General features: G+C 33.3%; 4 protein-coding genes and 1 long non-coding RNA gene across 5 annotated transcripts; 1 reads left to right on the top strand and 4 right to left on the bottom strand.

Moving 5' to 3' along the window:
- Nucleotides 1-18752: 18752 nt before the first annotated feature.
- LOC127702463 (uncharacterized) lies at nt 18753-27619 on the bottom strand. The gene is made up of 5 exons (XM_052206668.1): nt 27280-27619; nt 25018-25166; nt 22725-22916; nt 21426-21530; nt 18753-19100 (listed from the first exon to the last, which is right to left on the bottom strand). Exons 2-5 carry the CDS (start codon nt 25162-25164, stop codon nt 18906-18908), a joined length of 639 nt encoding a protein of 212 aa, XP_052062628.1. The 5' UTR covers nt 25165-25166; nt 27280-27619; the 3' UTR covers nt 18753-18905.
- A 956-nt stretch (nt 27620-28575) lies between these two features.
- Nucleotides 28576-34598, top strand: LOC127700266 (uncharacterized). The gene is made up of 4 exons (XM_052203688.1): nt 28576-29301; nt 30691-30997; nt 31553-31754; nt 32475-34598. The coding sequence occupies exons 1-4, from the start codon at nt 29230-29232 to the stop codon at nt 34501-34503; spliced, it is 2610 nt and encodes an 869-aa protein (XP_052059648.1). The 5' UTR covers nt 28576-29229; the 3' UTR covers nt 34504-34598.
- A 3792-nt stretch (nt 34599-38390) lies between these two features.
- Nucleotides 38391-66614, bottom strand: LOC127700265 (uncharacterized). The gene is made up of 2 exons (XR_007981514.1): nt 66509-66614; nt 38391-38602 (listed from the first exon to the last, which is right to left on the bottom strand). It is a non-coding gene; the product is annotated as an uncharacterized LOC127700265 (long non-coding RNA).
- Nucleotides 38588-42245, bottom strand: LOC127700264 (toll-like receptor 2). Its single transcript, XM_052203686.1, has one exon. It carries the CDS (start codon nt 42118-42120, stop codon nt 39568-39570), a length of 2553 nt encoding a protein of 850 aa, XP_052059646.1. The 5' UTR covers nt 42121-42245; the 3' UTR covers nt 38588-39567.
- Nucleotides 66615-67008: 394 nt separating the features above from the next.
- Nucleotides 67009-70416, bottom strand: LOC127700263 (toll-like receptor 2). The gene has a single exon (XM_052203685.1). It carries the CDS (start codon nt 69998-70000, stop codon nt 67445-67447), a length of 2556 nt encoding a protein of 851 aa, XP_052059645.1. The 5' UTR covers nt 70001-70416; the 3' UTR covers nt 67009-67444.
- Nucleotides 70417-72089: the final 1673 nt, after the last annotated feature.

The raw sequence follows: 72089 nt of genomic DNA, 5'->3' as shown, positions 1-72089 counted from the left end.
ACGGTCGCCATCTTTACTAGACCATTGTAGAAAAATATGCGTCACAGGTTACCATAGATATATCCCAAATTTGGAAAATATAACCTCTCCTCCTTCACAAGTTATTGCAATATGTGTGAACATGTCATGATCAACGCGACTGATTGATAATTTGGTTCATTTTTCTCAAAACTTGGTTTTCTGTGAATTCTGTGATGGTCTGGAGTTTGTTTACTGCCTCTTTGTATTTTTTTTATCTGTGTAATAATTCATGGTTCTGAGGTACGTGAGATAATTAAACTAAATAACTAAAGAAATACTCCGAATGGGTCTTAGATAATTCGCATATAGAACAAGGAGATGTGGTATGATTGCCAATGAGACAACTATACAACAGATTCCAAATAAAGTTTATTTCTAAAATCGATGAATAAAGACGTTAATATATCATCTGTATATTTATATTGATACACTAACGGTACGCTAAAGCTAATGTCTTCGTCTTCACCAGTGCAAATATATTTCTGTCATTCAAATTAATCATATAAGCCTTTAAGGTAAAACAGAAAGTACCATTATAATTGTTCAGTATTATACTCCATGTTGAATGGAAAAGAAACACAAATTTATTAAGCATCAAATCTATTGTGTTATCAACTATAACAGTTCAATTTTGTAGTCTGTCAGCATAGCCGTTATATAATGTCAGAAAACTGTACGTAGAGAAATTAATGAAATGTCAGCATTCAACTTTATGGTACTTAAACTGAAAGGATGACAATCTTTTGTATGTTTATGAGATATTTTGATTATGTCTTTGAATTATAGTAGACTATCTGCTAGAATTATAATTTCCCGCGTCTGCTTTAGAAATGGAATTTGATGGAAAATAATCCCATGGTCTAAAAAAAGAAATCAATTTCTGTGCTCAGATTCATGGAACATGAACATTAATTATCAACTGGACATCTTACATTGCTTTTTTTACTTTAAAAACATAATTGTCATAAAGATGTAATATTTACGATTTACCATTTAAACGTTTAGTCTGTTTTTTAGTAATGTAATAGGTTGTTTTATGTATATTTAGTTCTGTGACATTGACCTAGTTCTGACTTTATTACGGCGCACAGACTTAATGGATTCTATATTTTTTTCGTCACCCTTCTTGATAGGTATTGATCTAAAATAAATATGTGATACTTTATTATTTTTAAAGAAGCTTAAAAGTTTCAAGATGATTCTGTGTCAATAGTTTTATTGGTGAAATGCTCCCCTGCTAAACGTATATGAAAGACTTGCGGGAATTTGCCTTTTTTTTCTTGAACTCCAATAGTAATTTCAATGCATTTTGGCAATGATTGCAAATGACATATTTGAAATGTAAAAATATAACCTAGTTGTTTTTAACAGTATGATATTGGCAGAAAACATACACAGCAACTGATTCTAGCTATAGGCATGTTAAACCCGCTATTTTGACCACGGGTTCAAGTACTTGCAAAATGATATCAATATTCATGATGATATATTTCCTTATAGTTGTTCACGTAATAAGGGGCAATATTAATGAAACCAATACCCTCAAAATCGACTAAATGCCTTTGAACCAAGAATTATGCTATATTTTGAATAAATGGGGTTGCTATCATATGCTGAAGTAAATGTTTGTTCATGATTGTGTCGATCATATATGAAGGAACCAACTAATGATATTGATGCAACACAGGATTCAGAAATTTCAAGACAGCTTTGCGGAGAAACATATTAATGTTATATTTTATAGAAAAATGTCCTTTGCAAAGTTGAGACGTGTTTTGATAGATATCATATGCATTCGATTAATGTCAACAGTTTACTTTGTATACGCTAAATATTAGCAATGAGATACACAGAGAAAAAAAAAGACAATCCCTAAACATTTTACTGTACGCTACTATGTATACGCCAAATATTAGCAATGAGATACACAGAAAAGGGAAACAAAGACAAAACCTCAACATTAAACTGTTCAATACGTTTTATACGCCAAATATTAGCAAAGAGATACACAGAAAAGGAAACAAACTACAATCCCTCAACATTTTACTGTACGCTACTATATATATATGTGTGTGTACGCCAAATATTAGCAATGAGATACACAGAGAAGGAAACAAAAGACAATCCCTCAACATTTAACTGTACACTACTATGTATACGCCAAATATTAGCAATGAGATACACAGAAAAGGGAAACAAAGACAAAACCTCAACATTAAACTGTTCAATACGTTTTATACGCCAAATATTAACAAAGAGATACACAGAAAAGGAAACAAAATACAATCCCTCAACTTTTTACTGTACGCTACTATATATATATGTGTGTGTGTACGCCAAATATTAGCAATGAGATACACAGAGAAGGAAACAAAAGACATTAACTCTACATTTTACTGTACACTGCTATGTGTATGTCAAACATTAGCAATGAGATACACAGAAAAGGAAACAAAAGACAATCACTCAACATTTTAATTTATGTTACATGTACTATGTGTACGCCAAACATTAGCAATGAGATACACAGAGAAGGAAACAAAAGACAATCACTTAACATTGTATTGTATGCTACTATGTGAATGCCAAATAAAATCAATGAGATACACACAGAAGGAAATAAAATACAATCCCTCAATATTTTAATTTACGCTACTATGTGTACGCCAAATATTAGCAATGCAGAAAAGGAAACAAAAGACAATCCCTCAACATTTAACTGTACACTACTATGTGTACGCCAAATATTAGCAATGCAGAAAAGGAAACAAAAGACAGTCCCTCAACATTTAACTGTACACTACTATGTGTACGCCAAACATAAGCAATGAGATACATAGATCAGGAAACCAAAGACAAAACCTCAACATTAAACTGTACACTACTTTTTAGGCGCCAAATATTAGCAAAGAGATACACAGAAAAGGAAACAAAATACAATCCCTCAACATTTTACTGTACGCTACTATATATATATATGTGTGTGTACGCCAAATATTAGCAATGAGATACACAGAGAAGGAAACAAAAGACAATCACTCAACATTTGAATTTACGCTATTATGTGAACGCCAAAAATAAGAAATGAGATATACAGAGAAGGAAACAAAAGACAATCCCTCAACATTTTACTGTATGCTACTATGTGTATTCCAAACATTAGCAATGAGATACACAGAGAAGGAAACAAAAGATAATTCCTCCACAATTAACTGTACACTGCTATGTGTACGCCAAACATAAGCAATGAGATACACTGAAAAGGAAACAATAACAATCCCTCAACATTTTAATGAACGCTACTATGTGTACGCCAAAGTCATTGCAATGATTTTTTTTTACAGAGAAGGAAACAAAAGACAATCACTCAACATTTTACTGTAAGCTACTATGTGTACGATAAATAATAGCAATGAGATACACAGAGAAGAGGAAAAAGACAATCACTCAACATTGTACTGTACGCTACTACATGTGTATGTGTACGCCAAATAATAGCAATGAGATACACAGAAAAGAGGGAAAAGATAATCACTCAATATGTTACTGTACGCTTTTTGTAGATAATATCAACTGCAGCGGGATCAAACGAATTTTATAAAATCTGGGATATAACAACCCCCCCCCCCCTTTCTTGTCTTATAAATAAGATAAATAGTTGAAAAACTACCTTTCAGATAACATAACGACATGAAAATAAGATCAAACGTATAAATATAAGCTTTGTATATTACATAGATATAGCTTGACTGCTAATTTGAAAGAAACTGTAGAAAATGGCTAATTCTAGGTATTTCAATATACGGGGAAATGTTGTAGGAAACTTAAAGAGAAATAAAGTAAAACAATCGGATTATCTGCTAGTCAGTTTCGTCTCTTGCGTTCTATTAACCGATAAATATACAAAATTGACATTTTGTGAATAGTTTGTAATTCACTTAAAAGTGATATACATATGACGTGAGATATATTGCATTAAACGATACTCAAATCTCGCGATGAACATAAAAAAATCATCTTTTTTTTTTTATTGTAACAGTTATTGTAAGAAAAGTACTGTGCCTTAAAATACAATAGTCGCATTTATTTTGCTATTACTCGCATTTAAAACTTTGCAAATTCATAAATCGACTGTCACATCAAATCTTGCATTTATTCATGTAAACCTTTCTTTTTAGCTTCAACATTTCTTTTTTTTTCTTTTTTTTTTTTTATAGATGTCGCATTTAATACTAGTCACCAACCACTCATATTTGTGTGTGTACCGATCTTATTTTCATGTCGTTATGTTATCTGTGTGGGGGGTGTTCTTTCGACAAACATTTTTTTCAACTGATACAAAACAAATACTTTTTAGTGCTATACAGGGAACAAGAATTATTTTAATAGTCGCTTCTGTTTTTATTAATATTAACTAATTTTCAATAGAAACGCACTATTGTTTTCTACGGAAGTGTATTAGGGCCATCCTTTTTTATTTATTTTTTCAAATTGTCGACTTTGATCTTGGAATTATCAACTTTAATCTTGGAATTTCCAACTTCAATCTTGGAATTATCAACTTTAATCTTGGAATTAACAACATTAATCTTGGAATTTCCTACTTTAATCTTGGAATTATCAACTTTAATCTTGGAATTATCAACATTAATCTTGTAAATTATCAACTTTAATCTTGAAATTACCAACTTCATTCTTTCAAGTTCTCATTATTGATGTTTGCTTTCATGATTGTTAACGTAAGTACTTCGTCTTTTGGTGAAATGGACATGAATGATTTAGTTAAAGAATATTTTAAACTAGGTCTAAAATATGAGGAAACCAAGATGTATGGAAATATTAAATGGCGACATAAATGGCGGTTTGATCAGTCTTCGCACATTGAAAAGCACACGTAGTCTGGGACTTTACCGAAGAAAATACAAAAGTGATATCATAACAATCGCTTGGTTTGATTTAGAACAGTGTGCAATACATTGTCAAATGCATGGTTATCGCTGGCTACATTTGAAATGCTTAGAACATGGAATTGTTGTTGATCAAGACACAGTTCGTATTCTGTTACATTTAATAGATCCAGTAAGAATAGAGATGAGAAATAGAAGAAGATTAAGAAGACGTAGCTACTCCGTTCCAGGTCCAAATGCTATTTGGCATATGGACGGTTATGACAAGCTGTCGAGATATGGTATAATATTTCATGGATGCATAGATTGATATTCACGATTCATAATTGTGGTTAAATGCTGGGTTTTCTAATAAAAAACCAAATATCATTGCTTGGTTCTACCTTGAAAGTATCCGACAACATGGCATTTGTCCTAAAAGAGTAAGAGCAGACATGGGAACTGAAAACGTGCATGTTGAAGACATACACAAGTTCCTCTGACGAAACCACAGGGATGAAATGCCGCAGACAGAAGTTTCCTCTACGGAAAAAGTGTAAATAACCAGGGAATTGAATGTTTTGGGGTATGGCATATCTTTTTTTTTTTACATTTATAACATTATTAATGTAGCATCTGATTCGATTGATGATATTCGTGATAATAATTATGTTTGATATTGTACTACATGAAGCTAATAGCATTCTTGATACTTCACAGGTCACGCTAGACGACATCAGTTCCATATGGAATAGACACAGAATACGACAATACAGGCAAAGAATTGCCACAACTAGACGGCCCTTCATGCTATATTACATGCCAGTAATAACTGATACCGCCAACTATGGATTGGCGATAAATGAAGATGACGCACGGATCTATGAGAGTGAGATAGAACCCTTTGCTCCTTCGACATGTAGTGATTTAATTAAAGAGTTGTGCACACGCATAATGGAAGAGAACAATTTTGCTTTACCACAAGACCCTGACAAAATGCGAGAACTGTATATCCTCCTCAGAGAAGACATAAAAAATTACTTCTAAATTTCAGCACTGATTTTTCAGTAGAACATATTGAATAAATCTTATTTCATGCTTTTCATTCATTTTTCTCAGATTTCTTTTTTGAACAGTACAAATCAAGTTTTGCATCGTTTGGCGACCGTAGTCAGTCATCCGTAGAAATGTTTTCCCCAGAAACAACTAAACCGATTTGAACACTCTAGAATCAACATTTTTCAATGAGTTTTGACCAAACCTGGCACATACTTAGTCCAATGAAACTCGAGAACACTAGGGATTTCCAAGGTCAAAGGTCAAGGTCACAGTTGGACTATAAGTTCTTTAACACTCTTCACTGTAAAATTTGTGCTTAGAGCCTAAACATGTTAAGATCCATGTTTAGATCTAAACATGCTTAGAAACATGTTTAAATGCTATACACATAAATTCTGAGACATGTTTAGAATTACAAAATGTAATGGCCTACATGCTTAGAGCCTGAACATGTAACCAATTCATTGACGTGGAATGTTTTTAGAAAAGTGTTAAGGCCCTAAACACAATTCTTTCAGTATTGTGAACACTGGAATCAACATCCTTCAATAGGTTCTAACCAAACTTGGTACATGCTTAGAACTAAGTGAAATCTTGTTCCTTTAAATTTTCAATAGGTCTAAGATCAAGATCACAGAGTCAAATCTTTACACGGCAAGGGGATGCCACGGTTCCTCTTTTTGTGTGAGCAACTACAGTTAACCATGCGGCCATCAACGCCGAGAAAAACCCACATTGCATAGCAAGGAATAAAGACCCAAACATTATCAGAGTAAATAATTCAAACAAAAACTTTTCTGTAAATAAAACTAAAAAGCTGACATGGGTTAAATTCAAGTGAGACAACCAAATCTCCCGGAATCAAATCTTTTAATAAGAAAATAATGTATTGCCCATGACCTTTTACATTGAAGGACTAAACTTGCATTGAGCCGTATTCAGGCCCTTTAATAGAAAATAAAAGGATATGGAGTAGATATGCATAGAAAAAAATACAAACTATCAATGAACAGGGCTTTGATTTATTCCTGTTCTTCATCTTGACAGTCGCTGGAGGGTCTTCAACAATGAACGAATCATTCATACCCTACAACAAGGTCAAGACGGCCCCTAGCGTCGCCTTAAGCGGTACTTATAGTATTGTAATGTGAATAAATTTTAAAGTCACAAAAATATTACACCAAAGTCTAAACACAATACAAGACCAAGACAGACAGATCAGACATTAATTAGCCGGTATACATATTAAAACTGCACAAAAATGTAGCAATGAGGTCTAAGAACTGAGTGTACCCTTTTATCCCAGTTAGGAACTACATCAACTTGTTATTGAAATATGTTATAAAAACTGAATTCACATAGTCATATCAACAATAATCAGCCTCCTCTTAACTTAACTTGAAAACATAATTAATAGGTATAATACGTTTTTCTGCAAGCTAAAACTCATAACAAAAAAACAAAAAAACTTGCAGCAGCCACACACTTGACTCTGTGAATTACGAATTTTGCTTTATCCTACATATCGATCTTTTGGTGTTGTCCCAAAAAGCTAAAAAGTCTTACACTGAATTTATATATTTTTCTTTGAGACCAAAATATTGTCGAAAAAATAATTAAAACAAAACTTGCGTTTTAGTTAAAGAAAGTGTCCGGGAAACGCTCAGAATGAACGATTTTGCGTCATTTTTTTTTTCAGAGCTTATGGGGGCCTTCAGCGGCACCCAGACCCCTCTCCGAAATTTTTTTCGCCTCCCTCCGCTCGGCAAATATATATTTTGCCTCACTTTTAAAAGAGGCTAGTTACGGCCCTGTATCCGTACTGTTATTCGGTAATAGTTTCCTTCAAAGTCATACAACAGAAGGTCGCTTGCTGTTAAGAATTGAAGCAGGGTTCGCAACATCTTCAGATCTGCATCAATTTCACGAAATCAATGTACCTTTTGAAATATTTGAACGAATCTGCATCAGACTCGTGGAATACAACAATTGACAGTAGTTTTTTATAGCTCGGTACAATTTTACTGAACTCATTTTTGACATCAATAGTGAACCCGTACGAAATCAAAATCTCGAAAAATCATTCTCTGACGAACGACTGCTCTTGAACTAATTCTTTGTTTGCTATTTGGTCAATCACAGTTGTGATGTTTTCTTTATTTATCATTACTTTACATTCGTGAGTATATAATATTTCCCAAAGTTCTTCCTGTTCTACATTTTAGAAGTTTTCAAGGGCATCAGTTACAATTTTACGTTCACTGGGGGTAATGAAATTTAAGAATTCATCTCTGAGATGTTCACATGCCATTCCATACAAACAGGGGTTTAAGTTGGAATTTCTAATAAAATTGAGAATGGAAATGGGGAATATGTCAAAGAGATAACAACCCGACCAAAGAGCAGACAACAGCCGAAGGCCACAATGGGTCTTCAGCACAGCGAGAAAATCCCGCACCCGGAGGTGGTCCAAAGCTGGCCCCTAAATAAAATTGTGTACTAGTTATGTGAAAATGGATGTCACACTAAACTACAAAACATATAAATGAACTAAAATTTAAAAAACATACAAGACTAACAAAGGCCAGAGGCTCCTGACTTGGGACAGGCGCAAAAATGCGGCGGGGTTAAACATGTTTTGTGAGATCTCAACCCTCCCCCTATACCTCTAGCCAATGTAGAATAGAGAAACACATAGCAATACGCACAGTAAAACTCAGTTCAAAAGAAGTCCGAGTGCGATGTCAGAAAAGGTAACAAAAGAAACTAAGCAAAATGACAATGATACATAAATGAACAAAGGACTACTAGCAGTTACTGACATGCCAGCTCCAGACCTCAATTAAACTGATTGAAAGATTATATCTTAGTTTAATATTGATAATTCCAAGATTAAAGTTGATAATTCTAAGATTAAAGTTGGAATTTCCAAGTTTAATGTTGATAATTCCAAGATTAAAGTTGATAATTCCAAGATTAAAGTTGGAAATTACAAGATTAAAGTTGATAATTCCAAGAATAAAGTTGGAAATTCCAAGATTAATGTTAGAAGTTCCAAGATTAAAGTTGATAATTCCAAGATTAAAGTCGACAATTTGAAAAAAATAAATAAAAAAGGATGGCCCTAATACGCTTCCGTAGTTTTCACATAAGATGAATGATAGGTGCCTTTTATTTGACACCACGTCAGTGGTCTCGTGGTAGTGTACATGTTCTCGCCTACATTAGGAGAGGTCAAATCTTCGACGAGGGGTCTCGTTTAAGTGTTCTCGCCCACATTTGAAGATTTCATATTTTCTACCGTGTCAAGGTACTGTACAAACGTTTTAATTGTTATTTTTTGATCTCCACGAGGCTGTCAAAACTACGAACAATATTGGTAGGGTTGGAGTCCGAATGTTGTGTCCTGTTTGGCGAGCTATATTTGCTGCAAACTGTAGCGTTGTGAAATGGTAAAAAAAAAACATTGGATATTGTTGGTTCAGTACAAAACTTACTCCCTGTTAACAACATGAAAATAAGGAAAAAAATATTCATCTATAAATTTTAGTAATGTCAATTGTTACTTTGAAAATGGTCTGATTGAGAAAGCTCTGTTTAGTATTGAGTATTTATTTTAGTTGGTATAAAAATAAGAAGATGTGGTATGATTGCCAATGATATTACTCTCCACCAGAGACCAAATGACACAGAAGTTACGACTATAGGTCACCGTACGGCTTTCAACAATGAACAAAGCCCATACCGCATAGTCAGCTACAAAAGGCCCCGAAATGACAAATGTAAAACAATTCAAACGACAAAACTAACAGCCTAATTTATTTACAAAATAATGAACGAAAAACAAATATGTTACATAGCAACAAACGACAAGCACTGAATTGCAGGTTCCTGACTTGGGACAGGCACATACAGAATGTGGCGGGGTTAATCTAGTTTGAAGGCGCCAACCCTTCCCTAACCTGGGACACTGGTGTAACGGTACAACATAAGAACAAACTATAAAAATCAGTTGAAAAAGGCTTAACTCATCAGATGGATACAAATAGGAATACATCTAACAAAAACACAGAGTGGACGTGGCAGGGTACTTATACATCCCCACAACAAAAAAAGACACTAAGTACAGATCTGAGAGTACTCGCAGTTACTGATACATAGTTCAAAGCCAATAACAACTAATAAAAAAACAATGTATTTAAGACTTAAATATCAACATCCAACATCCAATGGATTTAGTGTAAAGACGTCATTAACAGTCAGAGAAAAACACGAACTTGTGCAATACCAAGATACAGGTATCGACAGATTGTAGAACAATGAATGTGCAGATATATATCAAAATAATATTTAGTTTGATTTTAATTTACTGATAACAAATTCAATATTAATACCAATAAAAACAATTTTCAAAGATCTAATTACAGTGTTGAATTGGTGACCTTTTAGAATAAGTTTATTTAAAGGATTGATAACTTTACCCGGATCGTTTCTAAATTTCCGAGCTCGGTAAACAACATCTCCGTAAAAATTAGGATGTCCTATCCCGTTTGAAATAAGTTTTCTGCTGGTACAATCAAGCTCCAAAACCAAATCTTGATATCTATGGAAGAATTTAGTAAAGGTTTTAAGTAATTTGTTTTAACGAAATCCCTGAATTAATAATTTACCAGTAATACATAGATTACGTTCATTGAAATCCAAAACGTCACAACAGACATGGGCATAGCGAACGAGTTCAGATATATAAACACCGTAAGATGATGTCAAAGGAACATCACCGCCCAAAAAAGGAAAATTAACAATAGGGAATCAAAATCGTCCCTTTTGTCGTAAATTTTAATGTAGAGTTTCCCGTGTAAAACTGAAATATCTAAATCTAGGAAAGGACAGTTATTGCCATTTATATTTGATTTATTTAATGTAAGTTCCTTTGGGTAAATTTCGGCAGTATATTTAGAAAATTCTTGATTATTTGATGAAAAAATATCATTAAGATGACGGTAAGCGTTGTTTAATTTATCAATTAAATGAAATTCAGACGGGTCTTTACTGAGTTTGGTCATAAACTGTGATTCATAAACAGTACAAGAACAAGTCTGCTATTAAAGTAGTGCAATTGGTGCCCATAGGAATACCTACAACCTGTCGATGAACTTTATTGCCGAAACATACATAAATATTATCAAGGAGAAGATAAACAGCTTCAATCATCTCATCACATGCACCTCCAGTAAGTATATCTAGCATATTTACCTTTCTCATTAGAGAAGAAGGCCTTAAATGAGTTGCAGCAAATATATGTGCATTCAGATTTACCAAACGGCCAATTAATTAAATAGGAAAACTTTTGTTTGATAAGATTGTGTGGAAGTGCGGTTTAAAGAGTTGAAAAATCAAGACTGTCAACAAAATCAAAAGGACCATCAAACGCACGTAATTTATCTAAAACATCCAAAGAATTTTTTACACTCCAAAAATAGTTAATTCCACTATTTTCATATATTTTATTACAAAAGTGAATGATAAGTTCTTTGAAAGTAGTTAAGGAACTCGTTATAAGCACTGAAAGATTAGTTGTAGAACGCTTACTAGAGGCCGAGATGAAACGATATTTTACTGGTTTTTTTGTGTAGTTTAGGTAATCAACATATAGTAAGGACCTTCAAATGTTGAGACGAGGGTTTATCCTAAAGTCATATCTGTATTGTGAACCGCCATGTACAATTACAACCAACGTTGTATGGAAAGAGATAATCGAGAAAACGGTTGATGTGTGTTCTTTCAATAGGGTATGTTTTCGTACAATACTTTAAGTTATTTACTAAATGACACGATTATCGGTTGGTTGTATATTTTATTTACTAGCTCTTGAATGCCGTTATCCAGAAGGAATCATCATTAATTAGTGGTTTTTTTGCGATATGTAAGTTACATATAACGGTCAAATTAAATGGAAACTATCTCTGTAGGCAAGGATAGTCACAAAACACCGTTGTTTTTAAATGTGTAGTAAGACGTATAGTAAGCATAGCTGTTAAGTTAACAAAAATGTGCAAAAGCAATTCAAATTATAAATTAATATTTCAATTGCCAGTGATATTTACAAATACTCGAAATTTGTAAAACACAGTATGCCATCCCATTGCTTAAAGATACATGCCACGACCGTCGCCCATAAATAAACCAAAACTAAATCCGAAACTAAAAAACAATACAAACAACTCTAATGAAATACATGTAGGTCACATGACTTGTATATGTATTCAATACAATCTTTTTATGACGACATCCATGCACCCGTTCTTCTGTGTTGTCCAATTTATCAAATTTTTGTTATCCTGTTTATATCTAAAATATTTGCCACTAGACGTTAATCAACTAGAATGGTCGTTTGCCTTCTTTCTAGTAATTGGATATTCAAAGCACCTTGAGGACTAGCAAAAAAATAACAATAATTCAATGTGTTGAGTAGGATAAGAAAGTAGCCTTACAACAGGCCGGGTCACCTATTGACTTCCCACTGAGTTATATCAATTTTTTCTTTAAAGTGCAAAAAGTTCTAAGACGAGGTTTTGAACTTATTTCCATTATTTCCGACCAGATGAAAACGGATCTTCCTCACCGCACGATTATCACAGCCGGACATGGATTTCCAAGAAAGTACATTTCTGATCCCTAACCACCTATGGAATATCAAGGAAGTACTCAACCAATAAACAATTTGATTGTTTACAATGAGGTAAAAATGTAAATTAAACCCATAACGAGAAATTTATATATATTAAATGTTTATAGACATGCGAAATAGGAATAAAAGCAAGAACTTAATTATTTTTTGTCGTCTGTATGATTTATAAAACACTTCAGATATAATATAGTAATGCGTTTGAATGTAACCAAAAGATGCAATTATTGTTATTCACGGAAATATAACGCATTAATACCAACAATTAACTAACCATCATATTAAAAGTGCGTTTCAGAAGTGACATTTGACACAAATAACTAACCAATCAATGTTTCAACTTATAAAAGACTCTGACATAGAAATTCTTTCTTCAGATCTATTCAATGTTTAAAAAACAATGGATGAAACCGAAAAGATATTTTTTTTTCAATTTTACAACATCTACTGGTTTCTTCAGGAAATACACATTTTTTTATTTCAAATATACAGGTAAAAATATAGAAAAATAAGGAGATGTGGAATGATTGCCAATGAGACAACTAACCACCAAAAAGGACAAGGATGTGAACAAATACAGATCAACGGACGGTCTTCAACATTGAGCAAAACTCATACCGAATAGCTAGCTATAAACCCCTCGGAATAATATATAAAATTCTAAAAACCTTTTATTCTTTAAATTTAATATTTTTTCAAGATTGTATAAAACATAACATCTGAATATCCAAAATCTAGTACAAACTTCGAAGAGTTGATACAATCCAAAAAGAACCAAAAAGTAAAGGACAAGGAATCAGAGCTATACATGAAGGAAAAACATCAAATGATTTTCTAGGATTTATAACAGAAAAATTCAATAAAACAATTTCCGTATTTTCATGCAAGTATTCAAAGATACTGTGCTGATTAGATTCCCGTAAATATAAATGTTCAAATAATAACAGAGGTTAAAGTTTAACACATTAAAATCTCTTGAAAACCTGGACATGTGCAGAAGCTTACGACAAGTTGGAAATTCTGAAATACGAGTAACTAACTTGTTAAGTATTTAGTACCAAATCAGGGACCGTGTGTCCATTTAGGCATTGATTGAAATGTCAATTAGTTTTTTATTTCTCTCTTTTTTTATTGATTCGTAGCTTATCTAAAATTTTGTCTAAAGTTGAATTTCTTTTGATGTTGACACTTGTGCATCGTAAAAAGTCTATATGAATACATCTATTTGGAATTTTGACTATCTAAAGCATGGCAAGAACGTCGTTGACACCCCAAAACTTCTTCATTCATATCATATAGAATATAAAATAACATGTACATTTATCATATTTTTTCTGGCAGAAGCGAGATAATTCAGCCTGTAATTGCAAGACAGAACTTAAAATTCTCAAAACAGAATTTCTGAGAAGCGACACCAGTTGAAAAGGTACAATTCAAGTCAATGGATCTAACATCAAAGATAGACCGAGGACTATTACATCTCGCTGTTCTTGTTGGATGTATGCCACGACCTTTGACCGTAAAAAAGCAATCAAAATCCGAAACTAACAAACAATACATACAACTCTTATGAAATACATGTAGGTCACATGACTTGTATGTATTAAATATAATCTTTTTATGACGCCATCCATGCACTGTCTGCACTCGTTCTGCTCTGTTATCCAATTGATCAAAATGTTGTCCTGTATATATCTGAAATATATGCCACTAGACGATAATGAACTAGAATGGTCGATAAATTGCTGTTTTCCTAATGTTCAGTAGTTGAATATTCAAGCACCTTGAGGACTAGAAAAAAATTAACGACAGTACAGTGTTGAGTAGGATAAGAAATCATAGCATTACAAAGGGTCACCTATTGACTTCTCATTGAGTTACATCACTTATTCCTTAAAGTGCAAAAAGCTCTAATGCGAGGTATTGAACTTATCGTCATTGTTTCATACCGGACATGACTTTATTTACATGCACATTATAAAAACGGATGTTCAACACCGCACGATTATCACAGCCGGACATGAAATTCCAAGAAAGTAGATTTCTGATCCCTATCCACCTTTTCGACAACCAACCAATAAGCAATTCAATTGTTTACAATTAGGTAAAAATGTAAATTAAACCCATAACGAGATATTATTTAAACTAAATGTTTATAGACATGCGAAATGGGAATAAAAGCAAGAACTAAATATTTTTTGTCGTCTGTTTGATTTTATAAAACACTTCAGATGTAATATAGTAATGTGTTTAAATGTAATTCTAATTTAAAAAAAGATGAATATATAATTGCAATTTCCGGTAATATAACGCATTAATACCAACAATTAAAGTTCTAACCATCATATTAAAAGTGCGTTTCAGAAGTGACATTTGACACAAATAACTAACCAATCAATGTTTCAACTTATAAAAGACTCTGACATAGAAATTATTTTTTCGGATCAATTCAATGATTTAAAAACAATGAATGAAATCATCGTCTGGTTTCTTCAAGAAAAACACATCTTTGATTTAGAATATAGAAGTATAATCATAAAAATAAGGAGATGGCCACAGACCACAATTAAATTCTCTATTAGTTCTTTATAAAGTTTTGTTTCATTAAAAACATTGCACCGATTCTTTTTGTCAAATATTTTGTGTGTGTAAAGTACAGTACTAGTCCAAACATACATGTATATCCAACATTCAGAAAGATTGCTCCCCAGTATCTTACAAATTTAGCCAATACACATCCATACTCCTATGGACAAGTCAAGAGATGTTCCGAAAACTGTAAATATCACCTTTTTGCACCTGGCCTAATCACTCTTTCCATATCAAAATCAGTTAAAATACAACATCCAAAAGTTTATTTCACCTCTCTTCTTTCATTTCCATCCAAAAAAAAACTAAGAAATGAGTGAGGAAGGGAAAGAAAAAATTTTAAAAAAAATACACTTTAATTAAAAGGAACTATATTCTCCAGATGTGGAATGATTGCCAATGAGATAACAAATCCCGAAGGACAAGGATGTGAACAAATACAGATCAACGGACGGCCTTCAACATTGAGCAAACTCATACCGAATAGCTAGCTATAAAAAAAAAGCCCTGGAATTATAGAAAAGTATTTTTTTACGAGATTTTATGATAATATTGACGGTATCAAACTTACTGCACCAGACGTGTATTTCGACAGATAATGCCTCTTCGTGAATGCTCGACGCCAAAATATTTGAATATCCAAAATCTAATACAAACTCTGAAGAGTTTATACGACCCCAAAAAAAGAACCAAATTAAAGGTAAAGGACAAGGAACAGAGCCATGCATGAAGAAAATACCTTAATTTCAAATGATTTTCCAAGATTTATAACAGAAAATTTCAATTAAGCAATATTCGTATTTTCATGCAAGTAAACAGAAGTACTGCGCCGCTGATATCCCCGAAAATATAAATGTACAAATAATAACAGAGGTAAAATTTAAACACATGATCAATCACTTTAAACATTAGGCAAATGCAGAAGTTCATGCCAAGTTGATGATTCTGAAATATGAGTTACATGTACTAATTAAACATTGTGTACCAAATCAGGAACTTATTGTCCATTTAAGCATTGATTGAAATATCATATCGTTTGTTGTGTTTTTACTTTAAATTCATTAGCAGTTTGTTAAAAGTTTGATGATTTGGTGGTGACAAATATGCCTCGTAAAAAGACCGTATAAAGACATCTATATGTCTATTTTGAGTTTCTAAAGTGGTAAATAAACTTCTTTACTTATATCATACACTAGTAGCATATAAAACAGTAAACCAGATATATGTTCTCTGATGGAAGCGAGACAATTCAACCTGTTATTGCCATATCGAACATAAAAGTCTCAAAACAAAATTTCTGAAAAACTTATCGCAACACCAGTGATTTCGTTTCAAACAGTGCAAATCAACTCACCAGCGAACCAACATCACAAATGTACAGAAGACTATAACACCTCGCTGCTGCTGATGATATGCCTTTGACTGCAGTTGGTATAACAGTACTTTTATACAAATGTTCTCACGAACATTTCTATTGAGTAATATCTTAGTCTCAAAATAAATATATTTGCCACTGGACGTAAGGCAAACAGCAATAAATCAATTAATATTCATAACAATTTTTTGGAAACAAAGAACTCTTTAAAAATTTGTTTGAAATCAAGCCGCAATTCAAAGATTAACTAATGTGTGTAGTGGAATTGGATTTTTTTTTTTAAATAAAACGCCCTTAAATAATTGCTTTCGAACCAATCAATACACACCAAGGTGTGTTTTGACATAAAAATTCATATCAACTGTCCTTCATTGCCTATGTATGGTTTATGCATGTACATGTACCACGGTAGTCCGCCTGTCCTTTAGAGAGCATGCACAGTCGCTGACATATAAGTCTGGTTTTTTTTCTGCCTGAACTAATCTTATCGCTATGAACATTTTATGGTCGATCTTTATCAGTTGAGTGTGTCAAAAATGCTCATAAACATATTTGAGACAGTGTGTTGACCTCTAGGTGTATATTGATAGTTTTTTCGTTGGGTTGCTGTCTCGTTTTATAAAACCATCGCAAATGTGAAAGGTGTTTCACGTGAAGCAGGATACGCTTACTTCATGTGAGCATCAGATATTACTCTCCTTTTTAGTGAGATTGTTATTGTTCAAAGCATTGGTTTTGTGTTCCCTGTTCATATACATAACCAACAAAAAAACTCTTTACATCTTTATATTTGTTTAGTCAGTGCACTTGTCCTCTCTCTTGGATTGTTGTTTGTCTGTTCGTTTGGGGTTTTTTTTTCTTTTGGCCGTCGTGTCTATTTTTCTTCGACATATGAACTTTGATTACTCCCTTGGTATCTTCCACATGCTGAAATTAGTAAGTATGACACCCTCAACGGAGTATTGGGGTGACATATTGTTATTCTACGTTTCTTTTTTCTTATTTTTCTTTTTCTTCCACACATTTTGTCCACGCTAGTTCTCGGAATTTGATGGAACTGTACTATGAGGACCCCCATGTGAAGTTGTGCACCTGACTTTGCAATGGTTCAAGATGGCCACTGTTTTCATGGAAACAGCAAAAATGTCCAAAAATTCAAAATGCTTTAAAGAGACTTAAGCTTCACAAAAATGTTGATTGGCATATGTGAATGTGCCATTTGATTTTGGAATTTCTAAAATGGGTACCGTTGCCATGGAAACAGTAAAAATGTAAACAATTCAAAAAATGCTCCAAACTTTCTGAAAATTTACAGAAATGTTAACTAGCATGTGAAGAGTTGATATTTGACTTTAGAATATTCAAAATGGCCACCGTTACCATGGAAAAAGCAAGAATGTAAAATATTGAAAAATGCTTCAAACCTTCTGAAAATTTACAGAAATGTGTGTCGTCATGCATATATGTGCATTGACTGTTTAAAATTTTCAAAATGTCTGCAGTTTATTGGCAATAGGCGGACGAGGGTGCCATCCGCTATTGCTTGCAATTGCAAATCTAGTTCTTTTTGTTATTAAAGACGATCAAATCAAGTTTTAACAAATGAAAGAAAAGGTAGTATTTTGTTAACTTTATAAAGTCTCGTACGTCTTTAATGTTTCAACAGATCATTCAATTAAATTCTGAATACATCCTACAGCTTCGTTTATTCCAAAGATGGTAAATGAGAGGCGGCAGAAGCATACCGAATTTCAAAACTACTTAAATTCGTTTGAAATATAAAATTAAGATATTAAAAAAGCTGGGGCGAAATGCATTAACTCCTAAACTGAGTGAGACCGGGTACGACGACAGGGTAAGCGTCTCCTGATATGCATGCAATATTATACCCGTCAGGAAATTCCAAAATCAGACAAAATATCACCATATGAATAACAAATCGCACGATTATTCTGGTATTTAAGATCTAAGACCACGAAAACAAGTCTGTCGTAAGTTGAGATACAGAAACATAGTTTCGGTCAACAATTTCATGATTGTAACCGTAATACTTGTGAAGTGTTTATTTCAGTCAGTCTTTCTCGTAACCCTGGTGGCAACTGGCCTTTCAAGTAACAAATACAGAAGGCAAATATAAATATAAATGAAGCGTCTGTATTGAATTGTTTGAATAATTCTGCCTGCAGAACAAATGAACTGTATTTTTATAAGTATTTTGTATAGCACCGCAATAATCTCACAACATAAATTATATAAAACTGCACATGTACATCATCTTTATCTATATTCAGTATTTTGATTCTTCAGGTGAGTCTGACGTGGTATTGTCTTGGTCGTAGACAGGAGCATTTCCAGGTGGTTTCCTTTCTACTCCAATAAAAAGCAACAGACTGTTTTCAGTTGGAGGATGGTCTCTTCTCAAGAGATATATATTATACGCCAACTCAGCTGCCATTATAAAAAATGTTATGAATCCAAAAGCCTGTAATCGAAATAAAGTAAAATGGATACTTTCAGAAACATTATTTATTTATTGATGTTATAATATTTCTGTAAATGATTAATAATATGCAGTTTATCTACCTGAAGATTACCTGGATTTCTGGTACTTATGAAACGGGAACCTTCACTGAGATAGCTGTGTCAGTGGAGTATTTGTTAACAGCGCGTGCAATATTGTTGTTGAATAATACAAAACAAATATTGTTTCACATTTTGATATATCGGGACCTTTTAAAGCTGACTATACAGATAAATTGAGAATGGAAATGGGGAATGTGTCAAAGAGGCATCAACCCGACCAAAGAGCAGAAAACAGCCCAAGGCCACCAATGGGTCTATAATACAGCGAGAAAATCCCGCACCCGGAAGCGGGCTTCATCTGGCCCCTAAACAAAAATGTGTACTAGTTCAGTGAAAATGGACGTCACACTAAACTCCGAAACATATAAATGAAATAAAGTTAAAAAAAACATACAAGACTAACAAAGGCCAGAGGCTCCGGACTTGGGACAGGCGCAAAAATGTGGCGGGGTTAAACATGTTTTGTGAGATCTCAACCCTCCTCTATACCTCTAGCCAATGTAGAATAAACAAACACACAGCAATACGCGCAGTTAAACTCAGTTCAAAAGAAGTCCGAGTCCGATGTCAGAATAGGTAACAGAATAAACTAATCAAAATGACAATGATACATAAATTAAAAAGGAATACTAGCAGTTACTGACATGCCAGACCCAGACCTCAATTAAACTGATTAAAAGATTATGTCTTCATCATATGAAAATCAAGCACAATCCCTCTCGTTAGGGGTTTAGTATCGTACCATCATAAAATATATGAGAAGAACATAACCCGTATCATGCCAACAACTGGTTTTAGAATAAATGTGTTTATTTCCGATGCAAAGATCCTATGAGTGCATCAATATTAATTCCAAAATATGCCATCTCCAATGACTTGACAACAGTATCGTAACTATATCCCTTCTGAATAAGTCTGTTTAAAGGTTTTGTTAGCTTTTGATGTGAATGACGACATGTTTGTGCTTTGTACTATAGAATATTACCATAAAAGATTGGATGTGAAAAACCTGAACGTATAAGATGTCTGCATGTTGATTTATATTTACGAATGATGTCCTTGTACCGATGATAAAATTTAGTAAATGTTTTGACTAGTTTGTGATATCGAAAACCCTGGTGTAATAATTTTTCAGTAATACAGAGATTTCTTTCGTTAAAATCAAATACGTTGTTACATACACGAGCGAATCGAACAAGTTGAGATTATGTTTTGCTCATTGTTGAAGGCCGTACGGTGACCTATAGTTGCTTACACCTACGTCATTTGTACTCTGCTGTATAGTTGTTTCCTTAGCAATCATACCTATTCTCCCTGTTTTCATATTGTCACTTTTCTATAATAATAAAACAACATATGCACACGGGTGCTACGATGATATAAACTGAAGATACCGTCTTTCTATATATCATGGCTCTTCTCGTTATGAAGATGCCTGTTCTAGTGTCTGCTGGACGTTTAGCAACTGACTATCAATTATTCATTCTAGATCATCAAAATGATAAGTAATCTATAGTGTGTGGAAGTAAAGTGTGCTAAACGTAGTGAAGAGATGCTGGCAATTTAACAATTTTGAATTTCTCTCTTGTCTAAATCATTTTTGATTTGTTATTACGCATTTATAAATTCGATATTAGATACAATGTATTTTATAATAATGAAAAGGCAAAAATCTTTATAACGATTTCTAGAACTCGTGAACACTTCAGTAAGTTAAATCTATCATGATAATAAATTCTTCAATTCATGATCATATATAATCATTCTCGAATTCGTAAGAACGAAATATATTCGTTACAAAGAATGCTGATATTCGTGTCAAAGGATTCAAAAATTCCTTAAGATAAATTAATTCCTAAACAGATTCGTAAATGTTGAGCATGATCATGCATGGATTCTACAATTATACCTTCTCCAATTCGTTACAACGAATTGATAGTATTTTGGGCTAAGTTATGATTAGGCTTTCGTATTTGTATTAGCTATTGGGTATATTTCCTATAGCTGTTGGGTAATTACTCGTTTGAATTGTTTCACATTTTGTCACATGACTGTCATGTCGTGGACTTGTATAACTGACTATACGACTTGCGTTTTGCTCATCAATCATACCACATCTCCATATTTTATGTACATGTCCTTTGAAAATTGTCTGATTTAGACATAAGCTTAAAGATGTTTCGATATCTTGCCATATAATCTTTTTGATTCTGAGTGTACTTACTGCTGCCGCTTTGTATCCTCCGTGTAATTTTCCACAATCATTAGCAACAACTGCTATAGATGAGATAAAGAATGATACTGCGAAAAACAAGCTTACTGCTGGGTTCTGAAATTATAGTGAAATTCAAACACGATATAGCATTTCGTTTCATTATTAAACAAATAAAAAATACACGTACATGTAATTCAATTTGTTACAAGCTGTTGTGTGACAATTTTGCAATAATAAACATAGGCGGATCCAAGGGGGGTTGGGAGAGGGGGCCTGGCCCCCCTTTTGTGGGAAAAATTTGGTTGATTATATAGGGTATCACTGAAGCATGACTGGAGCGGGCCCCCTCTTAGGGCAGTCAGTGGGCCCCTTTATGATAATTTCTTGATCCGCCACTGATAAATTCGTTTATTCTAAAAAAGAATATATGTTACTATAATAACGAACGATTCCAATAACAGTGCATACGACACGGTGTCTATGGAATAGCCTCAATCAGATACGCTAGTGACATACGACACGGTATCTATGGAATAGCCTCAATCGGATACGCTAATGACCTACGACACGGTGTCTATGGAAAAGCCTCAATCGGATACGCTAGTGACCTACGATACGGTGTCTATGGAAAAGCCTCAATCGGATACGCTAGTGACCTACGACACGGTGTCTATGGAAAAGCCTCAATCGGATACGCTAGTGACCTACGACACGGTGTCTATGGAAAAGCCTCAATCAGATACGCTAGTGACATACGACACGGTGTCTATGGAAAAGCCTCAATCGGATACGCTAGTGACCTACGACACGGTGTCTATGGAAAAGCCTCAATCAGATACGCTAGTGACATACGACACGGTATCTATGGAATAGCCTCAATCAGATACGCTAGTGACATACGACACGGTATCTATGGAAAAGCCTCAATCGGATACGCTAGTGACCTGTGACACGGTGTCTATGGAAAAGCCTCAATCGGATACGCTAGTGACATACGACACGGTATCTATGGAAAAGCCTCAATCGGATACGCTAGTGACCTGTGACACGGTGTCTATGGAAAAGCCTCAATCGGATACGCTAGTGACATACGACACGGTATCTATGGAAAAGCCTCAATCGGATACGCTAGTGACCAAAAGTATGGGAAGCCAAAACATAAAACAATCATGAACATCGAAATAAAACCAATATCAAGTGATCAGTCGGTATATAATGGACAGGAATTGGGTGAAACTAGATATAAAGTAAAAAGAAAGTCAAATGCCTTGTTCTATGTTGTGGAAAAGAAGATGCATAATTACTTACCCATATTAGCCACGGGAATACCCATAGCAGACGTGTATTCAGATTGAATATGTATATTATGTATCGAAGTATATATGTGATGAAGCAGGACGCAAAGGCAAAATTGTAGAAACCATAACTAGCTGTATACGCTGCGAAACAGTCAACTCTTTTTGCTGCTCCTAATACTATCAAACATAGCAACGAAAATACCTGCAAGTAGAAATATATGTATATAATTATTCGTTGATTGTTCTTCATTAAAGGAGAAAGCAAAACACTAAAGCATAATCAATATAAAAATAAGAAGATGTATTATGATTGACAATGAGACAACTCTCCACCAGAAACCAAAAAAACTAGAAGTTTGCAACTATAAATCACCGTATGGCCTTCAACGATGACCAAAACCCATACATTATAGCAAGCTATAAAAGGCCACAAAATGATAAATGTAAATCAATTCAAACGAGAAACCTATATAATGTCCTGATTTAACACAAAATAATAAACGAAAACCAAATATGATGTTAGCAACAAATGACAACCAGACAATGTGCATGTTGATTTAGTGTTGTAAGCTTAACGTTTAGTAGCAAACATTGCATGCAATTCAAAACGAAGACAAATAAAAAAATCCAATAGGTAGATTTTGTTAATTGAAAGGTGGGAAATTGAGAATGCCACTGGGAAAAGAGGGTTAGTTTGATAAGTTCAGACAACTACGTCAAAAAGTCTCATAGTTGTTGCAATGGTTATTAAAACGTGCAGGGAGCCTAACACTCACCGTACATGAGGCATCGGATTTCAATCCATTTCCGAATTTCAACAAGACGTAGATTCGTATTTATACTTATCTTACCTCCTATACATTTCTGGGAATATCATTGGTTAAAAGCGACCGCGGAGACCCTGTATATTTAATATGGGGTTAGTATGCGTGGTTTATTTTAGTACACGGTTAGTAGTGGTGTTATGTCCCTTAATAAAAACAACACGGCGTTCATGAAAAATCTAAAACGTTTCACCCGGACTACAGATGAACGATTCAAATAAATGCAGAAAATACATTAAAAGCTAACAAGTTGTTATTGTAAGCATTTGTTTTTGTATAGAACAATGGGAGTAGGTTCTTTATATTGAAGACTTGATCTCTTTGATAGGCCACTTATCTAAATGCCACATGTTAAGAGAGTCGGTAAGATAAATTCGTTACATAGTGTGCTATTGACCAAATACGATAAAAATGGGGTCAGTAAATTTCATATGGGATGAGAGCGAACTATCATCCCATATGGAATTTACTGACTTACTGTCCCCATATATATCGTATAAGGTCACTAGCACACTGTGTAACTAATAATATACATCCCGGGTAGCCAAACAGACACCCCTCTGTAGCATAGGTTTAACGGCAGAATATGAGGTCAATATGACCATAGTTTTATACCCCAGTCAACCTTTGGGATAAATAAATTCTGAAAAGCTTATAAATTGTGAGGAAAAATTACGGAAAGTTTGGCATGGTGAGATTTTTTCCTTGGAACAGGCTATCTATATACCCCTCTGACGAGCTGCAGAAAATGGGTGATTTTAACTTCTCGGGTCTTGGAAATCTCACATAGCCGGATTTATGTTGTATAAATGTATAATGTCGATGAAAATGACATGTACTAAATAAGTCGTTCTTTATACAATTGAACCCTATGTGGAATACTGGCTTACAAAGAACAAATGAACTTTATACATAAATACAAATCATAGGTAATTATCGACGCTTATTTTTAAATTCTGAAACTAGTCAGTATTGCTTCTTAACTTGATACGATGATCTTTGTAGTACCAAGTATAATTTAGCAGGTGTTGCTAGTGTGAGGGTTGAGCTAAGATAAGTTATAATTTCCCTTTGGTCTTAAACTATTTTAAAAGCTCTGTGCTGCACTTTTATCCTAAGTCATGGAGGGTTGAGCTAAGACTAGTTATATTTTACCATTGGTCTTTAACTATTTTAAAAGCTCTTTGCTGCACTTTTATCATAAGTCATGGAGGGTTGAGCTAAGATTAGTTATATTTTACCAGTGGTCTTTAACTATCTTAAAAGCTCTGTACTGCACTTTTATCCTAAGTCATGGAGGGTTGAGATAAGCTAAGTTATATTTTACCATTGGTCTTTAACTATTTAAGCTCTATGCTGCACTTTTATCCTAAGGCAAGGTTTTGTCTTCCTTTTGTTTTGTTGCTATTTGTTTTCTCAATTTTATTTCGGAATCTAATGCTATGTATGTAACTAACAATTTACAATATATGTACGTACTATTAAAACAACATTAAATATTCCTCCTATACTCTTTATAAAGGTCAAACTAAGGTCACATTTCCACACTTTGATCTTCTCATCTCCACTTGCTTGGTTTGTATCATTCTGGTTTGTTTCATCATACGAGGGTGGTTCATTTTCCATGGCTTGAAAAAAAAATCCCTGGTATAAGCACTGAGTAGTGTCTGTTATGTAAGTATGAATGAAGGAAATGATGTGGTCTGTGTCTGACTCAATAAAACAGCAATGAACCAGAAAATGACATGTAAGGTCTTCAACATAAGACATATGTCTATAATACCATACGTCATGCTCTTAGTCTTCCCACGCCCAGAACAGTCATGAATAAATTGTATCTCCCGATCCCAGAACAGTCATGAATAAATTATATCAGAAACTATAATATTTGATTTCCTTGATTCCTTGCAAATGCAGAAAAGTTCCAATTTTTACAATGTGTACATGAGTATAATAAACAATTATTTTGTATAACCTGTTATTTGTTTTACGAGCAGGGTCATGTTTACCGAGTTCATAAATCTTTATACAGATTCAAAGTATCACAGCTTTATGTTTGTGTTTAAGTTTCTGACAACATATATTATATTTCTGAACATTTATTCAAACTAAAACAGCTTTTATAATTGTAAATAGTTTAAAACTGTAATTGTGACAGTGTTTGCGCGTATTTTTTGCAATAATGCATGTTGGGTGCGGGAATTTCTCGCTGCATTGAAGACCTGTTGGTGACCTTCTGCTGTTGTCTGTTCTATGGTCGGGTTTTTGTCTCTTTGACACATTCCCCATTTCCATTCTCAATTTTACTTAAAGGATGTGTGGTGCATATACATCAATGTGACTGCTACCTAATGACACAAATAAACCTAAAGACATCAATGCGGTTTTAAACAATAAAAAAAACATATACATGTACATGTACACAATATTTAAACGCTAAATCGTTCCGAGTTTAGAAGAAAAAAGTGTGAATAAATTGAACAGCGACTCTCAAAGATATGCCATTAATATTAAATTTCCAAAATAAGAAAAAAAAACATGATATATATGTATATTGTGCCGAATTCAAGTTGAAAAAACGTTTACCTATAATTCATAAAAACCGTTTCATAAAATCTAATGTTACTTAAGGTGCATATACAAATGAAAGGAAGTATATTAATCTAATTAGATCATTGTTTATTAGTCAGAATCAAGTATTAACAAATTGTCTTTATGTAAAAATCAATTAATAACAAATTATTAGAAATTAACACATGTAAATACAGCGGACGTGAAGGTAAATGATTGCTTAATTAACTTACCTATGCAGTCTATAAACAAACAAAATAGTTACAGGCAGGTGTAATTACAATCAATTAATTAATGAAGGGTGTTGTATCTCCCTATGGCTGAATTTGCTAAATGCACTGTACAGGAAACCAATTATACACTATTTAGTTTTGTTTAACATATAAAACTTGAGGATTCCATTCCAACTTCATAATGTACAGAAGTGTATCATATAAGAAGATCGTTGGTAACTATATATATATATATATATACATTTCCGATAAGTATGTTCATAAGCATGTGACATTGTTTTGGTCCTTTTTTTGCATGACTATTGGTAAGTATCTATTCATAACTATTGGAACAATTCTTAGTCATAATTGAAAGACATAGATATAGAAAGTTTATTTAAAGTCGATGTACATAATTTACAAGTAACATAAGCTCTGTAGAGTTTATAAACCGACACAAGTAAAGGGAAATAACTCGAAAATTTCTGTCAAGAATACGCCCATCTGTTTAGATATGAGAATACCTCCGCTGGAATTCTTTATTTTTATATTGAGAAGTATTATATACTTTTTTTTTAAAGATGTAACAAAATAGTAATGATTGAAACAGAAGTTAACATGAAAATATATGAGGGAGATGCATGTGGTACAAAAGTCCAAATAAATGAGTAAATGTAAACAACAACAGTTTTCTAATGATGAACATACTATTAAAGTTGTCAGTCAGCAAACAGTTTATGAATATCCCAATAAATCGAACAAAAAAGACCTGAACATGGCGGTTTATTTGCTTTAACCTTGATATCTATGTTAAATCAATCCACATTCTTCATTTTTGTTTTACTTCAATCTAATTTCAATAACTTATTGTTTTGATTTTTTTCTAGTTTTTTTTCAGTCTTAAATAATCATAGTTTACATATAACCGAAACTTTCTTACATAAACAAGAAGTCTTACCTCACAAGGGTTCAGAGTTTCACACACAATTCATTGGTCATGAACTCACTCTATGTTTGTATCTTTTAGTACGATGTACGACCTATATTTTTATCATATTTGTACCATGCCGTGAATAACTATCTTTTATTTACCTTTGGACAGTATATAGTATCTAAATAAACAAATAAACATACATGTACAATGCAGATTTTGAAGGTAGTAATTCCGACAATCCAGTCCTGATTTAACACTTTAAAATTATTGAAAAAAATAGCAAATCCAAACAGTATTTTAAATATGTATAGGGACGAATTAGAATTTCATAATAAAATAACAGTGAAATATATTCCAGACATTTCCAAATAAGTACCTTTATGTAAAGACATAGGTCTTTGGTTTTGGTTACTATATGTCTTTCTAGTATTAGAGTAAATACTCGGAATTAGAATATTGTCGGTGTATCCAAAGGGAGATTCCTAGTGTAAGAACCCCATATTTAGGATTTTCTTTCATATTAGCGTTAAAAAAAGACAAACTGATTAGGATGAAACCCAACCTTACGCCCATTTTAGTCCAAGTGGAACCCATATATTAGACTTTTCTATGAACAAAAATGTCTTGATCTGTGCCATAACACCGTAGTTAAAACATTAATTTTGTAGCCATTTTGTGACCTTGCATATTATCTATAAACTGTCACGGAATCGAGTCTCTTAAGTGTAAACACTTATAGGAGGATGTAAAAACTGCAGAGAAAAGAAAGATTACTTTTAAGAATTGTTATTTTAACTAAGCAAATTATTATGCATACTCGTTTTTCATACACGTGGGAATAAAAAAAATAAGAATTAACATATTTACAAATTAATCCTTCTAATCTGTTAAAACCATTATGCATGATATGACTACCCAAGCTGACTTACATCATTAAAAAGCGCGCGCACCAGATGACTGACATCAATGCACGCGCTAGCATCGCGTACAGTTCAACATGACAGAACACGGACGCTGACACACTGAACAGATCTATATATGACGTCTATATTACATATACATTTAAACGTAGGCAATGACACTAACGGATACAGTTCACATGAACTACTGACAGGATATGAGTTGAACATTTCAATTTAAAAGTATATAAAATATTTCCGATTTATAATTGTCGATTATTTTTAGCATAACATGTTTACGTCTGTGTACGATAATTTAATATTTTAATAATTATAAATTTGAATAATATTTTGTTTGGGTTATGGAAGGTAAGTTAACTTTTCTTACAAGAATGAGTTACTCAAAAAATAAAGACGAATGTACTTGAAGATGAATGAAAATGCAGCTAAGTATCATTTCTAAAATATTGAACTTCCATACACTGTAAAATTTTAAAGCAAAACAATGTTTTTATTAATGTTTTTGTTCGTTGGTTTGCTGTCACATTTACGTATAACCAACATCTCTTAATTGTTTTGATTCTTTTCACTGTTTATGTGAATTTAAATTGACATAACTATGCATTACTTTAATTTTGTCCACTTCAACTTTGCTAAAGTCCACTAAAAAAAACTATTTATCGAAAGTTTTGGTCAAGAATGCGATTATTTTGGTGGTGGTATAATTTAGACTTCGATCGTGTATTTTACTAATTTTCACAAATAATACTATCTGAGAACACAGTTTGTCACTAGTACTTGTAAACACTATCATTCATAGGTCCATTCACATCTTATTACAGTACTTGACGTAAACAACATCAACATGCATCTTCATATTTGCTAAGTTGATAAAAATAAAATAATTATTTGATAATTTAGATAACAAGCGATGTTACCAGTAGTAGGCCAGCACGGTTATATCGTACCTACAGAGATCACATGACTTTTATCTTTATTTTCAGAAATATACAATACAGATTTATATGTGAAACAGGTTAATGCTGTGGACAGTTCACGAATAAATTCATTAACTATGGTTGGATTATCGAAATCTGGGTATCTCGAGGTCAAACAACCTTCAAATATTAAAGGACGAAAATTAAAGGTAAGATTTTCATTATTACTTAAATTGTTAATTTAGTAGTAATTCATTAACTTGAAATTATTATAAATTGTTTGCGACAGCATTAAATTTAAGGTTATATCAAATATTAAATTTTCCTTATGAGTTGAAAATCCCGGTGGATATTGCAAGCCTTTCATTAGATTTGTCTGGAAAGGACCTGTTGCAAGGCTACATTTCTCATCCTAAAAATATGCCCCTATTTTTGTCCACTTACTTTTCCAGAAACCATGCAACAAGTTGATTTATTGTATAATTTGATATTTTCCTGAATGTACATGAAATATTCACTTCTATGCGTTAAGGAAGCATCCATCAATCAATCAGTTATGAAAACAACAACATTTAAACATGCATTATACGGGCATTAGATAAAAAAAAAAAGCAACTTAAAATAGACATATCGTGCATAGATACAGAATCTGATAAAGATTAATAGAACAGCTGTGACATTACAACATGGGGCTAACTGTCCTCAGCTTTTTTTTTTTTTTAAATAAAAAAACCATAAATTTTTGTATGTAAATAAAAGGAATTAAAAGTAAACATCAAAACTATATGCAGTGTTCGATGTCTTGAAATGCCATATTTTTTTTTTATTAGAATGTACATCATTAGAGATGATTTCAAGAGGGAATATTGTTATTTTTTTCTCACTTGCGAAGTATATGCATGTCCTCAATGGTTTGCAGTAAGGTTTCAACAATGACAATAACCAAATGAAATTGAAATATTGTCTCTCAAAGAGTGCCAAAATTTTGTGTATGCAAACAACTTAATAATCTTTATGCAGTATATATGAAACTGCACCTTTTAATCTTATAAGAAAAGAGGATTTCCAGCCCTATTTGCATTCTGAGAGTGTTCCTTATTAAAACTATATTAACATGAAACGATAATCATCAGTGTGTGGTAGCAGTGATACTACTCAAATTATAATAAAACCATCTTTATACCATTTCACTTCAAAAGTAATCCTCTACAGAAAGCCACATGAAATCGTTCTGAAAAAAATAACGGTTTATGTAATTATGAACCCATAAACGTCTGAACATCTGTGTAATTATAAAACATTTAGTCGAGATAAAAACTATAGTGCATAAAAAATTAGCAAATCATTTATAACTAGTTAAATACTGGTAAAAATTAAGAATGACACTAAGTAAATTCAAATTATAAAAGACGAACGAATAAAATTAAAATAGTTTGATGGTAAATCAAACGACCAATCAATCAATCAATCAATCAATCAATCAAAAACAAAACAAAACTGCTCCTATTTCAGCATATTAACACAAATCTTTTTGTTGATTTTCCCAAGTCGTGAAACAACAAATTTCTTCATTTACATAGATTCGCCTTTTATTTCAGACATGGAAGAAAAAGTTTGTTGTAGTTCATAAGATGACAGACTTAGCCGCTGGAACCTTTGCAGCAAAGTTCTTGCTTTATAACGACGAAGATGATTCAAAACTGACAACAAGTGATAAACAAGCATACATCTTTGACCATGTCACATCAGTAGAAACAGCCAAGTCAAAGACACGCCCACTGGCGTTCAAAATTGTGCAGGAAGCGCCTGCTTTGATGTTGTCAGCAATGTCGGAACAGGAAACAAATGACTGGATGACTTCTTTGAAAGAACTGTTCTGGCCAGATGAAAACAAGCCACCTGGTGGTATGTGAATTTTTCGTGCATTGTTATCTTTTGTGTTACTTTGAATGGTGGTTTTTAGATGTCTTTTTTTATAAACTTATGATGTTGGATTGTGATCTTACTGATGTTGATATAAGTATTATATATATTCACAAATACAAATTTTAAGTTCAGCGACACAATTAGTGTTATAAATATAGCAAAATGATTCATTTGCAATGCTTTTAAATTAATTGTTTCGAACTAGTGAAAAATGAGACGCCCATTATTAGTCTCAACATTTAACACTTATAACAGTTTTATAATAAACAAATCATTAAAAATTGAAGAAAGTAACAAAAGACATTCTTTAAGTCAATAATCAGTAAACATACAATTCAAATTAAGAAGAAATAACTGACATGCCTATTTATAATCTGATAGTCTTTATAATTATTTTTATATTTATAGCATTTTTGTTTAGTTTTTAAAATTACAATGTGTCTTTTGAATAGTTTTTGTTTTTCTTGCTTTTATATATAGTTGATGTATTTAAAACTTGAATTTCTTTTTAACAATAAAAAAATCTATTTTCAGATACATTTCATGTGACTGCTGAACAGAACGATGATGCCAAGACTTGGTCACTGTCCGGATATTATTGGTTGACCGTCACTCCAGAAATCATCACCATCAAATCTATCGAGGATAATTCTATACACGAGTGGAACTTAAACTTTATAAAGAGATTCTTCATGGACAAAATTGATGTCAATATCCTCATCATAGAAACAGGATCGTAAGTTTTATTTATAATTTATTATTTATTTATAACCATTTTTAACACAAGGACAGTGGTATGGCAGCCAATACGACAACTATTAACTAATGACAGAAATATGTTAAAGTTTGCTTATTTTGTGGCCGTGTCTTCATATGCAGATGCCATTTCAAGAGGAAAGTATATAAGTAACAATTTGTTTTATTGTGGAATGTGAACTTTGCTTCAATTAAACCATTTCAGTTGTCTCCTTGTACTTTGATTGTGGTGTCGATTGGGAGAGGTATTGTTTTCGATTATCGGTCGTGTCAAATAAAAAAAAATGGTAATTACAACTTTTGCACTAGTCCCTTAAACCAGACTAAGACTCAAGTGAACAAACAAAATCTAGACAGAGTCGTCCTGTTAAATGGTACCCCGTGAACTTGCACATTAACCGGCGTTGACGTAGTACAAAGCAGAGTTCAAATAAATATCACATCAACAAGATCTTGTCATTACTTAGTACTTATGCATGTAATAGTTGCCACTGGACGTTAAACATTCGATCATTATAATCATCGCTTCAAATAATATACCTATTTCTATGATGTAGCAGTACACATATATATACATAAATCTTTTGCATTACCACTCAATTGTATTAATAAATCAAAACTAAAGCACAGTTTTCAGATTGATATCATTTGAAAGATTTCACTTTTAGTAACATTCATAATTTTAATTATTCTGTTACAGGATTTCTGAATTTGGAGAAGCACATTTCCGGTTTAGATCAACTTGTGTACCCGATATATTAGCTGTTATAAAACAGAACATTCAAAAAGCGATAAAGTTGAAGACGCAAAGAAAACGAAATACTAATTCTGATTCGTGTGCCATTGTACAAGGCAATTCATCAACCTCTTCGAAAGATAAAAGTTTTCAAAGTCTCTTAATCAGGAGTAGTGATACACAGAATAGCAGCACTACGAGTGTCTCAACAGTCGATACTATTACCACAAGAAGCAGGAGCAGTAGCGAAAATAGTTCTACCTCGGCGGATGAATACAATTCCTTGAATATTTCAAGCAGTCGTGAAAATGAAACAAAGATTGTATCAACGCTAACAGTGAGAAACGACAATGGAAGAAACATTGAAGTGAAAATCGACCAGCTAGGATACAGTCATGTAGAAACAGTTCAAAATGAAAGCGAACAAACAAACATTGACGTCAAGGCCCGATCCGCGTCAGGTTGCTTAGAAAATGGCGACGACTTTCACAGATCTACATCCGTCTGCTCTTGTGATTCTGGTTTCGCTCAATCGGTCACAGACTCAACATGCATAGATGACACTAAAAGGCGAACACATATCAGTAACAATTCATTTGATAGTGGAATATCAACGTCGTTTATGAAACCAGAAATTTCTGCATCAATAGGTGGTATATTTGTTGTTACAGAAAACAATTCACAAGCATCTAAAGATACATTCATGCCGTATTCAAAAGTCATTGAAGAAGCATCAGTGAAAAATGATACAAATCCTATAACTCGAAAGATCAGTAACAATAGCAATTATGCAAGTATTTATTGGGATGCTGAAGTTGATACAATAAATGTTCCGAGCGAACCCGACAAGAAAGAAAATTTATATGAGGATTTAGACAAATATAGGAAAAATCTAAGTAAACATCTCGGTTTTGATCCAAAAATAAATCCTTCTGAAGTACCACCATCACTGCCGGACAGACCTTCTACGTTGCCAGTGAGGCGAAAAGTACGTTCTAAAAGCACGAAAACAAAAGATAAGAAAACAACAGCAATACAAGAAATGTTCAGAACTGTTACACGAGGTCGAACAAGTTCAATATCATCTACGTCCTCAAACACATCAGAAGGCGATGAAGATAAATTGAATACCACTTCGATAAGCAACAGACCAAAATGGCCGCTACCCAGCACCGCTGTTTCTGGCAATAATGAATTGTATACATCTGTGCCAGACGAAGGAGTATTCTCTTCCGTTAGACCTAGAGCACGTTCTTATGAAGACAGACCTACAAAAAAGCCTGAACTTTTTAACGATAGCATTGTTTCAGTGAAGAATTGGCCGATGGCAGCTGCGTCTAACACGGGTTTGAACTCAGTGTATGATCCGATTTATAGCCAAGTGAATAAAAGTGAATCTGAAACGGATACGACTGAAATATCCAAATGTCGGTCATTTAGGAGAAGTAATAGTTCTATTGATTTAATGGTGCAAGACAGGCGTCGTTTATCACAAAGAGCCGTCGATCTTTTGACAGGAGATTTAAACGACGAGTTAATTCCAAGACACTCTGAAATACTGACTCCCGTTTTAATTTCACAGCCTGAGGAGCCGGATTTTATTGACTTTGCTACTGAAATCAGTGTACCAGAAGGTCATGAAAATATGAATGCTACTGAAAGTGGTGACGTTTGGAATCCATTTCCAAAAATAGCAGACTTTACAAACGTTATACAGCCCGAGGATGAAAATTCCGAAACACTTATACCAGAACTTAATGCATCGGATCCATTCGATATGTTTCACATTGGAGTTATAAGCTCAAGTTTTGGTTTATCTACAGAAAACTCATTCATTCATTCGGATTTCGTAACAGAACCATCAGACTTAGATAAGACTATTTATAATCCGAACGAAGAAATTTACATGGACATGGGAAATCAGACATTACGTCAGGAGCAGACTGTAGAATATGTACTTCCTACAGAAGTGTCGCGGACTTATACTTCATAATTCATGTGTAGTGCTATTTGTGTTTATTATTTAGTGGGATACCAAAGTGCTTTCAAATGTACATGTGAGATTAAAACATAAAACATATCATGAAATTAATGTGTTGTCTTTTAACCTTCTAGAAATGACTCTAAAAAGTAATCAGTTTCTTTATCTTAATACTAATATTCTGATTGATTACTTAAAAAGCAAGTATACCTATTCACAAATGGTCGTAAGTTATCAATTTGATAGTATTCATACATGTTTGTATATTGATAAGTTTTTTTTATTATAAGGAAGAGTTTTGTTGCCAGGTTTGAAACCAGAACCGTAAATGTAAAAAAGACAGAGTTTTAAAATGCTGGCAATTACAGTGAATAAATGGATATATGGAGTATACGTCAACAAGACAGCAACCAGACGAGAAAAGTAACAAAAACATCTAGAGGTCAACAAACAGTCGTATATACCCTCGTAATTTGAACTCTGGTACCATGTCTCCTTATTTTCATATTAGATAGGTGTCTATACCAGTATACGATAGACAAGATCGTACAACGTCTAAAAAAAGCAACAACAATATCCAATTCCTGAAATAAAAACATTAAGGTAATGGCATACTTTAACTACTGATTCGGTACCTGAAATTTGACAACCACAATATGTGGTGGGGTTAAACTATATTTCTAGATTTAATACGGAAGGAGTTTCGCTCATTTTTGAAGGTCATAAATTAATATACGGTGAAATATAGTTCCTTTAATCCAGCTCTTTAAGACTCTGTTGGATAATCACACCACATCTTCTCAGTTTGTATAGTAATTAAATCAACGATTTGGGTTTACATGCATATTTTCCGAGGAATCACCACCTTTGATCATCTAAATTACAGAAACATTTAAAAATCTGATTTAGCCGAACAAGTCTTAAATATGAAAATAAGAAGATGTAATGATTGGCAACGAGAACAGTCTCAACCAGAGAACAAATGACGTAGAAGTTAATAACTATAGGTCACCTTACGACCTTCAACAATGAGCAAAAAACCATACCGCATAATAAGCTATAAAAGGCCCCGAAATAACCAATTTAAAGCTGTTCAAACGAGAAATTTAACGGCCCGATTTAAGCCATGTAAAAGTAACGCGGCATACAGTTAGTTCATGCAAGATAATTCTGCATGAGGCAAATAGGTCGTTTGTTGGTAACAAATGCAACGAGGAAGATGTTAGAATGACGGATGATTTTTTGCGTTTAGTGAAATGATATATTAACTAACTGTTGATATTTCAATGTGTACAAATTGTGTACACGTACTAGCGGACTTCACACGTGGCGGCCTTCTTTTGTATCCAAATGAGACAAAATTTTTACAGAACCTTCTCAAAGACATACAGAACAGAATGGCGGTTGGTCCAAGTATAAAAATGGGCGCATATCATGTCGACGACCCCGTTCTCCCCCCCATTTTTAGAGCTCATGCGATTTCCCAGTTGTTTTGGCTTGGTTTGAACATTCAGTATTGATTTAAAAAATCTGAACATCGGTAAACTAATGTTACCTCTTATTTATTGGTTAATTTCATGTCAAAAATACTTTCATTAAACTTCCAGAATTATTTTCTTATTAATCACTACATGTATTAGTTTTGAATTGCGAAGTTAAGAAAATTCTAGCCCAATAGGAGACATGCTTTAAATTGTTACATTCGACCGTATTCATGAAGATATAATCTACCTGTAATATGTGACCATCTTGGTACCACATACACAAAACAAAATTCTTACCAACCTGAAATTTTTCTATAAGTATATATTCAACTGTGTTACTTCATTTTAGTTGTCATTTAAGTCTTTAAGTTTTCTTTAAATGTTCACTTGATATATGATACCTCTTCTTACCATGACTAAATCACAGGCTTTTGTCTCTGAAAAAAATTACCTATAAAGGTGTTCAGGTAAAAATAGGTCAGAAACAAGTGCATGCGGACAAATTTATGTTCGTTTGTTTATTTTTATTCTATGCCAAGAAAGCGATGACACAAAACAAAATACTTTAATAACAAACAAAAAACAAACCTGTTCAATCCGGAAAATATATTTGAAAATAAGATAACGAAAAATTCATACTATTCAATATGGAGACTTCCAGGCGATAGATAACACAGGGACATTCAAACTCATCGAAAATAAACTGACAACGCCATGGATAAAAAAGAAAAAGACATACAGACAAACAACATTTCACAAAACACAATATAGAAAACTAAAGACTGAGCAACACGAACCCCACAAAAAACCGGGGGTGATCTCAGGTGCTCCGGAAGGTAAGCAGATCCTGCTCCACATGCGACACCCGTCGTGTTGCTCATGTAAGTAAAAACCCGGTGATAAGTCTACCTTGGTAAGCCACATTCAGGGAAAAGGGGACGGGATGGTTGTTAGGACATTTTGAGAAGTAAGCAAAATACACTTTATTTTGCCCACCATCCCTTATATAGTGTACATCAACCATTATCACATATCTGGACAAGAACGTATAAGCATCTTTATACGGCATAATATTAAACACAAACTGAGTTCATTGAATTCTTTTCAATACTTCATTTCATGATTGACAGTAAGATTTTTTCACTGCTGTTGAACTGTTAGCCCTCGGAGGCATAATCATCGCAGTAGTCAGTGCTTCGGTACTGACATGCTTTATAATATATAAACATAGCAAGATGTGGTATGATTACCAATAAGACTATCCACCAGACACTAAATGACGAATAGGCTAGCAACTATAAGTCACCAAACGGCCTTCAACATTGAGCAAAACCCATACCTCACAGCAAACTATAGAAGGCCCCGAAATGAGAAAATATAAAACAATTAAAGATAAAAAAAATACCAACGGCCTGATCTATATACTTAACCATAACTGAAAAAAACAAATATCATAGACAGTGACTAATGACAACGACCGACTTAAATGCTCCTGAATTGGGATAGGTAAATGCGGGGTTAAATGTGTTAGCGTGGAACCCTCCTATAACATGGGACAGTGGTGTAACAGCACAATAAAGAACAAACTAAAAAAAGACTAAAGACTCGAAGTACCGATCTAACAGTATTCGCGATTACTGAAAGACGGTTCAAAGCTAATTACAACTAATTAATCCAAGACTAAACCATATTTACCGTTCTCAAATTCTACGTCGATTGTTTTATATCATTAAGAAACTAAGGTCCCAACTAAAGTCATTAAGATTCTAACACAATGTTGACTGCTGCACCCCGATTTTTGTTATTTTTTTTTTATTATGTCTGTTTGTTTTGTTCACATATTGTTGTCAATATAATGGAATTATATGCGACTGTCATACAAGTGAGAGGTTTAGCTAGGTATAAAACCAGGTTTAACCCACCGTTTTCTACATAAGGAAATGCCTGTACCAAGTCAGGAATATGACAGTTGTTTTCCATTCGTTTGATTTGATTGAGCTTTTGATTTTGCCATTCGAAAAGGGACTTTCCTTTTAGAATTTTATTTGGAGTTCGGTGTTTTTGTTATTTTACTTTTTACCTCGGGTCAAGTTAACTAAAGGTTGGTTTGTCTTTTTTTTTTTTAATCATAATGATCTTAACGTTGCAATTTATAATATATCCTTGAATCTCAAATTTTGAGTTGGGCATTCCTACTGAATGTAAATCCAAATATATAAAAGTGTTATTTTCATTATTGAAAGTTTTACAATGTGTGATCTTAAGTGTTATGTTTTTATTTTGGAATTTTTATCTAATATATAATAAATCAAGTTTTATGTTTGTTCTCTCTCAATATAAATAATGTATGGAAAAGATGCACATCTATCAGACAATATACCAATTATAAAAACTGAGAAAAAACGAACGAGCAAATCTTTTCAAGATAGTACTGTCAATTATATTATGAGCAGTTTGGGATACGAGCTCAAAACGGATATAATAGCCAAATAAACATAAAAAAAGTAGTCAGTATATTGAACATTCAATAACAAAAAGTATCTAGTCCAAGTACTTATATTGATAATTGACATTTCACGCACCATTTAGGATCTATATATAAACCAAATATGGAGAGTGATAAAAACCTATTTAATAATTCTGTTACACATTTTTGCATCAGCCAACTAGCTAGGACAGTATGTATGTATCAAAATGTTGCTAACAAATTAATTGAATGTGATTTCATCTTTGTCAAAGACCATCTATCCACAGACATCTATTTTTTTTTATAGACAAAGGAAATTAGAGATGAGTGTTTTAGAGCTAGTTTGTGTTCTTTGGTTGACTATTTCTCGTTGATCGTACAAAAGTAGTTTAAAGTCTAAGATCTTTTGCGATCTTCCAATACTTTGTTTTCCTGATTTTTACACTGTTGTGTAAATACAACCAAAATGATAAACCTTTCTGTATTTCGTTGGTTAGTTTCTGGACAATATATATATACGGACTCTACATATCTGGTTTGGCAGCTTTAGAAAACATGTATCAGCAACGACTGCAGATGGGTCAATATGTTAAATATGTCTTGAGCGACATCAAAATAACCACTAGTAGAGCATGAACTGCTTACATACTTCGCGCACCTGGTTACATCCACGTATTGACATTTTCCTAAGCAATTTGATAAAGCTAGTTGAATTTGTATTGTCAGATACATTTACAAGTTTTTGTTTACCAAATGCTCAAAATAATTATATATTTCTGCAATTCTTAGAAGCCACAATTCAGTCCTCAATTTATGAATATTACATCACCGAATGACACTTGTCGTCGCAAATTACACGTCTTAATAACAACACGACAATTGCAACCTGTTGTGCAGAATCTGCTTACAATTAGGAATCATATGAATACATCCACAGTTTTTGAAGGGTTAGTGTAGCTCAAACTTAATTTTTCGGTTTAAAAGTTTTTTGTTTGTCTTTTTTTGTGTCTGACTTTATTCAAAATATGTTTTTCAGTAACCCAATATATCTCCTATGATTTTATTACATTTTTTAATTTTACTCTGAAAATTTTTATTTTTTTGTTCACCAAACATTCATATTTTCTAACTTAGATAAAGCAGAGACTTTAGCTTAAGCCAATGACTTTGATTATCTGTACGGTTACCAGTTTCGTTTTCGTCCAAAGCCATTTCAATGAAACATACATCATTTGAAATATTTACAATTTCGTCTGGAATATCCTTGATTCGAATATTTTGTAAAATGACAATTATTTTTCTCAGGTTTGTAGTATATTTTTCATACTTTGCTCTTTCTATTTCGAATCTACCCCACTTTCCTTCCGTAAAATGTTCAGTTATGATGAAAACAACATGCCTACTTTGCTGAATTGATTCTGCTTTTGCATCTGCAGTAAGATCTCCAGGAAGAAGGTCTCGATCATGTAAGAACACTTTAAGTCCCCAATCATCTTCAATTTTTGGTAGAAGAAACTTTTGTATCCACGCTACGCTTCGGTCTTCATAGGAAACATATGCGTCGTACATATAGTTTTCGTGTAAATTTTTCTCAACAACACGCCGGACTTTCCTATACATGTAAAGAATGATATTCCATCTATAGTTATAAAGAAGGGAAAGAGGTACGAAAATACCAAAGGCACTAGCAACCAGTGCTATACCAACATAAAGCCATACAGTTGCTTTGCAGTCTGCGAAGTACTTCTTTGTATTGTTTGATACTTCCCTTAATCGGATTTGCTGCTTGTTTTTTGACATGATACAGGTATAATTACCTCCGTTATAAAATGTTACGTTTGTATTTTCAAACCACTGGAGAAAATCCAGAGTGTCACACGAGCAAATAAAAGCATTGTTATCCAAATTTAGGATAGGAAAACGATTTGAATGGACCATTTTATCCAACCAAAGCCTTACGTTATCGTCAATAGAAGTAATCAAATTATTGGAAAGGTCCAAAAATTCTAACTTTTGAAGCTTTGTAACAAACGTAGGAATGGTCCTGAATAGGTTATTTGACATATTTAAATGCGTTATATGTGGCTGCTCGAAGGATGTTGTTTCCCCCAACGTCCAAATACTATTAAAAGATATGTCTACTTCTCTCAACTCAGGAGCTCGAAAAGACATCCATTTTTTACCTTTAAGTACAATTTGGTCGATGCGTGCATTCGTCATTTTTAGTATGGAGAGTTTTGGCAAAAATATTGATGGAAATGTAATAAATGCTACTGGAATTCCAGAAATGTCCAAATATTCAAGCTGCTTTCCACAGTCTTCAGCCAAATCTGGATAACGTTGGTAAACACCAAATGATACATCTAGATATTTAAGCGATGTGTTGGTACATATTATATGAGCTGAAGAAGGGGCGATTTGTATATGAGTAAATCTAAGAAATTCTATTGATGCTGGAAGGCTATAGTTTATGTCCCAACGCGGAGGAATTTGAAAATATTTCGTACTTTTTGGAAAATGATAAAAATCTTCCGTGTGGTATACGTTTATATAGACAGGATGAGCATAATCTATAGTCAGGTATGAACAATCGTAAACCTTCATGTTAATAGCGTTTATGAAAAAATTATAGACTTGATTGGAATATGTAGTCGTTGCAGGTAGTCTATTAGCGGATATAATGAAAGTTTTGAAACATGCTGGATGTTCAAACGAAAACAGCGAATTTTGCTGGTAATCTACGATTCCTGTTTTCGACAAGTCCAATGCTTCAATACAGATAGTTCTTAAATATTTTATTAATTCTACTGTTATAACAACAGAGTACGGGTAATCGTCTTCATTGATTGAACTATCACTTATGTGGTGAAAGTTTATAACGGACATGTTCTTATTCTGAAACGGATGAAGAATACGTAATGCTTGATACAAGTGTACGTATGATTCGGACAGATCTAAAATTTTTAATTGAGGAAAGAATTCCAACAATCCATCTTCGAGTAGAAAAAAATGGCGACAGCCGCTGATATAGACTTCTTTCAGGTTTGATGAGAAATGTTTAAATGTTGAATTCAATAGCCGAAATCCGCTGCTATTTCTTAAATAACATCGAACAAATTTCAAAACAGTAAGGTTTTGAAGGGAACTAAATCCTGCTCCAAATTCAGGGAACATGAATAAATCAATTGAAAGATTTTGCAAGGAACGCAATGTAGAAAATGCACCATCAGGATACACAAACGTAGTGTTTTTGTTCAATGGCTTGTTATTTCGACTTATATCCAGATCAATAAGATAAATAAGATGTCCGAAAACTCCCTTTGGAAGAATTGTGATGTAAATCAAATTATCATTTACCTTCAAAACTTTAAGCAAATGCAGTCCAGCAAAAGCATCCTCCTGGATTTCAGATATTAGATTCTTGCTCAAGATCAAGATTTCCATTTTCGCATAATGGACGAATGAATCGTTTTGGAGCTTGCGTATCAAGTTATTTGAAAGAAGTAACTCATTAATATCTCGACTAAGATTCCTTGGCACAGAAGTAAAACCTTGATTTTCACAATGAGCAATCAGCTTATGTTTTATATTCCTTCTGTACGTACAAGACATTGATTGGTTCCCAATTACTGATATTATCATGATTGATAAAAGGAACATGCGTCTTATCTGAGTCATTTTTATATCTAAATATTTTTATCCAATTATGATTTCTGCTCCATACAGAAAGAATCCCAACTAAATTCTTTTAAATACCCTTATGCATGACATACGTTATAATCATTCCCAACCGATACCGGTATATTTAAAAACTTTAACTTAATGTTTGTACTTCAAATCTCAATCATTCTTAAAGCGAACTACCTTGGGCATTCTATTTTTAAAAGTTATAAAGTACATGTACATGACTAACAATTGCAAGATTAATTTACAATCTATTAAAATGTTATTATGACTTTAAATTTGCCATAGGTGTGATATATGATTTTCTACTTTTAAAAAATGAATATACACGTTGTTTGATATCAACTCTGTACTAAAATATCTCTTCGAATAGTTTTGTTTTTCACATATTGTATAGTATAGAAGGGTGTGTTCACGTTTCTCCAACATTTGATATTCTTGTATACAGTATAATTATTTCTTGTTGGTGAAACTTGATAATTATGTAATAAGAAAAACATTATTTTACCTGTAATTAGAGTTACAGTGAATCCAGTGTATATGAAACAAAAGATCTGAGAGAAAATAAATTTACCACATTATTGTACAAAAATGTTTTAAATTTTTAAATTTAATCATACATTCCCATCTGAATATGCTGTTTAACTATCAAACATACCAGTGGAAGTCTGTCTTCCTGGTTAGAGAAATAATACTTGTATATTGTTATTTATTTTCACTCATGCAAAACAAAATATGTATTAATATATGAACTGTAGCTATGTACAGAATAAAATCAAATGCTGATTTGAAGGGGAAATATACATCATGCCAAAAAAGCACTGTTCACTCGCGTAGTCATGAGTATTAACCATATATGGATTTAAAAAAATCTAAAGAACTTCTGGATAATTTTAAATCTCGATCTTTTTCTGAAATCTATTCTATCAAAACTTTTGATTTTTTAACCCTGTATTCCACCATTTCCCATGTGAAATTAAATAACCGCCTAAAAGAAATAATTCACAATGCTTTTCAATAAAAAACATGGTAGCATACGCTATAAATTTATTGCTTTTGGATACCATACGGCATATTTTGTTAATAGTGAACAAAAAGGTAAAACATGATACACAGATGAACAAGTAATCATTATGCTGGCATTTCTTATTGACAACATATTTGTTGAATTCGGAGGAAAACTTTTTTCTACAAAATGTCGGCATTCCTATGGGAACGAACTGTGCGCCTCTCCTTGCCGACATCTTCTTATTTACATATGAGTCAGAGTTCCTTCAAAAACAAGAAGATCAAAAAAGCCAGATCATTTAATTTCACATTCAGATATATTGATGATGTTCTTTCCATTAACAATCCAAACATTCCTGATTGGATTCCATTAATATATCCTCCAGAACTTGAAATTATAAAAACAACAGACACGGCTTCCTCCGCCTCATTATTAGACTTATACCTCGAATTTGACATAAGCGGTCATTTTAGTACCAGGATCTATGACAAAAGAGACGATTTTAATCTTGAATTTATAAATTTCCCCAACCTTAGCAGCAATATACCAACTTCATCTGCATGTGGGATATAAATGTCCCAACTCATTCGGTATTCAGGAGCTTGCAGCAGCTGCTACTCCGACCTTATAAAACGTCACCAGTGTCAGAGCAGAAATTTGATGAACCAGGGTTATGTCAAAGAACGTGTCGTCCTTTTTCTAAAAACGTTCATCGGAAAATACCAAGACCTTGTTGATAAATATTCCGTATCAACCTCACAAATAATACATGATGGTCTTGAAGTATAGATTCTAGGTACTGACGTTGTTTATTATCATAATTACATGTTATACTGTTTGGTTTTATTTGTCTTTGTATATTTTCAATCTTTACTGTTTAGTCCATTTTTTGGTAATAAATATTTTTGGCGTGGCTCGGTATTTATACATCCCGCCATTGTGTTATTGTGCTATAGACTTTTTTTGTATTCTTGTCTTTCTTTTTTGCTTATGTACTTTGTCTTCAAAGTGTCTATATGCCATTTTGTTTTTCTTTGTTGAAATAGTTATTTGTCTTTATAGTGATTAAGATTATAACACTATGTTGACTGCTGTACCCACATTTTTGACATTTTACTTATTATGTCTGTTTGTTTTACTCACACATTGTTGTCAATATAATGGAATTCTATGCGACTGTCTTACAAGTGAGAGGTTTAGCTAGGTATAAAACCAGGTTAAACTCACCATTTTCTATATAAGGAAAAGCCTGTACCAAATCAAGAATATGACAGTTGTTTTCTATTCGCTTAATGTGTTTGAGTTTTTGATTTTGCCACTTAATAAAGGACTTTCCGTTTGGAATTTTCCTTGGAGTTCTGTATTTTTATTATTTCACTTTTTCCATACACCAACAGTAGTGACAACAAAGGAACTTAGAGGACAGGCTATGCATATTACCAATCAGGATGACCAACATTTGAAAGAACTTATAAACAAAATGCAATATAAAATCATGAATTAAGCAAAAAGTTTGTTTTCATAAAACGACAAGATATAAATGATACTGATCAAATGAATATGCACAGGAATCGTTCTTTAGGTAAAGACACTGCAATTGTATTATAAAGCAAATTTTAGACGTCAATCATTCAAAGTCAAGTTATGTAATTCATAAATACTTTCAGACAGGTACAATATTAAAAATAATAAAGATGTACCAAATACTATTTTGGAAACAAGGAGATTTGATTTATAAGTTTTTTGATTTATATGTTACTTTAAATTTGAAACTTTGCAATGTAACTTACTTTGGCGGAATACAGTATAACCATATCATAAATTGAGCTAAGACTACAATTCGGAATGGGTTGATAACATCTTTCGATCACACTAACTTCTGAGCTTTACTGGAAAACTACAGAATACACATGTATCAGATGCAGGGCAGAATTCTCAAAAACTATCAAGTGGACTTTAACGTGGACAATATCATCAATACGGTAGTGGGATTCGAATGCAGAATCTACACGCACAACAAGGCAACAAGAGATTATACCGAGGTGAGACCACCGTGAACCTCATTAGCATCAACAGCATTTTAATCAACAGTGATTTCATCAGAGGCAGCTTTGTTAACGGGTCACAATATTCTATCATCTACAATTGTTTCTCCTATGCAGCTGGCATAAAGATCATTCAGAGCTTCAAACACTTGGTATAGACATAATACCACAAATTGACATGGTTTGGTTAAGCACTTGACATGGTTCGGATAAGTGTTCCAAATTTTGTCATGGTTTTTATTGCATTTGTCATGGTTTGCATAAAGATTGATGCATATTAGTTTCACGATAGTTTGTTCAAATGTGTCGTTAAAAAACAAAGTTACACAATGTTCCCAGTGACTAATAAGAAAGTAACCTTTTTAACTTTAATGGTTATAGTCTTTGAACCGTACATGAAAAATCTTAGTTATAGTTCGTATCAAAAGATAGCATAGCTCTGAATTATATAATCAATATTGGCATAACTCCTTTGTTCTGCCATTCAATGGAACTTTTTTTCGCCTTAAATGAAATGTACCTCCATATGTTATTTACGAATGGTTTGTTTAATGTGTTAGCTAACAAGATAACTACTGTCAGCAGAAAATCATGTCTGTCATCATACCTGGGCACGATAATTTGACATCGATATCAGTCTGATTTAACTTCTAAATGTTGCATGCTTGTATGGAGAAGCAGCACATGCAAGTCAAAAACATTTGACCCGGTCTGGAATCGAACTCATAGTATGGTGGTCCCAATCAAGCTAACCATGTCACTATAGCCTGCGACTACTATAATTATTGTGTAAAGTTGTCCAAGCCATAAATGGAGACCAGTCAGGTGCTTGTAATTCAGTGGCTTTGGGTATTTACCAACGTTTTCGAAAATTGGATCAAGATCGATTCAAGGCATTTCACCTTTCTTCCATTTTAGTTGTTTTATTACAAGAAGGTAATGTTGATGTTCCAAAGAAAAGTTTAAATTATCTAATGTTATCAGATTCTGTTTTAAAGAGTTTGTGGAATACAGAAAATCACCAAAGGTCTGTTGAGCTATAAAGTTGAAAAGAAAAATTTTATTAGATTTTAGATTTTAATTTTTGCAAAGTCAAATACCGAGTATACCTTTACACTTACAGAATGGGATCAATTTGTTATCATTATATAGGTGATTTTAGGATCAGACTGCTATAACTAGTTCAGTTATAATCAATCATACATGACTTGTACTTGATTACAACGCATGTTTGTTTACTGTCGGTCCTATATATGGAGCATTGATATTGAACTGAAAGTAGGAAACCTTTTTTACAGATTTAAGGTTTAAACTTCATGAGACACACTTTGCCTTTTCCTTTTATGTCATTTAGCTTGAGATCTTTATCATAACCCCCCCCCCCCCCCCCCCCCCCCCCCAAAGTACCTGTTGTGGTTTCGTTGTGGATGAATTTAACTTAAGAGTGTTTCCGAAGATTAAAAACCAAGGAAAGAAACACGCAAAATTTTTGCAATTATTTCAGACAGAAACCAATTTCAGTGTTTTTGTGGAGTTTGCATGGTTTGTGTATGTCTTACAGAAAAGTTAGTCGTCCTTATACTAGCTTTACTATAATAGCCCTATTTTATACGATTGTACATCCGAAAATTGTCAAAGGTCTTTTCAAAGGTCAATCCCATACTGAAATTAAAGCGCGAAAGCGCTGGAAAAAAACATTTGTCGTATACTATTAAAGGAATATGCATGCGTCATTATGAGAAAATCGTTGTTAACTATATAAAAACGTTACGTCAAATTTCGTATCAGAACATACACGTTTATTTCTATACTGAATTTATTTGTTGGATGCTTTTAAGAATTGCATATGACATTTCTATCATTTAAAGCTTATCGATAAAGCGAGGGAACTAATCATATTCGTCAAAAAGAAGGTATGATATTCTGTATGGCTTACCGTTTAAAATCTTTTAGACTTTGAACAAATGCACCATCTTTTGCAAAATTATCCTAGTATCAGTAAATTATTTTTAAGATACAATATTTTGTATTTTTTGAAGTGCGCAAATGTGATTGAATAATTTAATCAAAGCGCGAATGCGCTGTAAAGGCAGTTACCTACAGGCTTTGTGATTTTTGTTAATCCAGATTGATTATATAATAATCAAACATACTGTAAATTCAGAAATTATTGCGAGGTTTTTATTAATTCGAATAACGCGACTACTGGAGCATCACAATAATAAGAACTCGCATTCTGATATCAAATACATATAGCTGTATGAAGCTTTTGGTAAAGGAGTATGTCCGGTAAGGGCCGATTTCGGCCTCAAAATTCAGGTTCATCTGATGAAAGATTTTGGACACTTTTTAAACACTTAAGTGTCTACTTCAGTCGATTTAATTAGTTTATGTGAAAGATTTAAACTGATTTAGTCATTAAAGACGCTCAAATTCAAGCTTAAATATGAAAAATCTATCAAATATGCCATAATATGTCACTTTTCAGATGGTTTTTGTCAAAAATGAAAGTGGCCGCATCCGTGTTCATTCTCAACCTTTATATATGTTATGTATTATCATTAATTACAATTTACATTTAAATATCAAGAATGAACACAAATGCGGCCACTTCCATTTCAGACGGAAACCGTCTAAAAATTAACCAAAATGCTAAAATTTCGACGATTTCAGTAATTTAGCATGACTTAATGATACTAGTACCCGATACATGTGCATTGTATTGTCAAAAACAGCCCATATTTATGTAACAGAAGTATTCTTCTTTCCAATAAATAGCTAAAAATTTACATTTTAACAATTTTGTAAAACTGCTATATTTTGGGGCCGAAAGGGGGTCTTACTTGGCCTACTCCTTTGCAATAATTCTTCAAAAATAGCAATAATAAATGTACGCATTAATTTCTGGGTTACTTTTCAGGAAAAGCTAATCATATCAAGATATTTAGACATTTTTCAATCATTATGGCATGAAAATGGTAATGCTATATTGCATTTCCAAAGAACATATTATTGCACGAGTATATTAATGAACTAATATCTTTTAAATTAACATTTTACCAGCTACAGAGCAACATAGAATTTACTTTTTTGAAAAACCAAATCGTTTTTATTTATACTCAAACTAGAGGTTCTAAAGAGCCTGTGTCGCTCACCTTGGTCTATGTGCAACAACGGACACTCTCCAACATTGTAGACGAGGATAGAATTCATGACAAAAATCTGTTTTGTTGATCATGTATTGCTGAGCATTTAGTCTGTTTAATTTCTCTCTATTTTCTTACGGTTTTGCTCAAAACACAAAACAGGGTAAAAAAATCCTCATTCAAGGGCAATTACTCCTACAAATAGTGACAGTCTACTAACTATATCAGTAAAATTTGACTTGTTAGTAGATCTTGCCTTGCTGATCATTTTTGTTATTTAAAGTGTCTATTTATCTATTATAATTTTTATCATATAACACAAAACGCAAAAAAAATGGTAAACATCGTTATTAAAGGGCAATAACTCCAATAAGGACTCGTCCGACGATTTTCCCCATGTTGCCTTAATTGTAAATCTTGGCTTGCTGATCATTCTTGCTTATTTCAGTTCCTATCTATCTATTATAATTTTTAAGATATAAGGCAAAAACGAAAAAAGTTGGTAAAAATCGTCATCAAAGGGCAATAGCTCTAATAAGGAGTCGACTGACGATTTCGACCACTGGACTTATTTGTAGAACTTATTTTTCTGATCAGTTCTGCAATTTAAAATTTCTCTCTATCTATTATAGTTGGCCCTAGACCACAATTATTTGTCTATTAGTTCTTTATAACGTTTTGTCTCATTACAAATATGTATCAATTCTTTTTGTCAATTCTTTTGTGTGTGTAATGTGCAGAACAAGTCGAAAAATATATAGAAAAATATGGCAAAAATTGCTCTTTTACATCTTACAAACTTAGCCAATACACAACCATACCCTTATGGACAAGTCAAGAGATGTTACGAAAACTGTAAATATTACCTTTTTGCAACTGGCCTAATCACTCTTTCCTTATCAAAATCAGTTAAAATACAACATCCAAACATTTATTTTAGATCTCTTCTTTCATTTCCATCCCATAACAAATAAGAAACGAATGAGAAAAGGAAAGAAAAAAATAAAGAACAAATACACTTTAATTATAGGGAACTATTTTGTTGTGGGGATGGATAAGTACCCGTCCACGTCCACTCTGTGTTTTTGTTAGATGTATTTCTATTTGTATCCATCTGATGAGTTAAGCCTTTTTCGACTGGTGTTTGTTTTATTGAAATGGCTTTGGACGAAAATCCTGTAACTCGAAAAATCAGTAACAATAGTATTTATGCAAGTATTTATTGGGATGCTGAAGTTGATACAATAAATGTACCCCGAGCGAACCAGAAAAAGAAGGAAAATTTATATGAGGATTTAGATAAATATAGGAAAAATCTAAGTAAACATCTCGGTTTTGATCCAAAAATAAACCCTTCTGAAGTCCCCCATCACTACCGGACAGACCTTCTACGTTGCCAGCGAGGCGAAAAGTTCGTTCTAAAAGCACGGAAACAAAAGATAAGAAAACAACAGCAATACAAAAAATGTTCAGAACTGTTACACGAGGTCGAACAAGTTCGATATCATCTACGTCCTCAAACACATCAGAAGGCGATGAAGATAAATTGAATACCACTTCGATAAGCAACAGACCAAAATGGCCGCTACCCGGCACCGCTGTTTCCGGCAATAATGAATTGTATACATCTGTTCCAAACGAAGGAGTATTTTCTTCCGTTAGACCAAGAGCACGTTCGTATGAAGACAGACCTACAAAAAAGCCTGAACTTTTTAACGATAGTATTGTTTCAGTAAAGGAATGACCGATGGCAGCTGCGTCTAACATGGGTTTGAACTCAGTGTATGATCCATCTTCGCTAGCCATTGATTACGATCCAGTCCCCTCCTCGCCACCTTTGGCGGATTAAGATGGAATTGCGGATCCACGATGTAATGATTTCCATTGGTCGCAGTTGTTACTAGTTGCATCCAATCAAAAAGAGCCTTTAAGATGATCACGTGTAAATGTAGAAAATGTAAATAAACAATGTTCACTTGCAGATTGTGCAACAAGTCTATACTCCAAAAACACAGGACGATCTTTAGTGACAATTTTAAAGTTCTTAATCAAGTAATTTAAGTTTCTGGGTATGTTTCTCGCGCAAATGTTGGAATGTCAATGTTTATTTTCGGTTCCTACTTCACGAAATTTGTAAACACTAGACACAACCGTTTCTACACCTCTCTACTGAAGATTGTTCAAGTGCTACCATTGGTCAAGAATGATGTAGTCGGAATGGGCGTGACTTTTGTCTACCGGTAGATGGTGCAGCATTGTTATCACAAATAGTGGCTTGATCTGCCAAGGGTGGAAGAGGAGGGGACTGGATCGTAATCCTTGCCTAGCAAAGATGTGTATGATCCGATTTATAGCCAAGTATATGAAGGTGAATCTGGAATGGAAACGAATGAAATATTCAAATGTCGCTCATTTAGGAGAAGTAATAGTTCTATTAATTGAATGGTGCAAGACAGGCGTCGTTTATCACAAAGAGCCGTTGATCTTTTGACAGGAGATTTAAACGACGAGTTAATTCCAAGACACTCTGAAATACTGACTCCCGTTTTAATTTAACAGCATGATGAGCCGGATTTTATTGACTTTGCTACTGAAATCAGTGTACCAGAGGGTCATAAAGATTTGAATACTACGGAAAGTTGTGACGTTTGGAATCCATTTCCATGCATAGCAGACTTTACAAACGTTATACAACCCGAGGATGAAAATTCCGAAACACTTATACCAGAACTTAATGCATCGGATCCATTCGATATGTTTCACATTGGAGTTATAAGCTCAAGTTTTGGTTTATCTACAGAAAACTCATTCATTCATTCGGATTTCGTAACCGAACCATCAGACTTAGAAAAGACTATTTATAATCCGAACGAAGAAATTCACATGGACATATGAAAATTAAACAATACGTCAAGAGCAGACTGTAGAATATGTACTTCCTACAGAAGTGTCGGGGACTTATACTTCATAATTCATGTGTAGTGCTATTTATGTTTAATATCTAGTGGTATATCAAAGTGCTTTCAAATTTACATGTGAGATTAAAACATAAAAAATATCATGAAATTAATGTGTTGTCTTTGAACCTTCTAGTCACGACACAAAAAGTACTCAGTTTCTTTATCATAGTACTAGTATTCTGATTGATTACTTAAAAACCAAATATACCTATCCACAAATTGTTCTGTCAGTTATCAATTTGATATTATTCATACATGTGTGTATATTGATAAGTTTTTTATCACAAAGAAGAGTTTTGTTGCCAGGTTATAAACCAGAACCGTAAATGTAAAAAAGACATACCAATCCATGATCGCAAGATAACACTTCTAAGTTAAAGGTTATTACTGTCTGTCTGGGTTTTTAAATGCTGTCCATTACAGTGAATATATGGATATATTGGGTAAACATCAACAAGACAGCAACCAGACAAGAAAAGTAACAAAAAACATCTAGTCGTATATACCACGTCATTTGAACTCTGGCAAAATTGAGAATGGAAATGGGGAATATGTCAAAGAGACAACAACTCGACCAAAGAGCAGACAACAGCCGAAGACCACCAATGGGTCTTCAACTTAGCGAGAAAATCCCACACCCGGAGGTGGTCCTCAGCTGGCCCCAAAATAAAATTTTGTACTAGTTCAGTGAAAATGGACGTCACACTAAACTCCAAAACATATAAATGAACTAAAATTAAAAAACATACAAGACAAACAAAGGCCAGAGGCTCCTGACTTGGGACAGGCGCAAAAATGCGGCGGGGTTAAACATGTTTTGTGAGATCTCAACCCTCTCCCTATACCTCTAGCCAATGTAGAATAAAGAAACACATAACAATACGCACAGTAAAAATTCAGTTCAAAAGAAGTCCGAGTCCGAATTCAGAATAGGTTACAAAACAAACTAAGCAAAATGACAATGATACATAAGTTACTGACATGCCAGCTCAAGACCTCAAATAAACTGATTGAAAGATTACGTCTTCATCATATGAAAATCAAGTACAATCCCTCCCGTTAGTGGTTTAGTATCATACCATCATAAAATATATGAGAAGAACATAACCCGTATAATGCCAACAACTGGTTTTAGAATAAATGTGTTTATTTCCGACGCAAAGACCCTATGAGTGAATCAATATCAATACCAAAATATGCAATCCTTAATGACTTGACAACAGTATCATAACTATATCCTTTCCGAATAAGTCTATTTAAAGGTTTGGTTAGTTTTTTAGGTGAATGCCGACATTTTTGTGCTTTGTAAAGAATATTATCATTAAAAATATTGGATGTGAAATACCTGAACGTATAAGATGTCTGCATGTTGATTTATATTTACGAATGATGTCCTTGTACCGATGATAAAATTTAGTAAATGTTTTGACTAGTTTGTGATATTGAAAACCCTGGTGTAATAATTTTTCAGTAATACAGAGATTTCTTTCGTTAAAATCAAATTCGTTGTTACATACACGAGCGAATCGAACAAGTTGAGATATATAAACACCATAAGATGTCGACAAGGGAACGTCACCATCTAAAAACGGATAATTAACAATAGAAAATGAAAAATCTTTTATCATAAATTTTGGTATTAAGCTTCCCGTTAATGATAAAGATATCAAGATCCAGGAAAGGGCAGTGTTCATTGTTAGTATTAGCTTAATTTAACATGTTTAAAGTCATTTCGGCAGGATAAATCTCTTTAGTGTACATACTGAAGTCGTCATTATTGAAAGCCAATATATCATCTAAATATCTAAAAGTGTTATTAAATGTTTGAATCAGATGTTGTTTCGATGGGTCTTTGCTGATTTTAGTCATAAATTGTAACTCATAACAATACAGAAACAGGTCCGCAATAAGTGGTGCACAATTAGTCCCCATGGGAATTCCGATAACCTGACGATATACGAAATCTCCATAGCGAACAAAAATGTTATCTAGCAAAAATTCAAGAGCAGTTATATTATCAAAGCAGGTCCAATTAACATACTTCTTTTGTTTGTTGTTACTAAAAAATGACCTAAAAGAGTTTGAACATATGTTTCCGACTTTTTAAATGCCCATTAAATAAAGTGCGTGAATTTTTCTTAATAAGATTATGAGGCAAAGTGGTATATAGGGTAGAAAAATCAAAACTTTGAACCGATTCGAAATTACTAATATAAGCATGCAATTTATCAAGTACTTCCAACGAATTTTTGACACTCCAAAAGTACTTAATTCCACTATTTTCAAAGGCCTTATTTGAACAATTTATTACCAGGTTTTTGATTGTACCAAGTGTACTAGTAAGTAGAATATATAGCTTGGTTAATAGATAGTGTCTACTGTTGGTTTTTGAAATAGAAATTAGGTCCGAAATATTTGTATTGTTATTACGAAATTTTCTTTGATTGCGATTTATTCTACGCCCATGAGAACGGTTTTTACGTACTGTTTTAGAAACTATATCAAAAATGTTAACATAATCTGTTCTAGATATATTACCAATTCCCATGATATTGTCGTTAAGACCGAGAGGATGGACTGTCTGTAATTTTTTAATCCAATCCAATTTAATTCAATTATTTTTCGTGATCGTACAAAATATGAATGAGATTCCCCAGGCTGCTTATTAACTACTTCTAAAGGTTGAACTGTAAAATATTTAAGAGGATGATTGTGCTTGTTAAGGTGTTGATAAATGATACTTTTGAATATATGTGGTCTTTTAAAACGATAAAGGTGTACTTACGTGCGTTTAGAATAATATCGTCCAGTTTCACCGACGTACTGAATACCGCATCCCTGTTTGTTTCATGTGAGTAAATATATAATAGTGTTAGTTTTTCAAGTGATATCAGTTTCAAAATTTAGGGAAAATGTGCGACCATTAAACGTGGACCTTGCCGTATTGTTGGTGGAAAGACGGGGACATGTAAATCATTTTTTGGCATGACACTTATAGATAGAAGGGTAACCACGATTTTTGTTATTAAAAATGTTAGCGATTGTAGTATTTTTAGATAATCGATTTTGAAGATTGAGACGTGTAGATACCCTTTGAACGAGTTTAGTATTAAGTATTTTTCCATTTTTCCATTCCGTCTCCTTATTTTCATATTAGATAGGTGTCTATACCAGTATACGATAGACAAGATCGTACAACGTCTAAAAAGGCAACAAACAAACAAAAAAGAAATATTCAATTTCCAATTCCTCAAATAACAACATTAAGATAACGACATACTTTAACTACTGATGCGGTACCTGAAATTTGACAAGTACAATATGTGGCGGTGTTAAACTATATTTCTATATTTAATACGGAAGGGGTTTTGCTCAATTTTGAAGGTTGAAAATTGATATACGGTGAAATATAGTTTCTTTAATCCAGCTCTTTTAGACTCTGTTGGATAATCATACTACATCTCCTCAGTTTGTATAGTAATTAAATCAGCGATTATGGTTTACATGCATATTTTCCGAGGAAACATCACTTTTGAAATCTAAATTACAGAAACATTTAAAAATCTGAATTAGCCGAAAAAAGTCTTATTGCGGACCTGTTTTTGTATTGTTATAAGTTACAATTTATGACTAAAATCAGCAAAGACCCATCGAAACAACATCTGATACAAAAATTTAACAATACTTTTAGATATTTGGATGATATATTGGCTCTCAATAATGACGACTTCAGTATGTATACTAAAGAGATTTATCCTGTTGAACTTACTTTAAATAAAGCTAATACTAACAATGACCACTGTCCTATCCTCGATCTTGATATCTATATCATTAACGGGAAGCTTAATACCAAAATTTATGATAAAAGAGATGATTTTTCATTTCCTATCGTTAATTATCCATTTTTAGATGGTGACGTTCCCTTGTCACCATCTTATGGTGTTTATATATCTCAGCTTGTACGATTTGCTCGTGTATGTAACAACGTATTAGATTTTAGCGAGAGAAATTTATGTTTTACTGAAAAATTATTACACCAGGGTTTTCGTTATCATAAACTAGTCAAAACATTTACTAAATTTTATCATCGGTATAAGGACATCATTCGTAAATATAACTCAACATGCAGATATCTTATACGTTCAGGTATTTCACATCCAATCTTGTATTGTAATATTCTTTACAAAGCACAAAAATGTCAGTATTCACCTCAAAAGCTAACAAAACCTTTAAACAGACTTATTAAAAAAGGATATAGTTACGATACTGTTGGCAGGTCATTAAAGATTGCATATTTTGGCTTTAATATTAATTCACTTATAGGGTCTTTGCATCGGAATTAAACACATTTATTCTAAAACCAGTTGTTGGCATGACACGGGTTATGTTCTTCTCATATATTTTATGACGGTATGATACTAAACCCCTAACAGGAGGGATTGTGCCTGATATTCATATGACGAAGACATAATCTTTTAATCAGTTTAATTGAGGTCTTGAGCTGGCATGTCAGTAACTGCTAGTAGTCTGTTATTTATGTATTATTGTCATTTTGTTTATTTTCTTTAGTTTCGTATTCTGACATCGGACTCGGACTTCTCTTATAATGAGTTTTACTGTACGTACTGTTGTGCGTGTTTTTTCTACATTGGCTAGAGGTATAGGGGGAGGGTTGAGATCTCAAAAAACATGTTTAACCCCGCCGCATTTTTGCGCCTGTCCCAAGTCAGGAGCCTCTGGCCTTTGTTAGTCTTGTATCATTTTTAATTTTAGTTTCCTGTGTATAATTTTTGAGTTTAGTATGACGTCCATCATCACTGAACTAGTATACATATTTGTTTTGGGGCCAGCTGAAGGACGCCTCCGAGTGCGGGAGTTTCTCGCTGCATTGAAGACCCATTGGTAGCCTTCGGCTGTTGTCTGCTCTATGGTCGGGTTGTTCTCTCGTTGACACAATCCCCATTTCCATTCTCAATTTTATTGAATATGAAAATAAGAAGATGTAATGGTTGCCAATGAGAAAAGTCTCCACCAGAGAACAAATAACGTAGATCTTAATAACTATGGTCATTTTACGACCTTCAACAATGAGCAAAAAACCATACCGCATAATAAGCTATAAAAGTTTCCGAAATAACCAATTTAAAGCTGTTCAAACGAGAAAAATAACGCCCCGAGTTAAGCAATGTTTAAGTACCACGACATACAGTTAGTTCATGCAAGACAATTCTACATGAGGCAAATATGTTGTTCATTGGTAACACATGCAACGAGGAAGATGTTATTAGAGTGACGGATATTTTTTCGCGTTTCGTGAATACATATATACCAACTGTTGATATTTCAATTGGAACTAATTGTGTACACGTACTAACGGACCTCTTTTGTATCCAAATGAGACAAAATTTATACAGAACCTTCTCAAAGACACAAAGAACAGAATGGAGGTTGGTCCAAGCATAACAATGGGTGCATAACATGTCGAGGAACCCGATCTTCCTGCTTTTAGAGCTCATGCGATTTCCCAGTTGTTTTGGCTTAGTTTGAACATTCTGTATTGATTTACAATAAATTTTTCATATCTTTATGACCATCTGATACATCGGTAAACTTCTGTTATACCTTATCTATAGGTTAATTTCAAGTCAAAAATACTTTCATTAAACTTCCAGATTTATTTTCCTACTAATCACTATGTATTAGTTTTGAATTGCGAAGTTTAGAAAATTCATACTATTCAATTTGGAGACTTTCAGAAGAAAGGTGATGGATACATGTAACACAGGGACATTCAAACTCATCGAAAATAAACTGACAACGCCATGGATAAAAAAAGAAAAAGACCAACAGACGAACAACAGTTCACAAAACACAATATAGAAAACTAAAGACTGAGTAACACGAACCCCCACAAAAAAAACGGGGGTGATCTCAGGTGCTGCGGAAGGGTAAGCAGATCCTGCTCCACATGCAACAGCCTTTGTGTTGCTCATGTAAGTACAAACCCGATGATAAGTCTAACTCGGTAAGTCACATACGGGGAAAAGGGGACGGGATGGTTGTGACGAAAATTGGAACAAATCCGTCGTCATCTGTGAAACAGATATTCCATAACGGTCAACCAACTCGTGATGACGTCCGTAATTTAGGCATAATTTTAACTTCATCACTTGGAACTCTTGGTTTAATAGCTTCTTTGTGAGTACCAAACCTCTATCAAGGAAATCATGATAGGAAATATAAGCTCTGGGATATCGTGTCAACTGAGATATACGCTGCTGTAATGTTGCTATATAGAAATGGAACGCTCACAATTCGGAGCTGAAGTTATCTCTTGTGTCGTAAAGTTTTGTTTTCAATCGACCCTAGAAAAAAAGATGTGAGGCAGACTTAACTGTATCTGTTGTATCCTTTATCTCAAGTTCGATGGGATACTTGTAGATGCGTTCAACATAGTCACCAAATTTTGAATTAATAAGTAAGAGACCATCATCTATATAGTAGAAAGTGAAGTTAAAGGATACTGCTAACTTCTCTTCTTTCTTCCTACGTAGTTTCTGTATGAAGTCAGCCTCATGTCAATATAGGAACAAGTCGGCATGAAGAGGAACACAGTTGGGCCCAATGAGAATTCCCATTGTGTGTTGACAAGATACTTGTATATATGTTGGCCATTCTTTTTTATGAAAAAAAGCCGGACCAACTCTTTCAATGTGTCTTTTAGTTTGGAATGGGGAATACTTGTGTAAAGTGTAGAAAAGTCATATTTTTAATACTCTTGCAAGATGAAAGAGTCATAGATTGTATGTACTCTAAAAGATCTTTTGAATCTTTTAGTATTCACATCTGATTCAAGCGGCCTCTAGAATAGGTAGTTTCACGATCACTTTGAAGCCCGGATTTGATTGCTAATAAAATTTATGTTAATAATTTAAAAAAAGGTTTCGTGGAGCACTTGGAAGACCCAGCAATATAACGTTGTTTGTAGGGACAGTTTAAGTATCCAATACAGTGAATGAAGATCCAGTTTTTCATCTTTGGTTGAAATTCTAAGGATACATAGAACAGACCTATGATTATCCTGGATTTCCTCCTTGGTAAGAGTCGTGGGGATATATGTTGAGGTTCCAAGCGAATTGTCAATACTGAATTCATTCATGTAATGTGACTTACACACAAAAACGATGTTGTTTGGGTTTTTTTTCTGCGGGGTCAACAACAAATTTGTCATAGAGGTAGGACTGATATTTTGCAATATCTGGTTGTAGCATTGGTATTCATCGACAAATTCAGTTGTTTTAGTTCTGATTTGTATTAACGACCTCACAGCCGACATCCATTCGGAAAGAGTATCTACGTCTTCTTTCTCGAGTTTAACCCATTGCCTAGTATAATCATCGACTGAATCCATCAGTATTGATCTAACTTTATTTCTAAATCTTTCAATCAGTTCAATCAGTTTTGGTGGGGTTCGTGTTGCTCAGTCTTTTGTTTTCTATGGGGTGTCATCTGTACTATTATTTGTCTGTTTGTCTTTTTATTTTTTGCCATGGCGTTGTCAGTTTGTTTTCGATCTGTGAGTTTGACTGTCCCTCTGGTGTCTTTCGTCCCTCTTTTTTAATGAGGTCTGGAGCTCACATGTCAGTAACTGCTAGTCGATCTTTGCTATTTTATGTATCATTGTCATTTTGCTTAGTTTGTTCTGTTATCTATTCTAACAGCGGACTCGGACTTCTTTTAAACTGAGTTTTAATGTGCGTATTGCTGTGTGTTTGTTTATTTTACATTGGTTAGAGGTATAAGGTGAGGCTTGAGATCTCACAAAACATGTTTAACCCCGCCGCATTTTTTCGCCTGTCCCATGCCTTTGTTAGTCTTCTATGTTTTTTTTTAATTTTGGTTCATTTATATGTTTCGGAGTTTAGTGACGCACTCCCCGTTTCCATTCTCAATTTTATTGTATCAATTACATTGTATATATAACTTTATTCAAGCGTTATATAATTTTACTTCTTCATATACTTAATAATCGTCGATTCTTCTGTAGTGGTGTTTGTATGGACCACATTGACATTCTAATAATATACCTATGTGTGCTTTCTTGGGTGATCTTATTGTCCCCATTTGCCAAAGTATACAAAAACACACTTGTTTTACCCCACCATCCTTTATACAGTGTGCACCAACCATTATCACATACCTGGGCAAGAATGTATGTATAAGCATATTTATACGGCATAATATTAAACACAAACTAAGTTCAACTGTGTTCTTTTCAATGCTTAATTTCATGATTCTCATTGAGATTTTTTCACTGCTGTTGAACTGTTAGTCTTCGGATGCATAATCATCGCAGTATTCTGCTTCGGTACTGACATGCTTTATAATATATAAGCATAGGGGGCTGTGGTATGAATACCAATTAGACAACTATCCACCAGATACTAAATGACGAATATGCAATAAATATAAGTCACCATACAGCCTTCACCTTTGAGCAAAACACATACGGCACAGTAAACTATATAAGTCCCCGAAATGAGAAAATATAAAACAGTTAAAGCGGAACACCCAACGGCCTGATCTGATCTGATCTATATATTTAACCATAACTGAAAAACAAATATCAAAGAACGCGACCAACAATAACGACTGAATATGCAAATTGTAGCGGGGTTAAATGTGTTAGCGTTGAACCCTCCCATAAAATGGGAGAGTGGTGTAACAGCAAAATAAAGAACAAACCATAAAAAAGTCTAAAGACTTGAAGTACCGATCTCAGAGTAATCGCAATTACTGAAAGTTGGTTCAAAGCTAATTACAACTAATTATCAAATCATGTTTCCAAGACTAAATTATATTTACCGCTCTCAAATTCTACGTCGATTATTTTTAATTTTTAAGAAACTAAGGTCCCAACTACCTTGGGTAAAGTTGACCTCAGGTTGGTTTGTCTTTTTTTAACATCATGCTCCTCACGTTGCAATTTTTTTATACATCCTTGAATCTCAAATTTTGTGTTTGAGCATTCCTGATGAAGGTAAATCGAGAAAAGCGCTTCTGACGCACCAAATTTATATATAAGTGTTATTTTCATTATTGAAGTTAAAAATCGACCCGAACCTACAACTCAGGGAAAATCCAATTCCAGGTATGAAGATCCTAAAACCTATCATAGTTTATTTTAGGAATGTCACCAGAATAGACCTGACATTTTTACTATGTGTGATCCTAAGGCTTATGTTTTTATTTTGGGAATTTTATCTAATATATAATAAGTTTTATGTTTGTTCTCTCTCAATATAAAGAATGTATGGAAAAGATGCACATCTATCAGACAATATACCAAGTATAAACACTGAGAGAAAACGAACGAGCACATCTTTTCAAGATAGTACTGTCAATTATATTATAAACAGTTTGGGAGCACGAGCTCAAATGGGATATAATAACAAATTAAAAACCAATTGTTCAAAGAACAATTGAAGGTCTTTCCACATTAAATATCAAGACAATTGATGCTACTTCTGGTTTACTCAAATTTACTATTGCGTTTAAACATAGGTTTCTTCATACGGGTTAAAAAAATATATGGTTTCTATATACTAATGTCTGAAATAAGGGAAATAATTTGCAACTTCCAGTTAAGAAAATATCCGGCCTCATAGGATAGCTTGCTACGCGCTGATTCCAAAAATATATGGGTTGTATGTACATTCACTTGGAATAAGGTAGATAATCAGCAACTTCTGGTTAACAAAAGGTCACAGAAGGTGTTAGCTAACTTTACACTGATTCCGAAAATATATGGTTGCCATATACTTTTATTTGAAATAAGGGAGATAATTAGCTACTTCCGGTTTACATAATGGGACTTCCGGTGTCAATAACAGGTTATTGTATGCTGATTCTAAAAGTATATGGTTTATATGCATTTTTCCCTTGAGTTAGTGCAAAAATAGCTACTTCCGATTCTCAAAAGGTCACTTCCGATTGATACATTTCAACTTTACGTGTCACCGTACTCTTTGCAAAAGACACTTTGACTTTATCATGTATCGCAATGAACTTATATTCGATTTACCATCAATTTTAACATTTAAAGGGCAATAACTCCTATAAGATACCATGAGATCGTTTCGGACTAAATGTACTATTGTTTGTCTCAACAACCCAAACAATTAGCATCAGTTCTTTTATATGAAGCTTTTATGGTATAAGATAAGAGGTACACACAGGCTAGGGGCAAAATTTAGAAAATGACCTTGACCTTTGACCTTGACACCATTTTCTTTTTGGTGGACCAAGGTCCTCAAATCATGATACTCTAGATCTCTATCACTTACGGTTCATGAGTTACATTTGTATACCACTCATGTCAAATACAAAAAGGGAAATAACTCTCATATGGAGTCTCAGTATCGCTTCGGTTAAAATTGACCAAAACATTCTAAGGATTTAACGAGCCATTTGGAAAAATATATTTGTCGATTTCTTTTACGGTTGCGAAGGAGATGCACACACAAGAAAAACAGTGTTTGGGGAGATACCTCTTATAAAGAAAATTGTTCGGTTAAGCAGGTCAATATTAAAAGCGCATAAACTGTTCGATAACAATTTTACTGTTTATCTAAGCGACGACATGTTGCTAAACAAAAATTACACGCAAGAACAAAATTTGGCGGAAGAAAAAAACATAAATTAAAAACCAATTGTTCAGAAAACAATTGAAGGTCTTTCCACAATACATTTTTAAATAATTGATAAGAAGCTACTTCCAGTTAACCCAAAGTTACTATTGGTGTCCAAACCTAGGTTTCGTCATACTGATTAAAAAAAATTTATATGGTTTCTATATTTTTTACTTAAACTTGGGAAATAATCTGGAACTTCTGGTTAAGAAAAAGTCATTTCCGGTCTCATATGATAGCTTACTTTCCACTGATTCCGAAAATATATGGTTTCTAGATACTTTTCTTTCAAATAAGGGAGATAATAAGCTACTCCCAGTTTACAGAAGACGACTTTCGGTATCATTAAAAGGTTATTGTATGTTGATTCTAAAAGTCTATAGTTTATAAGTATTTTTCCCTTGATTTACTGCACAAGGTCACTTCCGGTTAATATTTTTCAAGGTCATATGTCAGTCAACCCTTTGCAAAAGACACTATGGCTTTATCATGTACCAGAATGAAGTTATATTCGATTTACCTTAAATTTTAACATTTTAGGTGCAATAACTCCTATAAGATAGCATCAGATAGCTTTGGACCAAATATACCATTTCTTCCTCTCAACAACCCAAACATTTTGCATCAGTTCTTTTGTATCTAGCTTTCATAGTTTGAGAGGAGATGCACACACTGACAACGGGAAAAAATTTGATTGTGACCTTGACCTTTGACCTTGACCCCAATTTCAAAGTTATGACTCACGGATCTCAAATCAAAAGACCTTAGGTCATTACGTCTTACGGTTTATGAGTAACACTGACATATCGATAAAATAAATACTGAAGGGTAGATAGCTCAAATTGACCAAATCTATATGAGGATATAACTAAAAATTTGGAAAAAGAATTTTGTCAATATCGTTTTTGTAATGAAGGAGATGCACACACAAGATAAACAGTGAATGGGGAGATAACTCTTACATAGATAATTGTTCGGCTTAGCAGGGTGAAATTAAAAAGCGCATACACTGTTCGATACAAAATAAGAAATATCTAAGCGACATATAGCGAAACAAAAATTTAACGAAAGATCAAAATTTGGCGGAAGAAAAAAAGGAAATCAATAAAAACCAATTGTTCAGAGAACAATTGAGGGTCTTTCCACCTGAAACGATATATATTGATACAAAAATATCAAAAATCCAGTTTAAAATGCTATTTACAGTGACAAATGATAGCTTATTGTAAGCTGATTTAAAAAATATATGGTTTCTATACACTTTTGTTTGAAATAAGGGATATAATTTGTTACTTCCGGTTTGCAAAATGTCACATCCGGTATAATTTGATAGTTAACTTGACACTGATTCCAAAAATACATGGTTCTATATACTTTTACATTAAATAAGTCCAAAAAATAGCTACTTCCGGTTTACACAACGTCACTTCCAAGATTTTTCAAGGTCATGGCTTGCAACCTAATGCAAAAAGTCCTATGGCTTTAGCACGTATAAATATGAAGTAAAGGCAAAGGTCAAAATCTAGAACGTCAAACTCAACTTTGACCTTGACCTCAATTTCAAAGTCATAAACCAAGGACCTTAAATCAAAATACCTTAGGTGTTTATTAGATATGGTTAACGAGTCATATAATTTTACGTATAAAAGGGGATAAAACTGCCTTTATATGTCAACGTACACTTTCAACTAAAATTTATGTGTTACGACATGTTGCAACTAACAATTTAGTAAAGATATGTTGTCGTTATCTTATACGGTTTTTGAAAGAAGTGCAAATAAGCCAAAATCAAAATTTAGAATGTGAACTTGACCTTTGACCTTGACCTAATTTTCTTTTTTTTTTTGGACCAAGGACCTCAAATCAATAGACCCTAGGTCTCTATCACTTATGGTTTACCAGTTACAAATGAATATCACTTATATCCAATGCATAACGGGAAATACCTCGCATATGAAGTCTCCAGAACGCTTCGGTCCAACCAATCTTAACATCCTGAGGATATAACGAGCAAATTGGTGAAATAATTTTGTCAATATCTTTAACGGTTGCGAAGGAGTAGCAAACACAAGAAAAACAGTGTTGGGGAGATAACTCTTACAGTATTCAGTTAGGCGGTGTCAGTTTTGAAAGCGCATAAACTGTTCAATATCGTATACCAAATGTCAAATAGACATTTTGCGAAACAACCAAACAGGGTAAGAAAAAAAATTAGTCGGAAAAAAAAAAAATTAAAAACCAATTGTTTAGAGATCTATTTTGACATGAAAAGATTAAAATTCGGTTTAAATGTCATTTTCAGCGTCAAATGATAGCTTAATATACACTGATTACAAAAATATATGGTTTCTATACAATTTTTCTTACATAACGGTGATAATTTGTTACTTCCGGTTTGAAAAATGCCACTTCCGGTATTATTTGATAGTTTACTTGACACTGATTCCAAATATATATGGTCAAGATACTTTAACATTAAATTAGTACAAAAAAATAGCTACTTCCAGTTTACACAAGGTCACTTCCGGTTGGCTTTCCCATTGTACAAGTGGCTTGCAACCTAATGCTAAAAGTCCCATGGCCTTATAATGTATACATATGAGGTAAAAGCAAAGGTCAAAATCTAGAACATCAAATTTACCTATGACCTTGAGCTCAATTTCAAGGTTATAAACCAAGGACCTCATATCAACAGAGCTTAGCTCTTAATTATATATGGTTAATGAGTTATATCACCATATGCGTAATTTTAAATATAAGAGAGGAGAAAACTCCACTTTAAGTGTACCCTTTCAACCAAAATGTATGTGTAAAGACATGTCGCAAGTAAAAATTTAGTAAACATATGTTGTCGATATCTTATGCGGTTTTTGAATAGAAGTGAAAATAAGCCAAAATCAAAATTCTAGATGTCTATCACTCATGGTTTACCAATTACAAATGTATATCACTTATATAAAGTGCATAAGGGGAAATAACTCTCATATGGATCTCTATACCGCTTCGGTCAAAATTAATCAAAACATCCTGATGATATAACGAGCAATTTGGTAAAATAAATTTGTTGTAATCTTTTACGGTTGCGAAGGAGTAGTACACACAAGAAAAACAGTGTTCGGGGAGATTGTTTGCTGATTCCAAAAATATACGATTTCTATACAAATTTGAAGGTATTTTGTCACTTCCGGTCTGAAAATGTCAATTCCGCCATTAGTTGATGGTTTATCTGACACTGCTTCCAAAAATATATTGTTCTATATACATTTTACATAAAATAAGTATAAAAAATAGTCACTTCCAGTTTACAAAAGGTCACTTCCGGTTTGCTTTTTCCACGTCATAACCTAATTCACAAAGTCTTATGGCTTTATTGTGTATGAATATGAATTTAAAGCAAAGGTCAAAATCTAGAACGTCAAATTTACCTATGACCTTGATCTCATTTTCAAGGTCATCAACTCAGGACCTCAACTCAAAAGACCCTAGGTCTTTAATATGTATGGTAAATGAGTTTTATCACTTTACGCATAATTCTAAAAATAAGAGGGGCAAAAACTCCCATTTAACGTTACGCGTCCTTTCAAACAAAATTGATGAGTAACGACATGTTGCAACTAACAATTTAGTAAAAATATGTAGCCGATATCTTATACGGTTTATGAAAAAAGTGAAAATAAGCCAAAATCAAAATTTAGAATAAGACATTGACCTTTGACCTTGACCTAATTTTCTTCTTTTTTTTTTGGTCCAAGGACCTCAAATCAAAATACCCTAGGTCTCTATCACTCATGGTTTACCAATTACAAATGTATATCACTTATATCAAATGCATAAGTGGAATAAACTCTCATATTGAATCTCTATACCGCTTCGGTCAAAATTAATCAAAAGATTCTGTGGATAAAACGAGCAATTTGGTAAAATAAATTTGTCGTAATCTTTTAAGGTTGTAAAGGAGTAGTACACACAAGAAAAACTGTGTTCGGGGAGATAACTCTTACAAAATAAAATGTTCGGTTTAGCGGTGTCAGTTTTAAAAGCGTATAAACTGTTCGATATCCTATACCAAAAATCTAAGCGATATCTTTTGAAACAACAATACAGCGGAAGAAAACAAATTAGGCGGAAGAAAAAAAATCAGAACAAAAGCAAAAGGTCTTATCACGGAAAAGTGGAAAGACCTAATCAAATAATCAAAACAAAAGCAAAAGGTCTTTCCACGGAAAAGTGGAAAGACCTAATAATGAGAACAAAAGCAATAGGTCTTTCCACGGAAAAGTTGAAAGACCTAATAATCAGATCAAAATCAATAGGTTTTTCCACGGAGAAGTGTTAAGACCTAAAAATAATAATAATAATCAGAACAAATACAATAGGTCTTTCCACAGACCTACTTTAACATAGAAAAATATTCAGTTTCTTGAAAAGTCATTAACCAAAAGTATCTAGACCAAGTACTAATATTGATAAGTGACATTTCGCGCACCATTTAGGATATATATATATAAACCAAATAGGAAGTGATGAAAACCTATTAAATAATTCTGTTATAGCACATATTTCTGCATCGGTCAACTAGCTAGGACTGTATATATGTATCAAATTGAATGTGACTTCATTTTTGTCATAGACCTTCTTATAAACAAAGGACATTGGAGATGAGTTTTTTAGAGCTACTTCGTGTTCTTTGGTTGACTATATCCCTATGATGGTACACAAGTAGTTTGAAGTCTAAGATATTTTGTTAGTCCTGATTTTTACACTGATGCGTAGATACAACCGAAATGATAAACCTTCCTGTATTTTGTTAGTTGGTTTCTGGACAAAATATATACACGGACTCCACATATTTGGTTTGGCATTTTTGGAAAAAATGTATCACCAACGACCTCGGATGAGTCAATATGCTAAATGAGTCTTGAGCGACATTAAAATAACCCTTGGTGGACCATGAACTGCTTACTCGTCTCGAGCACCTTGTTTCATCCACGGATTGACAGTGTCATTATGTCGACATGATGAAATATGCAATTTCATAAAGCTGGTTGTATTTGAATTTTTCAGATACTCTTACAAATTTTTGCTTACCAAACATTCAAAATAATTATATATTTCTGCCACTTTTCACAGCAATAATACCTTCCTCAATTCTTAGATGTTGATATCGCCGAATAAGACTTATTGTCGAAAATTTACTTGTCTTTGTGGCAACATGTAAAGCAGACATTGCTTAAACTTCCGAATCATCTGATTTCATCCCCACCTTTTACGGGTTCATGTTGTTCAATCTAAATGTTTTGGTTAAATGATTTGTGTCTCCGTTGTAGTTTGTCTTTTTGTGTCTGACTTTATTCATCGGAATATGGTGTTCATTAAACCAGTATATCTGTTTACATTTTATTAGTTTTGTAATTTTACCATAAAAATTCTCATTTTACATCTTTTGTTCCTCAAATATTCATATTTTCTAATTTAGATAAAGCAAAGCCTTTAGCTTAAGCCAATGACTTTTATTATCTGTACTGTCATCAATTTCGTTTTCGTCCAAAGCCATTTCAATAAAGCATACATCATTTGAAATATTCACAATTTCGTCTGGAATATCCTTGATTCGAATATTTTGTAAAATAACAATTATTTTTCTCAGGTTTGTAGTATATTTTTCATACTTTGCTCTTTCTATTTCGAATCTTCCCCACTTTCCTTCGGTAAAATGTTCAGTAATAATGAATACAACATGCCTACTTTGCTGAATTGATTCTGCTTTTGCATCTGCAGTAAGATCTCCAGGAAGAAGATCTCGATCATGTAAGAACACTTTAAGTCTCCATTCTTCTTCAATTTTTGGAAGGAGAAACTTCTGTATCCACGCTACACTTCTGTCTTCATAAGAAACATATGCGTCGTACATATAGTTTTCATGTAAATTTTTCTCAACAACTCGCCTGACTTTCCTATACATGTAAAGAATAATATTCCATCTATAGTTATAAAGGAGGGAAAGAGGTACAAAAATACCGAAGGCACTAGCAACCAATGCTATACCAACATAAAGCCATATAGTTGCTTCGCAGTCTGCGAAGTATTTCTTGGTATTCTTTGATACCTCCCTCAACAGGATTTGCTGCTTGTTTTTTGATATGATACAGGTATAATTGTCTCCGTTATAAAATGTTACGTTTGTATTTTCAAACCACAGAAGAAAATCCAGAGTGTCACATGAGCATATAAAAGCATTGTTATCCAAATTTAGGATACGAAAACGATTTAAATTGGTCATTTTATCCAGCCAAAGCCTTACGTTATCGTCAATAGAAGTAATCAAATTATTGGAAAGGTCCAAAGATTCCAACTTTTGAAGCTTGGTAACAAAAACAGGAATGGTTCTGAATAGGTTGTTTGACATATTTAAATGCGTAATATGGGGCTGTTCGAAAAATGTTGTTTCCTCCAAAGTCCAAATATAATTAAAAGATATGTCTACTTCTCTCAACTTAGGGGCTCTAAAAGACATCCATTCTCTACCTTTAAGTACAATTTGGTCTATGCGTACATTCGTCATTTTTAGTATGGAGAGTTTTGGCAAGAGTATTGATGGAAATGTAATGATTGCTACTGGAATACCAGAAATGTCCAAATATTCCAGCTGCTTTACACAGTCTTCTGTAAATTTTGGATAATGTATGTAAACACCATATGATACATCTAGATATTTAAGCGATGTGTTTTTGCAAGTTATAGATGCCGAAGAAGGGGCGATTTGTATATGTGTAAATCTAAGAAATTCTATTGAAGATGGAAGCGAATGATTAATAAGCGGAGGCATTTGAAAATATTTAGTACTTTCTGGAAAATTATTAAAAGCTGTCGTGTTGTATACGTTTAAATAGACAGGATGCGCATAATCTATAGTCAGGTATGAACAATCGTAAATCTTCATATTAATCGCCTTCATGAAAAAAATATAAATTTGACTGGAACGATGTGCAGTTGTTGCTGGTAGTCTGTTAGCCGATATGATGAAAGTTTTGAAACATTCTGGATGTTCGAACGAGAACAAAGAATTATCCTGGTAATCTACTATTCCTGTTCTCGACAGGTCCAATGCTTCAATGCAGATAGTTTTTAAATATTTCATTAATTCTACTGTTATTACAACAGAGTACGGGTAATCATCTTCATTGATTGAATTATCACTTATGTGGTGGAAATTTATAACAGACATGTTTTTATACTGAAACGGATGAAGAATACGCAATGCTTGATATAAGTGAACGTATGATTCGGACAGATCTAAAATTTTTAAGTGAGGAAAGTATTCCAACAATCCATCTTCGAGTAGAAAAAAATTGCGACAGCCGCTGATATAGAGTTCTTTCAGGTTTGCCGAGAAATTTTCAAACGTTGAATTCAATAGCCGAAATCGACTACTATTTCTCAAATGACATCGTGAAAATTTCAATACAGTAAGGTTTTGAAGGGAACTAAATCCTGCTCCAAATTCAGGGAACATGAATAAATCAATTGAAAGATTTTGCAAGGAACGTAATGAAGAAAATGCACCATCAGGATAGACAAACGTAGTGTTTTCGTTCAATGGCTTTTTATTTCGACTTATATCCAGTTCAATTAGATAAATAAGATGTCTGAAAACTTCCTTTGGAAGGATTGTGATGTTTATCAAATTATCATTTACCTTCAAAACTTTCAGCAAATGTAGTCCAGCAAAAGCATCCTCTTGGATTTCAGATATAAGATTCTTGCTCAAAATCAAGATTTCCATTTTCGCATAATGGGCGAAGGAACCGTTTTGGAGCTTGCGTATCAAGTTATTTGAAAGAATTAACTCATTGATATCTCGACTAAGATTCCTTGGCACAGAAGCAAATCCTTGATTTTCACAATGAGCAATCAGCTTGTGTTTTCTATTCCTCATGTACGTACAAGACATTGATTTGTTCCCATTTGCTATTGTTATCATGATTGATACAAGGAACATGCGTCTTATCTGATTCATTTTCATATCTAAATGTAACTATCCAATTATGATTTCTGCTCCATACAGTAAGAAATTCGACTGAATTCTTTTAAATATCTTTATGCATGACAGAAGTTATTATCATTCCTAACCGATACGGTTATATTCAAAAACTTTAACTTAATGTTTGTCATTCAAATTTCGATATCGATATTTCTTTAAACGAACTACCTTGGGCATTCTGTATAAATAAAAGTTATCTATTGAAATGTTATTATGACTTTAAATTTGTCACTGATGTGATATATGATTTTCTACTTAAAAAGATTATGCACGTTGTTTGATATCAAATCTGTTCTAATATCTGTTCGGATAGTTTTCTTTTCTCATATTGCACAGAATAATAGGGTGTTTTCACGTTTCTCCAACATTTGATATTTTCGTATACTGGTTAATTATTTCATTTTGGTGAAACGTAATAATTATGTAATAAGGATTAATGCTTTTACCTGTTATTAGAGTTATAGTGAATCTAGTGTAAATCAAACCAATGATATTTGAAAAAAAAATGCTAAAATTATTAAATTTAAACATATATTTTATACGATACATATTAGTAAAAATTTGACTTCCTGGTTGATGGAACACTACTTATATATTGTTATTTATTTTCCAACATGCATAACAAAATGATATGTATTATATATGAACTGTTACTTTCACTGTGACTTTGTACTAGTTTATGAGAATAAAATCGTTCATTCACTCGACAGAAGAAAAACTGGTTTTAAGAAACAAATATAAATTGTGTCAAAAAGCATTCACACACACCGACAGCGGTTACATGTACAACAAAGCAACCGAGAAGACATACAATTATTAGGAGTCTATCAGAATAACCAATATTTGAAAGCACTAATAACAAAATGCACTATGAAATCATGAAATTAAGCAGATTTTTTGCAAAGTAAAATAGTGTAATACATAAATACTTTCCGATAAGTAAAATTTAGTCATTATATTAAAAAAAAATATTGAAAATTTTATTTTTATTTTTGTGTTAGTTTAATTTTGAAACTTTGTAATGGAACTTAACATTGTGGAACACAGTATAAATATATCATATATTCAAAGCTTACCCCACAATTCTGAATAGCTTGATGACATGTTTCGATCAAACTAACTTCTGAGCTTAACTGGCAAACCACAGAATTAGCATGTATCAGAAACAGGTAGAATTCGACCACAACGTCCCGGCAAACACTGAAGCATTCGCTCTGGTCGTTTCCTGTAGAATTTCACAGTTCGAACCCAACTAACAGAAGATGTACGTTGTGTAAATAAACATATACCAAGGTGTTACAACGCGTTGCCGACAATACAGCTCGGAAGCACGGGTTCTCTTTCATCGTGTTCGGTAAATGACAACAAAATCTACACTTGGTTCAATCGACCCCTTCACCTGAAAGATGAAAAGATTTACAAGATTGCTCTGGTAAACTTGGAGACTTACTACTCTTTCCCCAACATCTTTTTTTTCCTAACGACAATGGTAGCTCCTGGTTTACAAGTGCGTTGAATACCGATTCTTAAAGTATCGGAGACAACTATAATTAAACAAACACGATACCAAGATCAACCTCGATGTCAAGCTCAATACGATGAGGGCGACATTAATTTTAGTCAAAAATTATCAATTGGACTTCAACGTGGACAATCAATACGGTAGTAGAATTCGAATGCAGAATCTTCATGCACGACAAGGCAACAAGCGGTTAGACAAAGGCGAGACCACTGTTGACATCATTAACATCAACAGCATTCTAATAAACAGTGATATCATCAGTGGCAGCTATGTAAACTGGTCACAATATTCCACCATCTACAATTTGTTTCCAACGTCGATGCTGGCACGAAGATCATTCAGAACAACAAAAACTTGGTATGTTTACCAGTAACACTAAACCCAATCAACCGCATGAGCACTCATTTGACTGATCAAGATGTAATTCTAATCAATATTAGAGGTCAGTAACTGATCAAACGCATTCATCTTCGTGAGGTTTAAATAAGTAAGTACGGATTAAACTTAATTGTTGTTCAGTCTGCATCTGTTTCTCGTATGCTAATCTGT

Source organism: Mytilus californianus, unplaced genomic scaffold (genome assembly GCF_021869535.1).
Source record: "Mytilus californianus isolate M0D057914Y unplaced genomic scaffold, xbMytCali1.0.p SCAF_5, whole genome shotgun sequence".
Classification (NCBI taxonomy): Eukaryota; Metazoa; Mollusca; class Bivalvia; order Mytilida; family Mytilidae; genus Mytilus; species Mytilus californianus.
This window is presented reverse-complemented; position numbering and strand designations above follow the sequence as displayed.

Bases quoted from the DNA above. Each gene is read 5' to 3' on its own strand.
- LOC127700264 (XM_052203686.1), bottom strand. From the start codon at position 42,120: ATGACTCAGATAAGACGCATGTTCCTTTTATCAATCATGATAATATCA.
- LOC127700263 (XM_052203685.1), bottom strand. From the start codon at position 70,000: ATGAAAATGAATCAGATAAGACGCATGTTCCTTGTATCAATCATGATA.
- LOC127702463 (XM_052206668.1), bottom strand. From the start codon at position 25,164: ATGGAAAATGAACCACCCTCGTATGATGAAACAAACCAGAATGATACA. The intron at 21,531-22,724 runs GTAAGTAATTAT...CTATAATTTCAG, and splicing joins TATTCCCGTGGCTAATATGG to AACCCAGCAGTAAGCTTGTT. The intron at 19,101-21,425 runs GTAAGTACACTC...TTTCGATTACAG, and splicing joins GAGGATACAAAGCGGCAGCA to GCTTTTGGATTCATAACATT.
- LOC127700266 (XM_052203688.1), top strand. From the start codon at position 29,230: ATGGTTGGATTATCGAAATCTGGGTATCTCGAGGTCAAACAACCTTCA. The intron at 29,302-30,690 runs GTAAGATTTTCA...CTTTTATTTCAG, and splicing joins TTAAAGGACGAAAATTAAAG to ACATGGAAGAAAAAGTTTGT. The intron at 30,998-31,552 runs GTATGTGAATTT...ATCTATTTTCAG, and splicing joins TGAAAACAAGCCACCTGGTG to ATACATTTCATGTGACTGCT.